Genomic DNA, 72,089 nt, shown 5'->3' on the forward strand with positions numbered 1-72,089 from the left:
GTCAAAACTATACTAAATCTATACCAAGATACTTTCTTACTTATCAAATTGGCACAAATTCAAAGTTCAATAACACATTTTCTTACATCTTGCAGTCGGGAGTGCAAAATGGTATACCCTATGGATGAGAATTTAGCAGTATTTAATAAAACTACATATGCATTTACTCTTCAATCTAACAATCCCATTTCTATGAATTTACCTCATAGATGCACCTCCAGAAATCCAAAATAACATATGCGCAAAGGTATTCATTGTGGAATTATTTGTATTGACAAAGTACTAGAAATAACCTAACTGCCCCTTCCTAAGAGACAGTGGAATCGACTATGGAAGTGTCACACAATGGAATACTAAGCAATTGTTTTTAAAAAGTGAGGAAAATCTGTATGAATTATTTTGGAATGATTTCCAGGGTATATTATTATTTTTATTTTTATTTATTTTTATTATTTATTTATTTATTATTTCTTTATTTATTTTTGAGATGGAGTCTCACTCTGTAGCCCAGGCCAGAGTGCAGTGGCACAATCTCGGCTCACCGCAACCTCCGCCTCCCGGGTTCAAGTGATTCTCCTGCCTCAGCCTCCCAAGTAGCTGGGATTATAGGCGCATGCCACCACGCCCAACTAATTTTTTGTATTTTTAGTAGAGACGGGGTTTCACCATGTTAGCCAGGATGGTCAGGATCTCCTGACCTGGTGATCCACCCACCTCAGCCTCCCAAAGTGCTGGGACTACAGGCGTGAGCCACTGCGCCTGGCCACAGTTTTTTAACTTTACTATAGTTTTGTTGTTGGGAGAAGTACTGATGTAATCACTCTAAAACAATTTTGTGTAGATTACATAATAGAGCAAATAAGCAAATGTATTCACATTGTTGAGAACCAAGGTTCTCACTGTAAGAGGAGGAAGCTATAACTAGGGAATAGGGGAAGACCAGAAAACCTGTGATTGTTGAGTATGAACTCCTGATTTAACAAAAAGGAAAAAGAGATCTCCTAGCTTTTCTCACTGAAAAGGCCTAAAGTAATGACACCTCAGTAGCCATAGCACACTTAGTATTCAAATCATGGTTTCTAAATACCACTGTTTGCAAAAAGTAGCCAGGTGTCCTTGGGAAGCTGCTGACTCAAGGGCTAAGGGACAAGGTGAGTCAGAATATCTAGCTGTGCCAGAAAGCAAGAAAGTGCTCAAAGACCAATGACAGTATACTAAAAGAACTATAGGAACCATCTTGAAGGAGCTCTATTGGCCAAATTAGAATAATATGAAAAAGAATAACAATGATAATAAAGTATAATACATTAAATCCAAAAGAATACATGAGTTCATATTGTTATTCAAAAAATGGGAGATTAGACAAAGTTCTTATTCACAGAAGAATATCAACTATAGACAATATGTTAATATTAGAAAATCGCATTTTGCAACCACCAATGTAATAATCAATGCAGGCAAGATCAGAAGTGGATGCTAAAACCTTTTGGGAGGTCATAGGCCCAAACAATCTCAAAATACTACCCCATATATTGCTTATTAATTATAAAAGGAAAGAGTTCCCCTATTGTAACATCTGGCAGACTTCAACTTAACCAAAAAGTCAAGCTTTGCATCACCAATATTGGAATAAGTGACAAGATATGCCATAATAGGAAGTAAACTGCATCACTTCTGTAATATACATGCACCATCCCCCAGGCAGCAGGGTAAGGGGCTGTGGGTCAGGCAAATTTCACTTGCTATCCCAGCAAGATGAGATAACCACAAGAATTTTAAAAAGAGACATGATTAAATAGTATGCATAAGCTTTCAGTGAGTTAAAAAAATATTAATTTAAAAAGACATTATACTGGAACAAGATGCAATTTGAATACGGATTAATTATTAAATACTATTAGTTTATTTATGTTAAATTTCATTCCGATGCTAATAGAATTGTGTTTAGGTAGACGTGTGCTTTTCCTTAGGAAATATATGTCAAAGTATTTAGGAATAAACTTACTTTCAGGTGGTTCACATAGATAGATAGATATCGCAGATGTGACAAACTTTTAACAACTGGAGCATTAAAGTAAGGGGCATACTCTGTCAACTTTTCTACAGATTTGAAGTGTTTCATTTAAAATGGAAGTGACAGAAAAAGATCAGATTTAATCCATAAGTTGATAGGGAACCAATACATTATTTTAAAACTGGGAAAGGAAAGGCATCCAGCATTTATTCTGCCTTCCCTAAAAGAACCGTAGTGCAGAGTAACCAAACAGTTCACTAAGGAAGTTTCTTTATATAGATATTTTCTGTGCAATAAATGGAGTAGAAGTTGAGTAGTACCATTTGTAACTCCTAATAGATTAATAGATCTAGACATAACTGCCAACCAGCATGCTAAAGAAAAACGCCAAAATATACATACCTTCTGATGGAAGTAGACAGTACCACCCATAACGTAGTCTTGCCAAATCAGACAACAACAAAACTCTGATCTGACCAAGTTTCTACGTTTAGCTATCAATATAGAGGAAACGGGGAGGTGGGGGCATGTGGTGGGTGGGGACAGAGCAACATGGTAAACATCACCAAGGGGATGCAGTCATTCACATCTGGGAAGAACTTCCTGGGAGATCTACAGGCCAAACAACCTAGTTCTTGCCCAGTTAAATTACTAGAGGAAAAATGTGGAGAGGGACAACTATATCTTAAAAGAAACTTAGAAGATGTAACAACCTATTGCGACTTATAGACCTTATTTATAATCTTCACTCATGCAAAGAAACTTATGGAGGAAAAAAGTATGAGAGAGACTACTGGAAAATGTAAACATGGCTGGGATATTCAATGATGTTAAGGAATTATTGTTAGTCATTTTTAGACATGATAATGGTATTTGATTATGTGTTCTTAAAAAGAGCTCTTATTTTTTAGAGATATCCTTTGAAATATTTATGGATGAAATAATATGATGCTGTGGATTTACTGCAAAATAATGGGGTATAAATAGAGCAAGAATGTACGAGCTGATAATTGGTAAAGTAACTGGTGAATGGTACATGGGTATGCCTTATATTAATCTCTTTGGAAAATAATTAGAAGTTTGAATTTTTCTGAAGTCAAAGATTAGTTGAAAAAATAAAATGAAGTCAGCTTTGGAGAAAAAATCAGACAAAAGTCAGCTTTGGCAAGTGCCTCCTACTTTTCTTGAGCTCCTACCACCACTTCCATTCTCCCATTGAATTCTCACAGTCACATCCTCACACAGCAGGCGTTGCAGGGATTCAGGCCTCCTAGTTTCAAATCTCAGTTCTGCCAGTGGCTACTGGGCCAACTAGTCTCAATTTCCTTATCTCTAAAATGGGGAGGCAATAATATTTGCTACTTCATAGGATTGTAGTAAGGATTAAACAATGAATTAGTGACACAATTTAACTATTAGGCTTGTTATTAATAAGTGATAGAGCGGGGATATGATCTAAGATTTGTTTGGCCTAGAAACTATCATCCTGCACTTTGCTGCCTGGAGGATGGTAGGTATATATGTACGTGTGCATCAGTTTTCAGTAATCTCTGCCAAAGCCACTTCAGCCACCCTGTTAGGCACATCCTAAATTTTAAATATCAGCAGCAAAATTTAGGATATGCCAAAAAAGAAGATTGTGCTGTTAACAGAATCGTATATAGTAACTTAGGTGAATATCCATGGATTCATTGATTCATTCAACACATATTCACTAAACTTGGCTCTGCAATAGATAAGAGCAATTTAATAAAGTAGACACAGCCACTGTTCTCACAAGTTTACTAATCAGGAACCATGTTGGGACTTCAACTACAGAGCTAGCTGGGAGACAAAGGATGCCAAGTGGGGCAGAGAGATCCATCCTCCGAGGCTGGCCCATCAATGACCAACAAGCAGTAAGTCCAGGATTTAATCAACTCCAGTGCAATTCTGGAAATCATCAGCAGTTGTAGGAATAAACCAATAGGCAGATCTCAGCCACAGTGACTCTGGGCAATCGTCAAATGTGTGGGAACCAGCCAGCGAGCAGCAGAAGTGTTTTCTGAACTCTGTCCATCCACAGAAGAATTTTTTTTAAGAAGTTGGGGAATGGAAGAGAAGATTTCAATTTCAGAAACAAGGTTTGAGGCTGGGGGCAGTGGCTCACAACTGTAATCCCAGCACTTTGGGAGGCTGAGGTGGGCAGATTGCTTGAGCTCAGGAGCTCCAAGACCATCCTGGGCAACACGGTGAGACTCTGTCTATACTAAAAATACAAAAATAAAAATAAAAAATTGGCCGGGCGTAGTGGTGCACATCTGTGGTCCTAGCTACTTGGGAGGCTGAGGTGGGAGAATTGCTTGAGCCCAGGGGGCAGAGATTTCAGTGAGCCAAAATTGTGCCACCGCACTGCAGCCTGGGTGACAAAGCAAGACCCTGTCTCAAAAAAAAAAAAAAAAAAGAGAAAGAAAGAAGAAAGGAAAGAAAAGAGGTTTGGCGAGAATAAGAAAGGATATTTGCATTCAACCATACCAGCAGGGCCCTAATTCTGAGGGATCTGTGGTCCCAGCCAGGAGAGGTAGGAAGACAACGGAGACTATGAGAGATCAAAGTCAGAGGCAAGTTCTGACGCCTAGACCATGAAGGGTGGGGCCAGGGAATCCTGCCCCAAAACTGCTGTTTGAGTACTCACTGTGGCTCCTTACCTTACTCTGCTTTCCCAGAATGGGACCCTAAGATAAGAGTTCATGTGCAGGTGGCTTATGAAGAAATTCTCCCAAGAGAAGCAACGAAGGGAATGGAAGAAATGGGAACAGGAAAGAAGGAGAAGAAGATAACTATAGGCAGACAAGGATTGCAAGTTCAGGCAAAGTCCCAAGGGATAGCTTCAACTGGATCCTTCAGAACTTCTGGAGTATATATTTTGCCTGCGTTTGTTTCAAATGGAGGCAAGAAAGCTGGGATTCTCTGCTCCTACATAGACTGTCACTGGCTCAGGGCTTCCTGTGAGAGATCCACATTCTCAGGCACTTCCAGGTCTTTGTCTTTCTGGCCAAAATTACTTGGATAATTCCAGGACTGACCTCTGAAAAGTGTCAGGTGCAGGCTTGTCAAAGCACAGTAACCCAGAAGACAACTGAGGAGCACACAGTCCATCAAATGGGTTCTGAAGAGCTCTGGGCAGAGTACCAGTCATGTCCATCTCACATCTCTACTCCCAATTCTGGGTTTACTTGTCAGTAAAGGACCATTTGGGAGATGCCCATGGGTCTAGCTATGCTGCAGATCTGTAGTGCACATGTTGCAAATTACTTTCGACTTCAAAGTATGGTAGAGCTAAGCTGCTGCTAAACACAGGGACTTTGATTATTGAGTCAGAATTGGGTAGCACAGAGCCAACAGGTTCAGAACACAGGCTCCCACCCATACCTGATGCCTGTGGATGTCAGTTCTGGTTATTAAGGGTGGCCTGTTGGCCTCAGAGCCACTGTGAGCCCTGGCTGCAGGCTCTCAGCATCACTGCTCTCTCTGCATCTCTCCAATATTTCCAAACAGCAAAATCCCAAATCTGTTCCCCACTCATATCTCTCCTCACTCCTTCCAGATCCATTCATTGAAGCTAGATGCTGTTACTGACCTTCATTGCCTCATACTAAATAAGAAGTCTGGCAAGACACGGTGGCTCACACCTGTAATTCCAGCACTTTGGGAGGCCAAAGCGGACGGATCACCTGAGATCAGGAGTTTGAGACTAACCTGGCCAACATGGTGAAACCCATCTTTACTAAAAATATAAAAATTAGCCAGGCGTGGCAGCACACAACTGTAATCCCAGCCACTTGGGAGGCTGAGGCAGGAGAATCGCTTGAATCCTGGAGGTGGAGGTTGTGGTGAGCCTAGATTGTGCCGCTGTACTCCAGCCTGGACAAAAAAGCAAGAAGCCATCTCAAATAAATAAATAAATATGAAACATAAGAATCCTTCACATTAGACCTATGGACTTTTACATCGGAAATTGGAGGAATCTGTGATAACCAAAGTATGAGAATGCGCTGGTTTGCAAGTATTTGTCCAGAATGAGGAGTGGGGGCTGAGAGTGGTCCTAATCCTGGAAGGCAAAGAAAAAAGGATTGTCTAATTTATCAGTCAGACCACAGCCACAGATGAAGTGGGTGGTAATAACTCAGGCATGTACAGGATAAAGGGGAGATGGAGACTCCCAGGAACTAAAATGGCTACAGTCAAAAATTATACTCTTGAAGACACCAAGTTCAAGCCAGAGAGGCAATCCTGTAGACGCTCAAAGGGTGAAAACACTCATCAAAAATCTTGTAGCCTTAAAAGATTTTCCTACCATATAGCAATGGGAAATGCAGTGCTTTGTTTTAACCTTAAAAAAAAAATAAAAAAATCTTTAAGAAATGCCTTCAATCCCTTAACCTCAACATTGATCAGCATAAAAGACTCCAAATTATTCCACTAGGACCCCAATTCGCCAATTAGAAATGACATTATTTAACTTACATGTACTGCCAAGATTCCAGAGTCAGAATTCAGTACTGTGGTCAGTAATGTTACTTATTGAAAAGATTATGGTCATGGTATAAACATTTTTTTCCAGGGTTATCCTCACAAATGCAAACCAGGTGTACCTGTTTTTATAGCCATTTTTCCAAAAGGATTTTCAATAAATCACTTACATCTGTCCTTTGACTCCAGGGTGGTAAATAATTAAATCATTTAAGATAAGACTATTACATTACAGATCTCCTGATGGATGTGTGTAACACTAAAAACAAAACAAAAAACAAAAAAAAATCAAGCCTTAGTCTCATCAAGCTTCCAAATCTAGCTACCAATTTAGAGAAAATTCAAGGATCAATGGAGCGTGTTAAGTATTTGTATGGTGGAGGCCAGGCGTGGTGGCTTACACCTGTAATCTCAGCACTTTGGGAGGTTGAGGCAGGCGGATCATGAGGTCAGGAGATCGAGATCATCCTGGCTAACACGGTGAAACCCCATCTCTACTAAAAATACAAAAAATTAGCTGGGTGTGGTGGTGGGCGCCTGTAGTCCCAGCTACTCAGGAGGCTGAGGTAGGAGAATGGTGTGAACCCAGGAGGTGGAGCTTGCAGTGAGCCAAGATCACGCCACTGCACTCTGGCCTGGGGGACAGAGCAAGACTCGCTCAAAAAAAAAAAGTATCTGTATGGTGGAAATGCTACATCATGTGCCACTGCACATATCTTCCCACCTTCACATTACGTAACCTCATGCTGGTAGATTGAAACTGGCCATGGTGGGAATGCCTACAGCACAAAAAAATGACAAATGCTGCAGTCTAAGGTTTTTATTTCCTGAGAGCCAGTCGTTAAACATTTACCTGAATACCACTGCCTTTGTCAATTCCGAAAATGCCCATGGCCAATACCACCCAATACAAGGAGGAGCATGCCAGAGGGGAAATTGAAAAGGAAAAGGAAAGCCCAGATTGCAACTGGTCATAGCCAATTGCAAAATATCTTACTTTGCAATCTTAAAAAGACATAAGGCCACTGCTGGTGAGGGAGCCTTGAAACATAATCTTCATTAGCTTCTTGGTCTGCTTGGCTGATTCTTTCCGGTCATTCAAATCTTGTGCAAATGTCAACTCATCAGAAAAGCCTTACATAACCACTCTAGCTAATCACTCTCTTTGTCATTCTCTACACTTAATACTGTTTCATTTTTCTTCGGGGTGCTTACCACTCTCTATTATAACAATATATTTTCTATTCATAATGAACTTATGCTCCATGAACTCAGATTCTGTTCTGTTTTTCTCAGTGCAGTGTCCCAGCCATAAGCACGGTGCCTGGTAGGTGCTCAACAAACATGGGATGAATAAATTAAAAACCATAGGCAATGATATGGAAAGATGTGCCTACATTATTGTTGAGGAGGGAAAAGAAAACACATTATAGAAAGATAAAGAGTTGATCCTCATTATTCATTGATTCGATGTTTGTTAATTCATCTACTCACTAAGCCAATTTGTAATCCCAAAAGCAACACTCATGACACTTTCTCCATTACACACAACTATGTGCATTTCTAGCTGAGGCTGAAGAAGAAAGTGACACTCTGCCTTCTTGTTTCAGCTCTCATACTGTAAACAAGTGTCCTTTCTGCAATCTATTTAGTGCCATGTTTTTGTATTTGCTTTTGCTGTTTATAATGTCCCCAAACATAGTGCTGAAGTGCTATCTAGTGTTTTTTGTTTTTGTTTTTGAGATGGAGTCTCTCACTGTCGCCCAGATTGGAGTGCAGTGGTGCAATCTCAGCTCACTGCAACCTCTGCCTCCCGGGTTCATGTGATTCTCCTGCCTCAGCCTCCTGAGTAACTGGGACTACAAGTGCGCACCACCGCGCCCAACTAATTTTTGTATTTTTAGTAGAGACGGGGTTTCACCATGTTGGCCAGGATGGTCTCGATCTCTTGACATTGTGATCTGCCTGCCTCTGCCTCCTAAAGTGCTGGGATTACAGGCGTGAGCCACCACGCCTGGCCTCTATCTAGTGTTTTTAAGGGCACAGAGTCTGTGATGTGCCTTACAGGGAAAAGGACCACTTATGCCACTGGAGGAAATATGTGTGTTTGATAAGCTTTTTTCAGACATGAGTTATAGTACTGTTGGCTATGAGTTCAATGTGAATGAATTAATGTTCATTGTTAATGAATTAATGATATATACTGAATAAGGTGTCTTTAAACAGAAATACACATAGAACAAGATTATGTATTGATAAGTTGGTGATACGGTTTGGCTGTGCCCCCACCCAAAATCTCATCTTTAATTGTAGTCCCCATAATCCCCCATGCTGTTCCCATGATAGTGAGTGAGTTCTCATGAGAATTGATGGTTTTTTGCTTTTTGTTTTTTTGTTTGTTTGTTTGTTTGTTTTGAGATGGAGTCTCACTCTGTTGCCCAGGCTGGAGTGTAGTGGCGTGATCTTGGCTCACTGCAACTTTCACCTTCTGGGTTCAAGCAATTCTTCTGCCTCAGCCTCCCGAGTAGCTGTGATTACAGGCACGTGCCACCACACCTGGCTGACTTTTTTGTTTTTTGAGATGGAGTTTTGCTCTTGTTGCCCAGGCTGGAGTGCTATGGCACAATCTCAGCTCACTGCAACCTCCACCTCCCGGATTCAAGCAGTTCTCCTGCTTCAGCCTCCCAAGTAGCTGGGATTACAGGCATGCGCCACCATGCCTGGCTAATTTTGTATTTTTAGTACAGATGGGGTTTCTCCATGTTGGTCAGGCTGGTCTCAAACTCCCGACCTCAGGTGATCCACCTGCCTCAGCCTCCCAAAGTGTTGGGATTACAGGTGTGAGCCACTGTGCCCAGCCTACCTGGCTGATTTTTGTATTTTTAGTAGAGACAGGGTTTCACCATGTTGGCCAGGTTGGTCTCAAACTTCTGACCTCAGGTGATCCACCTGCCTCAGCCTCCCAAAGTGTTGGGATTACAGGCATGAGCCACTGCACTCAGCCTATCTGATAGTTTTATAAGTGCTTGGTAGTTCCTCCTGTGTTCAACTCTCTTTCCTGCCACCTTATGAAGAAGGGTCCTTGCTTCCTGTTCACCTTCCACCATGATTGTAAGTTTCCTGAGGCCTCCCCAGCCATGCTGAACTGTGTGTCAATTAAACCTCTTTCCTTTATAAATTATCCAGTCTCGGGTACTTTTTTTTTTTTTCTTTTTTTTTTTAAGACGGAGTCTTGCTCTGTCGCCCAGGCTGGAATGCAGTGGCTCGATCTCAGTTCACTGCAAGCTCCACCTCCTGGGTTCACACCATTCTCCTGCCTCAGCCTCCCCAGCAACTGGGACTACAGGCACACGCCATGATGCCTGGCTAATTTTTTGTATTTTTAGTAGAGACAGGGTTTCACCGTGTTAGCCAGGATGGTCTCAATCTCCTGACCTCGAGATCCGCCTGCCTCGGCCTCCCAAAGTGCTGGGATTACAGGTGTGAACCACTGCACCTGGCCAGTCTAGGATAGTTCTTTATAGCTGTATGAAAACGACTAATACAGTTGGAAAATATGTAACCATAGGCTCACAGGAACCTAACTCTGTATTTCCCCTAGGAGCAATGTTTTAGTATTAACTAATTCAGTGTTCATGACAATTTGATAAAACATAACTACTGTAAATAATGAGAATTGATTGTACATAGATGTTACATTTGCTAAAATATATATATATAATAGATATAATACAGCCACAGTCATAGATTGATTTGTGTAGACATACCTATTTTCTAAATAGCAAAATATCTGGACGTATATAAACTGTTAATAGCAGTTACCTCTGGAGAGTGGGATTAAGGACCTATTAGAAGAGTTTCATTCTCTGCCTTTTTTCACACTTTCATATTTTTGATAATTTTTTTCAACAAGTAATTACTATTTTGCTAATTTTTCACACTAACATTTTTAACAAACTGAAACAATAAATTTTTCCTTAAAAAATAAAACACAACCTTGCTCTCTCCCTCTCCACAAAAATAAAGAAATATATTCATAAACTTAAGCAATATTTAGTAAAAAGTTCATATAATCCTTGCACAGTTTCATTTTAAAAGAAACATAAATAAGAAAGTGCAGGCCTATAAAGAAATAAAAAATAGACCAGATAAGTGATTGAAGGGAAAAGTAGTATATGAAAATAACATTTCTTAACCAAATTGATAAATAAATAATTATATAAATAAATAACAAATATATGCAGGAATGAAGCTGCCTTTAAGCTAGCATGAAAGCAAATGAAAGAGAGCATGAAGGAAAAAAAAAAGAGAGTCTTCAGGTGTGACATGATTATTGTCATCAAATAACCAAGTTGGAAAAGCAAAATAAAATACTAAAGCTTAAAAGAAACAAAAGTGTCCAATTCACAATGTAGTGAAAAGAAATAGGTTCACGGCAAAGGAGTTTTTTAAGATTGGACTCTTTTCAGCATTCTACACTTAAATAACTAGAATATTTATAAGTAGAATCTTAGTCAACCCTTTCAAAACTATTGGCCCTTTAAGTGTTAAATTAAGTTCGGCCTAAAGCTGCTTCCTTACATATTTTAAATTTGCCGTAAAGGTTTCTCCATACATAGTGAACTGTAATCTAACGGGATGTGTAAACAGACTGTAACCTACTCTTGTACCAATCACTGAGTTTCAGCCAATCACAGGCAGCCAACTGTTCAAACTGTGTTCAAATAAGTCAAATGCCAAGTTGTAACCAATTCAGCTGTTTCTGTACCTCACTTCCGTTTTCTGTCTGTCACTTTCCTTCTCTGTTCATAAATTTTTCTTCACCACGTGGCAGTGCCACAGTCTATTCTGGTTCCGGAGGCTGCCTGATTCTTGAACTGTTCTTTGATCAATTAAATTCTGTTAAATTTAATTAGTCTAAAGTTTTTCTTTTAACATAAGAAATGCTCTTTTTATTGTCTCCAAAGAAAGAACACCATGTCCATGATAGCTTAGTTACTTTCTGTAAGAGGAGGGTATTTTTCATACAGGGATTGCTGCTAATACATTCCAGGCAAAAGAGACTTGAGGCAAAAGAGACTTGAGGTAGATAAAGAAACAAGAGTTAGCACCCATTCCTAGCATAACGCCTAAGAGGTAAAGACTATTCTCAGAGATACAATCATTCTTCACGTTTCACAAACAGAAACCCATGAGGCAAGAAGAATTTGGGTGATATTTTTCCTCTTTCCCAGATAGCAGCAGTATAGAATAGCACTAATTGGGCCTTAAAATCAGCAAAAGTTTAACTCTATTCTCCCTACCTCCTCACCCCTTCATCCTCTCACCACCCCAGCCTCATAAGCTCCTTTTTCTGTGGAGCTCCCTATAAGATGTTTTTGTTTTTGTTTTTTGTTTTTAAATAGAGATAGGGTCTCACTCTGCACGTATGCTAAAGTGCAGTGGTGCAATTATAGCACACGGTAGCCTCAAACTCCTGGGCTCAAGCAATCCTCTCACCTCAGCCTCCCAAGTAGCTGGGACTATAGGTGCCTTCCACCATGTTTGGCTAATTTTTTTATTTTTTTGTAAAGACAAGTCTTAACGATGTTGCCCAGGCTGGTCTTCATCTCCTGGCATCAAGCAATCCTCCCACTTCGGCAAAGTACTGGGATTATAGGCATGAGCCACCGTGTCTGGCCAGATGTCATTTTTAAAAAGAATTCAGGGGATTAAACATTTGGACTGATGATAGACTCCCAAGTAACCAAGTTTAAGAGATTCTAGACAATCAAATGAGCCATGTTGAAGTTTTTCCCCTGGAAAGAAAGAAGTTGGAGGAGTAAGTCTCCATTGAAAACTGCTGTAGTGTGAGGGTGTCACTTGAGAAAGTGGCCTTATAAAATGATGGATGAATGGCTTTTTACCACCATAGATTTGACTGGCATACATTTCAATCATCAATGAGAAAAAGCCATATAGCTACATTTTGCCCTTTAGAGTCAAGCATAGCATATTACAGAATAAGAATTAGGAATCTTCAAATGGGAGGCATTTCCCAGAAGAGCCACAGGTAGCATGAGTATATGTCTGCTTAATGAGCATGAAATTATACTTTCTTTCTTTCTTTCCCAAATGCATTTTGTTTCCTTAAATAAGGCAAAAATTCACTTAAAAAAAAAAGAAAAAAGGCTTCCAGGGCATGTATTGATCCTTCAGTATGAACATTTATATTAATGGTTGAGAATAAAATTTAAGCATTTAAGGGGAGAAAAAAAAATCAGTATGAAAGCTAATCTTTTGCTAAGCCTGCAGCCAATCTAACTGAATTTTAAGTACAGTTGTGAGTTCTTCTTTCTTCCCACCTGTAGTGTATTTTACTGACTGTAGAGATAATTTTTTTCACTGTATATTTAAAAGTGCAATAATAGACAACATTACTGCCCACAGATGAACTAAGGAAAGGCTACTTCTCAGGTTTTTGTTCTTCAAAGTCTGAGAGAAAAGAAAAGGTGAACCTTCATTAAAATTTGGCCTTGACCATTTTTAGTGCAAATGAATTATAGGAAAGCCTCCTAGAAAACACCACCAATACTCAGTAAAACAAATATACTTTAGGAGCTCAAAGTTAAATTCATCTAGTGAGCCAATAATAAAAAAAATTTTTTCTAAGACTGTTTGCCTAAAGGATTTCAGCTTTGTTATTGGAACGTAAGAAATCCTAGACTCTGAGAGGCCACTTGGCTCAGCATGGCTGATACTTTCAAATTCCTTGATTCCAGCTCCCTATAGTTTCTCAATTTAAAAATTCATCTATTCATGTTTGAAACAATAAAATGATGCTCCTAGCTTCTCTAGAGTTTTTTGGCAACTGCTTATTTGAAACATTTATCTTCTAGGTGAGAGCATTTTGGCAATAGCCCCTCTTTCTTTTCCTACCGTCCTATTTGTATAAGGTCAGGTTGGCCTCTATACTGTGAGCATGAAGAGCTTAATTGGAACAATATTATTATCCTTCACAATTTACAGAAATATATTTGGCCTTCATGAACTGTCATTTTCCTCAGGGAGAATACGCTGCTTCCTTATTAAGCCCTGCAGAAAAACAGAAATAGTTCTTCTGAACCCCTTGGTGTTGCCTGCCTAGGCATTCTACCGTGTTGCTCTTAAGCAAAAGAACAGAAGAGACACAATGGCCTTGAAACTTCATTCTAAAACAACCCCCAAAAGTGAAAATATAGCAAAATCACTGAGTCGGTTTTGGAATTGGAACGTTTCACGGAAGAATACCTCCCACAGGACCCACATAGAGAGGGATTTCGTTTGTAAAAAGACAGAATCTGCCCCTCACGTGATCTCCATGCATGAATCTATCTTGACCCTTTTCTTTGCAAACCCAATCTCTGATGCCCTTCCCATTCCAATGTCCGTCTCCCTTTCATGCAAGGATGGCATCTGTTACAGGCAGCAGCCACATCTGTTGTCTCTCTGTCCTCAAAATTTTAGCCAGAAAAGCTACAACCAGAAATCCTGCCTTTTAAAGATCAAAATTAATAAAACCATTGGCTTTGCAGAAAAAAATCCTTTTTCATTGTTCAGATTCTTCTCAATCCTTTTCACATCTATTACTCACCTTCACCTCAACATCGGAATTTTTCACCACGGCCGCAACTACTGCACCTCCCTCGGTTTCCCTATATTTTCCCTCAACGGTATTACTTTCCTCAGCCTTTTGTTCTTCAAATTGCCTGGCTGCTTTTCACTGCCTCTTTGCTTGCCCTCTATGCACAGAATCTTGCCAATTCTTTAAGATATCACCCAGGTTTACTATTTTCCTCTGTGTTTCCACAGCCATTTGACCCTCTTTGCTACATATCTTTATATTACTAGAAAATTCTAATTATTGGTACTTAACATACCCGCATCCAGCTCTTCCATCCCATCATACACCATCACACACCATGCAGCCATCTCTACCTTTCTAAAATACCCTTTTCAGTATTTTGACTTCTATTCCCATCTTCTCTAGGAATTTCCACCCTGGCTTAAGAATCTACCCTAAAACGGCTGGGTACAGTGGCTCACGCCTGTAATCCCAGTACTTTGGAAGGCCGAGGCGCGCAGATCACTAGGTCAGGAGATTGAGACCATCTTGGCTAACACGGTGAAACCCTGTCTCTACCAAAAATACAAAAAACTTAGGGGGGCGTGGTGGCGGGTGCCTGTAGTTCCAGCTAATGGGGAGGCTGAGGCAGGAGAATGGAGTGAAGAGGAGGCGGAGGTTGCAGTGAGCTGAGATCATGCCACTGCACTCCAGCCTGGGCGACAGAGCGAGACTCCCTCTCGAAAAAAAAAAAAAAAAAACCCTACCCTAAAACAACAGCAATGACCATGCATTAGCTGGTTACCTGCTGCAATCATGCTAGGTGCTATACAAATTGCTTTTCATAAGTTATATTTAATCTTCACTATCACCCTATAAGTTTGGTGTCGTTATTGTCATTTTATAATAGAGAAAACTGAGACAAAATAAATAAGCAACTTTTCCAGGAAGGACTAGCACTCAAATTAGAATTCTCATCAGTTCAACTTCCAAACCCATGCTTTCCCCTGAATACGAAGGCCCTCAATTACCCAATGGATCTGTCAAAACTCTTCCAACCTCCAGTTTGAATAGCCTCATGAGGTGGCACAGCTGATCTACTATATCACCACAACCTTGTGCTCCAAAAGATGGTAGTTAAGGTCACGCACTCTGGGTGCTAGCTCTGCAACTTACCAGTACAGCGAGCTGCAACAAATTCCTTGACCTCTCTGCACCTCAACTTTCTCATAAATCCTGACAATAGCACTCCAAGAGATGTTAAATTTGTGGAAGGCATGCTCTCAGGACAAACACCGGTAAGGCAGTGGGAGAAGCAAGACTGAAGAGAGAGAGAAGTTGAACAGTGAGGCAGTGGCAACACAGGCCTCAGCTGTTCCCACTAATTCCAGCTCCGAAGCTGGCATGGCCCTGAAGAGATATTGACCAGTGATTGGATACAGGCATGAAAAAGTATGTCGCCTTGGACAGGCAGCTCCTCCCTGCCAAGAGCAATTTCTAGGGAAAGATTTAGCTATGAGCTATCAGCAGACAACACTTCAGGAAATGGGAGCAATGCATTGGGCCTATAGGGGAACATCTGTGTGACACACTACAGCATCCACTACAGTTAGTATAAGCACTATATGAATTAATACCTATAAATCACTTAGCTGGCATATTTTAGCCCAAGGTAAGTATTAGCTCTCACATCAATTTCACTGCCTAGAAGGTCTCTTTGCTTTACCTGAAGGCTGCCTGACTAAAATTTTGAAAGAATGGTGACAATGTGGTTTTTTGTTTATTTGTTTTAATGCCAAATGCAGCTAAACTCTGTAAATATTTATGCATTTATCTGATTATGTGTTTGCTTCTACCTATTACATAATGCTTTGGTTTGTTGTACTTTAATAAGTGCATATTTCCATACCATCAATCAGAGCTGAAAGCAGATACAGAAGAACGGTGTCTTCTTCACTAAATATGGTCATCAATGAACACATGCCAGAGCAACTGCTGGTTATTTAAAGCGTATTTAAAATTAATCCATGTAGTCTTGAAAAGGAAGATGAAAATTTTTAAACAATACAAAATTGAAGGGCATGTGTAAATGCCACCAGCACTAGAACTCAACAAATCCTTGAATCCTCTCAATTATCCTTTGAGTCTTCTCTCTCCTCTTAGAAATATTCCTGAAGTCTTAATTTCCTCAACCTGAGCTCTAGACACCCAGCAACCAAAAAGCGTGGGGACTCTGGGCCTAATATTGCAAAGGGTGTGATATATGTATCCAGCTACCAAAAAGGTTGCACATTTGTTGGCCAAAGAATGCAAAATTTCAGCTAGAGAGGAGGAAGAAATTCAAAAGATCTATTAAACAACATGGTTATCTGTAGTTAATAACAATGTATTGTATTCTCAAAAATTGTTGACAGTAGATGTTAAGTGTTCTCATCACAACAAAAATAAGCATATGAGGTAATACATATGTTAATTAAATTTAGCCATTCTATAATGTATACCTATTTCAAAACAGGTTGTACATGATAAATATATGCAATTTTTGTCAATTAAAAATAAATTTAGAAATAATTAATAGTCTATTTCTTTCACCATATACATCATCCCTCAAAATTATATAATACTGTAATTAATAATGTATAAACTCATTTAATGGCATTATTGAATAAATATGTAGTTCTCTAGCATCATGAATTTCCTTAATGTTTAATATTTACAAATATTATTGGCCGGGCTCGGTGGCTCACGCCTGTAATCCCAGCACTTTGGGAGGCTGAGGCAGGCTGATCACGAGGTCAGGAGTTCGAGACCAGCCTAGCCAACATGGTGAAACCCCATCTCTACTAAAAATACAAAAAGTAGCTGGGCATGGTGGCAGTTGCCTATAATCCCAGCTACTCAGGAGGCTGAGGCAGGAGAATCACTTGAACCTGGAAGGCAGAGGTGCAGTGACCTGAGATCATGCCACTGCACTCCAGACTGTTCAATAAGAGCAAGACTGTGTCTGAAAAAAAGGGAAAAAAACCACACACATTATGTTAAGAAAATATTTCCACCAGTCAATCGCTAAACTTTTTGTATTCCTCTTTAACACTAATACAATGTATATTTTCATCCTGAAGGCAATGGAGACACCAAACATCCTGGTAAGGGCTAACAATTATCTAGATATAGTATCTCTTATACAGTAGAAAAAGCAAAATATATCATAATTTTACAAAGATTTATTGCACACTTGGTTTGTGCCAGGTCCTAACAATACAATGTTAAACTAAATATATTAGTTATCTATTTACAGGTAGCTTACAGTCTAGTAGAAAAAAACAAATCATAAAAAATAAATCTGGCTGGGCGCGGTGGCTCATGCCTGCATTCCCAGGACTTTGGGAAGCTGAGGTGGGCACATCACTTGAGGTCAGGAGTTTGAGAGCCTGACCAGCATGGAGAAACCCCGTCTCTACTAAAAATACAAAAGTAGCCAGGTGTGGTGGCGTATGCCTGTAATCCCAGCTACTCGGGACGCTGAGACAGGAGACTCGCTTGAACCCCAGAAGTGGAGGTTGCGGTGAGCCGAGATCGTGCCATTGCACTCCAGCCTGGGCAATAAGAGCGAAACTCTGTCTCAAAAAAAAAAAAAAAAAGAAATCTATACTTTTGATAAGTGTCGTGAAATAAAAATAAAAGGTGTGATGAGCGATGAGTTTAGAGGAAATTGTTTCAAAATTGGTGAACAGGAGGAGAGGGAGATGCTAGGAAAGGAAGCCACCTTAAAGCTGAGATCCAAAGGATGCGTGGGAGTTAATCAACAAAACTGATTGATGCAGAATTCTAGGCAGAAGTAATACCATGTGGAAGTAAACAGGAATCTTCAATGTTACCATGTGCGGAGGAATAGGTCTATTTGCAATTTATAACAACATAATTCAGAGATAAATCTTTTTTTTTTTTTTTTTTGAGACAAAGTTTCACTCTTGTTGCCCAAGCTGGAGCACCATGGCGCAATCTCCACTCGCCACAACCTCCACCTCCCAGGTTCAAGCGATTCTCCGGCCTCAGCCTCCCAAGTAGCTGGGATTACAGGCATGTGCCACCACGCCCGCCTAATTTTTGTGTTTTTAGTAGAGACAGTGTTTCTCCGTGTTGGTCAGGCTGGTCTTGAACACCCAACCTCAGGTGATCTGCCTGCCTCGGTCTCCCAAAGTGCTGGGATTACAGGCGTGAGCCACCGCGCCCGGCCTATGATAAATTTGATTGAAAACTTAAAATAAAAGTTTTTTTAAAATGTGCTTACTTCAGGCCAGGCGCAGTGGCTTATGCCTGTAATCCCAGCATTTTGGGAGGCCAACGTGGGCAAATCACCTGAGGTCAGGAGTTGCAGACCAGCCTGGCCAACATTGTGAAAACCTGTCTCTACTAAAAATACAAAAATTAGCTGGTTGTGGTGGCGGGCACCTGTAATCCCAGCTACATGGGAGGCTGAAGCAGGAGAATCGCTTGAACCCAGGAGGCAGAGGTTGCAGTGAGCCAAGATCATGCCACTGTACTCCAGCCTGGGTGACAGAATGAGACTCCATCTGAAAAAAAAAAAAAAAAAAAATCGCTTACTTCAAAAACAATGATAAGAAAGCACACTTTTAGGTTTGACAGTGAAATGTGCATTCCACTATGGATCAACCATCATGGTAGGTGTTAATACCAGGTGAGCAAGACAGTGTTAGCCACACCCCCTCCCCAGGAGGCTTGTGGTTCAGCCAGAAGAGGAGGTTGACAGACCATTACAGGAAGGAGGAGCAAGTCTTGGGAAAGGGGCTAGGACAAAGAGGTAAGACAACCCCAGAAGGGGCCATTAACTTCAAAGGAGGCCTCCTGCGGAAGTGGCATATAATTGGAGATGTGCTCAGTGGTAAGTGCTACAATAGCAGCCTCAGCAAAAGCTACAGGATGGCTGATGGGAGATTATTTTGCCTGCAAATGTCAAAGAGCCTGGGAGGGCCTTGAAGGAGGACAGAGTACGAGGGAGGCATTTGAAGGGGACAGACAGCATGTGACCAAATAAACCTTAAAACTTGTTTTAGAAAGGAAATAAGTTGAATTATACCTAAAATTAAATTAATATGCCGAAAAAAATTTCATGTCACTTTAAAAGCAAATCCAAGTGATTCAGTATTATTTTAATTTTTTACAACTCACTGTTTTTCTCAATTCAGTGGAAGTGTGTTCTCTTAAAACTCCATGTTTAGATTTCAGTCAAACTTTTTAAATTTAGCAGCTCTCATCTGCTGAATCTCAAGAGGCCCAGTTGTACATATGGGCCTTATGATAGATATCCCTTACCTTTTTAAAAAATAATGCTAATAATGGAAACCACACTATCTCAGCATTTCCTAAGTGTTGCAACTTTGATAGTAGGCTCTTTACAATGGCTTGGCATTCTAGAAGATGTTCATTTGGGGGTTTGGTTTGTTGTCTCTTCAGACATGACCGTCAGTATCAGCTCTTTCTTAATTAAACTGCTGAAATAGCAAACTCCTCTTTTCCCTGGGGAACTGGAACGTTGTAATATAATCCTTCTCTGGGTCCCAACAAAAGACTGTGTCACTTGACTCCCACAGACTCCTTAGACCCCAAGTGTTTGAGTTTAAATACCGATTCCCACACTTGTGTGAGTAGCAGAGGAACACTGAGAAAAGAATAAGAAGAAGCAGAAATGGAGGAAGCAGAGAACAAGAGGCAGGAAACAAGAGGTCTGGAAAGGAAAAAGGTAAAACAATTTACTATAGAAAACAGCCAGAAGAGAATGCCCACGAACTCGAGCCCCTTCTTTGTCGGAGGTGACCAGAGTTTCTGAAGTTCGAAAAGCCTAAGCAGTAATTTCATTACAATTTTGGCCAATTTTGTAATGAATGATCAAGTATTCCCAAGAGTCTAAATGCCTTGCATTTTTTAGTAACTCAGTTCAATTCTGATCACAGTTCTAAATATACTGGTGCATCCCATCCACATGACCCAGTGGGCCTGTACTCAAAGCAAGCCTTTCTCTTGAAGAACTCCATCCACTTTACTATGTAGTAATCAACATACAGGGTAAGAAAAAAGGATAGAAATTGCTGCTGTCTGCACATTGCAGTCAGGGAAAGTGCCAAAGAAATTTATTCTAATGCCTAAGGTCACATGGCCAATCAAGGGCAATGCCAACCCCAAGAGCCATGCCCTACTCTGTGGGTTCAACCTCAACGTCTTATAATAGATGATTAGTTTAAATAGAACCATTCTTTAGCCATAAAGCAAACAAAACAGGGATCTTCTGTGATGAGTATAATTTTTTTCCTTAAAATTACCTTTTGCAGAAGGAATATATTTACACAATAAAGTGTAGTAAAACACTTCCTGTAAGTTTTTGAGTCATTCATTGCAGGTGTGAGGTTCTTTCACGTATAACATCTCTCTAAGCTTTCTTCTGCTGAGAGGGAAAATCTGAACCACAGGTGTACATTGTACAGTAGAGGAACCACCAGCCTCTGCTGGGGTGTTACCTAATACTTACTTGAAAAACATTAAGCCAGACACAGTGGCTCATGCCTGTAATCCCAGCACTTTGGGAGGCCAAGGTGGGCGGGTCATGAGGTCAGGTGTTCAAGACCAGCCTGGCTAACATGGTGAAACCCTGTCTCTACCAAAAATATAAAAATCAGCTAGGTGTGCTGGCAGGCAACTGTAATCCCAGCTACTTGGGGAGGCTGAGGCAGGAGAATCACTTGAACCCAGGAGGCAGAGGCTGCAGTGAGCTGAGATCACGCCACTGCACTCCAGCCTGGGCGACAAGAGCGAAACTCCCTCTAAAAAAAAAAAAAAAAAATTATTAGGATTCATGCTTCATTTCATGCTTTCACTAGATCTGCATCTGAGAAAGCAGGGAGTGCGATGCAAAAATTACTGCACCTGAGACAGGTTTTCAGCTCTGTGTTTGCCTCTGGTAAAGTAACTCAACTTCGGTATTTCGAATAGGGTCTCCTCATATCTCTAAGATGTTCTTGGGGACCCTGAACAATACATGAGCTCCTGCTACTGTTCACAACAGCACGGCAGTGGCTTTCAAATGGAGTCATTCAGTTAAACCCGAGCATAACAATGGGAATGGTGGATCCACTCTCCAGCTGGTGTTAAATTGTGCAAGGTATTATCAAATCCTTTTCCCAAGGCTGGCATCTTCCCTTCCATTCAGTAAATTTCTCTACAGAATCCAAATACTTCAGGGTTCAACAGTTGCATGGTAAGCATTGACAATCACCCTGTACTTTCTGCAGGGGTACGCATACGCAGTGCTGGTGGCTCAAAGCTTTCAGGAACTTAGACAATCTTGACTGAGTCTTGCTTACAACAACCAAGTTCAAAGATAACATTTGCCACCACCCTGAAACATAATGTGAGAGAATTTCACTTTATAGAATCATTGAACATAAAGGGGCAGAAAAGAACCTAGGAACCCAAATCCAAATGTTTTACAAATGAGAGAAGAGATTCTAAGAGCTAAAATGACTTGTGCAATCTTACATCAGCAAATACTGACACAACCTGGGCCTTGATCCCTGGGGTGTCCTGGCTTCAGCCTGCCTCTCACTGTGTCGTATGTCCTACACTATAAGGTGCAAGAAAGAATGCAGGGATTGCACCTAGTTCATTTGTCACTACATACACACATTCTAGCACAGTGTCTAACACATAGCACAGAGGAAAGGAAAGAAAGAAAGAGTATTTAGCAGTTGAGTTCCAAATCTAACTCATCTTTTTGTCTTAAATGTTTCAGCTTAGTTAGAGGGATCTGTCAGAATGAGATTATGGTGGAGAAAAGATAGACTCAGACAAAAGGACCACGAGGTTTGCCGGGAAAGGATGGGGTTGGCTTGAAATACCAGAAACTTATAACTGAAGAAAGAACATCACAGCAGAACGTCTGGCCCCAAAGTATGGCTCTCTAAAGTCACATATCTCAAAGAAGTTGTGTTGGTGTGAGTGTAAAGGGGGTACAAGAGATCCAGGACAGAGCAGCTGATACACTCATTTTCCCTACCAAGGCAGCAGCCCAGAGCATGAGACGTGGAGCTCTCCTCTCCACTGAGTTCTGACCCATGCTCCTCTTCTAGAAGACTTGGTTCTCCACGAAGCATAGCTCGAAAAGTGACTTTTGCAGTAGCAATTTTGAATCCAGTTCCCTGGACCCCTCACAAGGATGTCAGCCATAGCCCAGCTTACACTAGATTCTACTGCAAGATGTGAAGGGAAGTAGCGCAGGTAGAAACTCACCACTTGAGGATCAAAAGATCCTTTTAAGACCTCACGCACCCTGCCAATCTTGCCGCAGCATTGAAGCAGCCCCCCTTCAACCCCCTCCATCCTGGCACTCTGTGTTTACATTATGTAAATAATCTCATACTCCATCATGATCTCTCACAAAGTCAGGATCTACTTTCTGAGTCAACATCTCTCGCCATTTTCATTCTAAGACATTGCAGCTGCATGTCTTCGAGGCACGTCAAAAGCAAAATTTCCAAATTCCAAATGATTACAGTCAATCTTTATGATTCACAGATCCCACATTTGTGAATTTTTCTCCTTCCTAAAATTTATTTGAAAACCTGAAAATAAAAACTCACACTGTTTTCACACTCACTTCCAGACATTCAGAAAGCAGTGAAAATTTTGGGTTGTGTGTTGGTCACACATGTTCCCAGCAGGGTCAAACAAGGCAATGCTCTACTTTCTTCCTTCAGCTCTTACACAGTTAACAAGTGTCCTTTCTGCAGTCTATGTAGTGCCACATTCATCATATTTTTGTGCTTTTTGTTGGGGATTTCACTTTTTAAAATACTACCCCCAGCCAGGCACGGTGGTTCATGCCTATAATCCCAGCACTTCGGGAGGCCGAGGTGGGCAGATCACCTGAAGTCAGGAATTTGAGACCAGCCTGGCCAACATGGCGAAACCCCGTCTCTACTAAAAGTACAAAAATTAGCTGGGTGTGGTGGTGGGCGCCTGTAATCCTAGCTACTTGGGAGACTGGGGCAGGAGAATTGCTTGAACCTGGGTGGTGGAGGTTGCAGTGAGCCGAGATCGTGCCACTGCACTCCAGCCTGGGCGACAAGAACAAGACTGTTGTCCAGGAAAAAAAAAAGAAATGTTACCCCCTTGGCGAGGCGTGATAGTGGCTCACACCTGTAATCCTAGCATAGCACTTTGGGAGGCCGAGGCGGGTTGATCACTTGAGGTCAGGAGTTCAAAACCAGCCTGGCCAATACAGTGAAACCCTGTCTCTACTAAAAATACAAAAAATGAATGGGTGTAGTGGTGCACGCCTGTAATCCCAGCTATTCGGGAGGCTGAGGCAGGAGAGTCACTTGAACCCGAGAGGCGGAGGTTGCAGTAAGCTGAGATTGTGCCACTGCACTCCAGCCTGTTCAACAGAGACTCTATCTCAAAAAAAATAATAAATTAATTAAATTAAATTAAATACTATACCCAAGCATAGTGCTGAAATATTCTCTAGTATTCCTAAGCATATGAAGAGTGTGATGTGCCTTGTAGAGCAAATGCATGTGTTGGGTTAGCTTCATGTAGGTATGAGTTGCAGTGTTTTTAGCTGTGACTTTGATGTTAATGAATCAACAATACATATTAAATAAGGTGTCTTTAAACAGAAACACCTAAAATAAGGTTATGTATCATCGGTTGATGAAAATGTTGTGACCAGAGGCTCAAAGGAAACTAACTCTGTATTTCCCCTAGGAACAGTAGTTTACTGTTTCTTAATTCAGTGTTTTAGACAACTTTATAGAAGTAACTACAGTAAATAATGAGAATCAAACTGTAACCATCTCTTTACCCCATCTTAATTTTCCATTAGCATCCATAAACTACATAATGTCCCAGAAACCTGAGAGTTATCTTAACCTTCTCCTTCTAAACACAACCAATCGGTCCTCAGCCTAAATAAACACGTTCTGTCCTCATCCCCACTACCTTGAATAAGGTCCTCATTATCTAGCATGGAAATTAATCACAATGGGCTCCTAACATGCCTTCCTACTTCCATATTTTACCTTGCAGTTCATCCTCTGCCCCTGTGAACTGACTGACTTTCTCTGCTTAAAACCTTACCTCTGCAATCTCACCATGCCTGAGACCACACCTCGACTCCAAATTCCCCAGGGGAAAATTTAAAAGTCCAGTGATAACAAACTGTTGGAGTTCTCTGCATTTGTCAACCTTCTCACCTCTTCTTTGCATATGTTTATCTCCCTACCTAGGATGTCTTTTCTTACCTTTTTAAGTTGGGGAAAACCTATTCATCCATCTAAACACAACTCAACCCACACCTCCAAAGTGAAACTTTCTCTGATCCCAAGAAAGAGGCAGGAGCTCCTTGCTCAGTGCTACTTCTGCCCCAGTGCATAATTTTCTAATTGCCTTGGTCATATTTAAGAGTAACTATTTACATTTTCCTACTCCTTTGCCCTACTAGACTGAGCTTCTTGAGAACAAGGGCTGGCCTTTCAAGCTCGATCTCATGAGAAGTTTCCTATACTGTTTGAAAAATCGTATTCAATAAGGGATGGTGAAAAATCAAATGTGTGAACAAATGAATGGCCTAATTGCCACAGACATCACTTTGACTTTTTCTCCTGTGTCTTAGGTGAACCTCATCCTTGGCCCCAGCATTCCACCTGCTTAAAGTCATTATAATTTAGTAACTATCCACTCAGCGAAGAGGACAGTGGTTTCTGGGCTATTCTATAACTGCCAGGTGTTGACTATTTTAAAGCTTATGGTTGAAACCAGAAAAATATTTGGCCTTCTGCCCAACCTTTGCTTTGACATGGAAACTCCCTCCCCCTTTTTTCCATTATCTACAATTTATCCTTCCTTTAAGGTCTAAACTTTTCTTTCTCCAAAGTGCCTTCCCAGCTACCCTCCCATTAACCCCAAACCTCTGACTGCTGTATTTTCTGGGCCCCTTAAGAGTGGCCTCCACCACTGGGGGAAGAGGGCCAGATAAGGGTGAGCTCCCCAAGAAGGGCCCCCCATAGAAAGTAGAATCTGGGAGTGTCTGGAATGAACTGTGAATGCTTTAACCTGAGGAAAACGGACTGTGACTTCTCTCCCCTATTTGGTTTGTTCCCCCAGGGTATCTTCAACTTGAGCAAAGGTCAGTTGTGTGTTTTTGCCCACCCTTAGGGCTGAATTCTCCCTTAGGCACAGGAAGCACAGTACCCAGGGCCCACAATAATTTTAGGGGTTTACAAGATTTTCATTTTATTTAAAATCATAAGAAAAAGAACCATATAATAATAATAAATATGTAAAAGTGAATCCAGCCTGGATTATGTGATCTTATACCAGTACAGTTGTAAAATATGATAATCAATATTTTTATGGAGGAAGAGGCCCACAAAGGCAAAAGCAAAGTAAGTGAACCACTTACCACCAGCCACGAAAGTCATAATGCAGTGTTGACAGTTGTGTGAGCTGGAATCCAGTGAGCAAGAAAATAACATCAGGAAGAAGAAGTACAGAAAATTCCCAAACACTAGCGCCCTATGTTTGGAAAAGAAATCTGTCTCTTTTGGGTGAGGACAAAGAAGTTCCCATATCCTACTCATTCTCCTGCCCCCACCCCAGCAACAATGCAACTCATAGAACATTCTGTGCCCTATCACATTCATTACATCTAGGGGACCCATTCACTCGTCAGAGATCACCTGGCTACTTAGGCATCCTCGTTTCTGTTTCTATCGTTCAGTGGTCAAGCTCTTCTTCCCTTTCAGCGTACGTAGTACCTAGTTTGTTGAGGGTGCTTTAAAATGTTTAAAGAATGACAATCATCAATTTCTCCTACTTTTTTTAGCTTTTGAATCAAACATTTGGAAACACGGAATTTTCATGCTGCAGTCTATGTATTAATTATGAAATAACTCTCATCATTGGAATATTCTAAATGAAGAAAATAGAAAAGGAGTTATGTCTTTCTGTTATTTTTCACCAAACACAGTACACTGGGGCTTATAAATACACTTTATCAAATCCCTCTGTGCAAGTAGTCCCGAGTGCTCCCCCTACCAACCCTGCACCATGAGAGAATGAATAAATGAATATCTAACAGGGCCCACACAATACCCACGAGATAATCGGCATTCTGAAAGTGTCTGAAGATATCATGTATGATAGACACCAAAGAGTGACCCTGTGCATTTCACTCCTGAATTAGTGGTTGGCAGAAATGGCTGAGCAACACAAACAGATCTGAGAAGGACAAAACAGATAAATTCAGAAAACAGGGTCAGCGTGATTAGTAGACGTCAGAAATGATACTTTTCTGTCCCCCACCCCCTTCTGATTTATGCAGGACACTGTTTCTGATTTCCTTTGTTTTTCAACCCCAATATATTCCAGCTCCAGTATTCATTACAAATGGCCACACTGTTTACTGAAGGCTGGTGTGTCAGTTGTTGAAGGAAGAAGGGACCCAAGTAGTGCCTGTCTCCAGAAGCCCAATTTCTAACCCCTTTGGGGTTCCAGCCTCCTAGCGAGTAGATGAAGACTGCCAAAGGTTGATCTCCAAATTGAGTTTCTCCAAGGCCAGCTTGCAGAGGCCTGGCAATCAGAAGAGGATACTAAAGGAGCATTCCAACGACAGACACACTGAAAATAATTATCCTGATCCACAAACACCCACAAAGCTATGAGAATGGTCTTACAAGCAAGGTCTGCTTTAATACAAACATAAGTATTGTACATTACAGTCTATTGTAAATTGGTTGTAATTTTCTCCTGACACTTTCTGAATTAAACTAGTTAGTATACGAAAAATAATAATAATAATAAAATAATAATAATAACAAATGCCACAAAGCAAAAAGCAAACTCGGTGTCTGAAGGTTAATGATTGCTCATGAAAGCCACAGAAATAAATTATCTGCCTAGGGACACTGTCACATGATCAGCACAAAAGCTGCAACAGCCAAAAATGTTTATGTAGAGGAAAAAAACACTGTCAGCGTCACAGAACCCTTCCCCCCACAGCTAAATTCAAGTCCTGAGCCAGCCAGCTGCTCCTGACTGCTTACATTAAACTAATTTGTGCTGCTACATTGCAGCTGCTTAATTTTTAGTCTGAACTTTATCACCAATAAGTGTTACAATAACAAGCGATATGATGGTATCTCTGAAGAAATATCCATCAACCCCCAAACAATGACAGCCTCACAAGAGTAGACTGCAGAAAAACAAATTTAAAAAACAAAAAAAAAAAAAAAGAAAGGAAGAAAGAAAATTACCCCCACACTGCCTCTTTAAAAGGGGGGAGGGGCAAACTTTTAGTGGGAAAGGCTTTAAAATGCTGCTTTGTTCCAAAGGCCGTTCTGCAATGATGAAGGGGGATGATTGAAAAGGTTAGTAGCAGGGGAAGAGTTAAGAAGTAAGATGTGCTTTTGCTAAAAGGGGGTGATTTGCAAGGTGAGAGCCTTAGAATGGGGAAGGCAGTTTCCTCACAACAATGCAATCGGTACTTTCTCTCTTGCTCACCGTCCTCCAAAACGCTATGCAAACCCAAACTGCAGCCTGGGCGGTAATTTCAGAGTTGCCCCAAACATTATTCTTTGGCCAGCCGGGCACTGGAGCTTACAATATTCCGTGTTGTTCCCCATGTTTTCCTGTGTTATTTTCCTAGCTCAGTGTAAATGCAGAAACTCTTCTTTGGACAGAAACAGACACTGACCTGAACTGGTTTAAATTCCTGCCAAATATGCAGGCACTGTTTTTGCTACATTTTGGAATTTGGCTTAGACCATGTGTCAGGCATTTATTTGTACTCAGAACTAGAATGGAGACCTAACAACTTCAAAAAATAAAAGTTGTTTTTTTTTTTTAAGTATTAAGAATGACCTGAAAGTTTTCTATTATTAATTAGTTTGAATACGATTCATGTTTTTAGTTGAGATATCTCATTACACACTCTCCTGTTTACTGCAGGGAAAATTCAGTTTCACCCTGCTCGGTAATTACAAAAACAATTCCTTTGAAAGCAAGGGAAGAACACCCATGTCAGCTATTTACAGCATTTTAAAAATTCCGTGGTTTTCAGAATTAAGGTTCAAAGTGAATGTTATTTATGTTGAGTAATAAAGTAGTTTTTCTTGCACAGATATACTAAATGCAAAAAGAAATGTTTACACGGGAATGATTTTCCCAGGGGTGGGAAGGGGGTTGGGGAGGTGGAGGTTTGGGCCCACCCTAGGTTTTTCAACTTGACACCTTTACATCTTATGGTCCCAGCCCAGGTCCTAGCAGATTTCTTTTTTCAGAGAGCTGGTAAATCACGCTACGGAACTGACTCAGAGTGCCACGGGGCATGGCCTTGTTTCATGGGTTTCTATTGATGATCCTCCACCATGGCGGGGCAACTGTGTTTGCAAGAGCCCTCCAGGAGAGGATCCCAGGGGAAGTAGATGGATGAGGAGTCCCTGGAGCCCATCAGGATTACTCTTCCCCTCCCCCTCTCTGGTGCCAAATGGGTCACTTGCACAGTGCAAGGCTTTCTCTCCACAGGGCTCAGCGTGATACCTCCGTCTGCTGTTGGCAAAGCTTGAAGACTGCTGGGAACTCAGACGAAAGCCTCCTCAGGCTTGGAGGTGTGGCAGGGTGTAACTAGAATGAGTGCAACTTTTTAAAAGGCACCTAACCATATAGGCAGGCTAGGAAGGCTGCAAGAGGGAAGGGCAGCCGAGCAGAGGAGGGGAGGGTCGCTCAACAGCAGCTTGCTCTTCTTAATGATAGAATTAGCAGCAGTGTTTGGTTGCTCTTGAACAGAGTAAAAGACCTTAATAGGCCAGACGTCCTATTAAAACCTCAATTGTGAAATTAGAAATTAACTTGATGGAATGTGACAGCCTATCTTACCTATCTATTCTTTCAGAGCTGGACTAAATTAGTCTAACTAGGACACTTGAAGGCTTGTGAATCAGTTCACACGATCAGTGTGAAGAGCGGGTATGAAGACCCAGATGCTGGTGTGTGCGTGTGCGTATAAGCCCCAACAGGTATGAATTCAGAAGCAGTGGATATGCGGGTACTCTTCACTCTCAAGCAAGACCCACATGACAGAAAGTTCTTGCTACCAGCCAGGAATGATCTCATAGGGTTGAGCAGTTTGAATTGGCTACTTTCCTGAAAATCTCTAGAAACAAATCCTTTTCGACATAGCCTTTTCCAGAACAGCACCAAATTAGAGTAAACGCCACAAATCCTGAATTAGAATCGTAATTTCGAAAAGCGGCTATTTTTATTCTTGTGGGCTCCATAAGCAGCAAGGCACTCTGGTCACCGGTTCCTTCATTACGTCTCTGAACTTCCCTCAATCTAGCTTTGCTTTTTAGCTAAAAATCAAACCTTTCTGGCGTCTAATTGTTGGAGAAGTGGAAACAGTTAATGGAGTATGCAATGGGGTATGTTGTAATTTCCAATTCACAGCATTAACGCTTGTAGTCATGAGCTTGAAATGTAGCATTTTTCACAGAGGAAAAGTGTGGAAAGCATATATATGACTAAGGAGTACAAATGTTGTTTTGCATTTTTGCTTACATATGAGAGCACAGGCCAAATTATAGAGTAACAAAAGTCAGATATATAATTGTCTTTCATAGCATTTTTCTTCATAGAATTATAAATGACTTATCTAAAATTAAAACCACCATTACTATTAATATTTTTATATAAATATGAAGCATTTTTCCTCCTAATATCTTATGTGACTTTACAGATTATCAAAAGAGATAATGCACATGAAAGTGTTTTGTCAACTATGGATGCTATTTGAACATAAGGATTATTGACATTGTTATCACATCTGTCTCCAAATTTTTTTTTTTAAGGTGGAGTCTTGCTATGTCACCCAGGCTGGAGTGCAGTGGCAAGATCTCGGCTCACTGCAAGTTCCGCCTCCCGGGTTCACGCCATTCTCCTGCCTCAGCCTCCCAAGTAGCTGGGACTACAGGCGCCCACCACCACGCCTGGCTAATTTTTTATATTTTTAGTAGAGATGAGATTTCACCATGTTAGCCAGGATGGTCTCGATCTCCTGACCTCATGATTCACCCGCCTTGGCCTCCCAAAAGTGCTGAGATTACAGGCGTGAGCCACTGCGCCCGGCCTCTCTCCAAATTTTAACCAGTAAAATTCTATTCTAAGGGCTGGGTGCAGTGGCTCACACCTGTAATCCCAGCACCTTTGGAGGTTGAGATGGGAGGATTGCTTGAACCCAGGAGTTTGAGACCAGCCTGGACAACACAGGAAGATCCCATCTCTACAAAAAAAAAAATTAAATAGCTAGTCATGGTGGCACGTGTCTGCCACTCCTACTTGGGAGGCTGAGGCAGGAGAATTGCTTGAACCTGAAAGACGGAGGATGCAGTGAGCCAAGGTCGCAGAACCTGGGAGGCAGAGATTGCAGTGAGCCAAGATCAGGCCACTGCACTCCATCCTGGGTAACAGAGTGAGGCTCCTTTTCAAACAAACACATAAACAAATAAAAAATCTATTCTATCTTTTATTTGAAGATAGGTAAACAAAGGTATATTGACTGCAAAATCTTCCAAGAAACAGAACTAAAAGACAAAAATCTTGTAACAATTCTTCACTCAATTAGAATGTATTGTCTGTTTACTGTGTGTGTAGTAATGGGGCAATCCTGATGTCATGCAACTGAAGACACACTCTGAATAACTTCTTCCTTCTCAAAATATATATCTCCACCCATGTATAGTGCCCTCCCATTCAAAAATCAGGAAACTACACAACAGAATGAGAGGCCAGTATCTCTGAAATCCCTCAGCTGGCATGCACCCAGCTATGCTAGATCCAGAGCGGTGAACGGTGGGGGAGATTTGGACAGAGCGACTCCTACCCAGGGCAGACCTATCCGTGAGGCTCACCTGACGTCGTGCTCAGAGGCCATGATACTTTTAGGTGCCCATGAAAATGTTTTAATTACTTTTAAAATCTGAAGGAAAAAAAGGAACTTTTAGGTCAAAGAAAGATTTATTTATTTATTTATTTATTTGTTTCTAGACGGAGTGTTGCTCTGTCACCCAGGCTGGAGTACAGTGGCGCAATCTCGGCTCGCTGTAAGCTCCGCCTTCCAGGTTCAAACAGTTCTCTGCCTCAGCCTCCCTAGTAGCTGGGATTACAGGCACCAGCCACCACATCCGGCTAATTTTTTTGTATTTTTAGTAGAGATGGGGTTTCACCACCTTGGCCAGGCTGATCTTGAACTCCTGACCTCGTGATCCACCTGCCTCAGCCTCCTAGTGCTGAGATTACAGGCGTGAGCCACCACGCCCGGCCTAGAAAGCTTTTTTAATATATACCGTATTCATCTTTATACCAACATGATCATAAAATACAATTTTTTACTTTTTCACTGGGGGAAAGAGCCCATGAAGGCAAAACATGGCTGGGTTAGTTTCCTATTCCTGCTGTTACAAGTTCCTACACACTTGGTGACTTCATTATCTTACAGTTCTGGCGGTCAGAAGTCCGAAATGGGTCTTACACGACCAAAATCCAGAAGTCGACAGGGAGGAAGAACTGAGGATCCTACATCCTGTGAGGGAGCAGCGAGAGCACTGCAGTAAGACATAACCCTCCTTTGCCTCTCTATGTCCTCTGCCCCATGCTGCTTATGTCCTTATTGAAGTTAAGAGTCCGGCTGTCATTGAGAACCTCTGGTACTGCACCATTTGATGAAGGGCTATGAAAAACTCCCCTGAGAACAGCAATGCACACTGATCCTACCAGCTCATTCACTTTAGAATACACTCTCTAAAGCCAATACTAATGGCTGTAGACAAGTGGGGCAGGATTGTCAAGATACCTCTACCCAGTTCTTTCTACAGAACTGGTCTCTACACAACTGTCTGGTTCTCTGAGGTCACAGCAGTATAATCTTAAGGTGACCATTAAAATTTGATTGACACATTTTCAGGATTTAAAGTAAAATTAAAAGAATGTGGAAGGCAGCTGTTTATGGCACTGTAATAGATAGCCATGTTTACGAAAACAAATTCAAGTTGAGCAATGATCCAGCAGATTTTGTTTGCCAGGGAGGACCATTGAACCAATGGGACCCACATTTTTCCCACTTCAAGAGATTTTTTTCTCTCAGTGACATTATGTAACTGACTCAGATCTCATTTTTCCTTTACATACCCAGACAACCCCAGAGATGCTGAGACCCCAGAGATTTCACTTTTTATCAGATATTTGGCACAAAGAAACACTTTTGCAGTCTATAGTTTAAACTAAACAACTGTCTGGGACACTCTTGTGATTGTAGGTGCTAATTTCAACTCTCTGTTAACCCATTCCTCAGTATTACCATCTATAAAATGGATGTAGTGATAATAAACTAAGTCATGAAATTGTTTATGAGGAATAACCACTGATGGGATTATATGGCACTTTACACACATAAAATCCTAAGTAGTCCAAGCAATCAAAAGTAACACTTCCCACTGACATCTCCATAAAAGCCACTTTCTTCTGAACAAATACAAACTTTCCAGAGATGTCTAAGCCACAGAACTGCACAGGCAGATGGGAAATGTAAACCCTACAGAGAAACAGAGAAATGAAACGAAATCTGCATTTGAACATTGGAGTTTTATCACAATTGCAATATATCTAACAGTCTTCCTTGTTTTAGTTACTATATGTTATTTTTCTTACCATAATGAAGAAAAGATATCACAGAAAATGATGTTAAAGCAGGCCTAACATACACTTGCTGAGTTTTCTGGTGAAAGATTATGTTTTCAAAAAACTTCTCCAAGGGAAATTCTTTGAAGTGTTTTTACTGCCATTTGATGGGTTAAAATTTTGTTATTTGCATTATTTTGAAATGTCTTTGTACTCTAAAGCCTGGTAAAAGGATGCATAATTGTGGAAAACAATTTAATAAATAAGAGAAAACTAACAGTAACAATATAAAATACATATGGAATTCCTGACTCCAAAGAATTGAAATGGGGAGAGGGTGATTAAAATGAAGAGAAAAGTTGACAAGTGAAATTTCAAGCAGTTTTATTTTTAATGGGAAAAAAAAATTCTTCACCATTAATGTGTAATCTGCACAAAGACAAGGTTAAAAAAAAAAAGAGCAGAGTCAGGAAGGTCAGGGTGTTACATCGGATTTGTGCAGAGAAATTATATAATAACACTTTGGATAGATGACTTAAGTGAAACTGGAATAATGACATCCTGAATATTGTTTGGCCACAAACAGTAGAAATTTCTCCCTTTGTAATGCCTTCCACCTCATCCTTGCAAAACAGGATAGGGAACGGAGCAAACTCTGAACAGCAGAAAACTACATCCAACCACCAACAGCAAAGAAGAGAAAAGAAACCATGAAGTGGGCTTATATTACTCCAAAATATTCTTTGACATTCCCTAGATTTTTTTTTTCCATTTCGCTACTGTACTTGCCCAACCATGCTGGGGTGTTATGCTATTTTAGACATGAGTTAACAGGTCTCTTTACATACACACAATTCCACATTCCAGTGAGACCTATTATATCCTTTTCCTCCCTACCCCACCCTTGCAGTGCACACACACACACCGCTCTCTCTCCTTCTCCACCCACACAGTACCATCCCCCTCTAGTATTTTTTATTTGTTGTTCAACACTTCCCCATTACTGAATGTTTCCAAGGCCATGCAAATCCACATGCCTGAGAAAGGTTTTCTACCATATGACATGGTTGATTCTGCAAAATAAAACAGCTGTAGACAGAGAGCAGGTAAAACAGAACAAATGGCAAAAAAAAAGGAAGAGGCTTTGACTTGGCTGGTAATTGAGAGGGTGGGAATAGACCTCAGGGGATCTTGTAACCCTTGCTACTCAATATGCAATCTATGGACCCATAGCATCAGCTGGGAGCTTGTTAAAAATGCAGAGTTTCAGCTAGGCACAGTGGCTACAACTATAATCTGAGCACTTCGGAAGGTTAAGGCAGGAGGATTTCTTTTCTTTTCTTTTCTTTTCTTTTCTTTTCTTTTTTTTTTTTTTTGAGATGGAGTCTCGCTCTTGTCGCCCAGGCGTGTGCTACCACGTCTGGCTAATTTTTAAATTCTTTGTAGAGATGGGGTTTCTCTATGTTGCCCAGGCAGGTCTCAAACTCCTGGGCTCAAGAGATCCTCCTGGGGTGCAGTGTACACTATTGTGTGTTGCAGTGCGCACACACACACCCCTCTCTCTCATTCTCTACCCACACAGTACCATCCCCCTCTAGTATTTTTTATTTGTTGTTCAACACTTCCCCATTACTGAATGTTTCCAAGGCCATGCAAATCCGCATGCCTGAGAAAGCTTTTCTACCATATGACATGGTTGATTCTGCAAAATAAAACAGCTGTAGTCAGAGAGCAGGTAAAACAGAACAAATGGCAAAAAAAAGGAAGAGGCTTTGACTTGGCTGATAATTGAGAGGGTGGGAATTGAGAGGGTGCAGTGACGGGATATCAGCTCCCTGCAACTTCCACCTCCTGGGTTCAAGTGATTCTCATGCCTCAGCCTCCTGAGTAGCTGGGATTACAAGCGCCCGCCACCATGCCCAGCTAATTTTTGTACTTTTATTATAGACGGGGTTTCCCCATGTTGGTCTCGAACTCCTGACCTCAGGTGATCTGCCCACCTCAGCCTCCCAAAGATTACAGGCATGACCCACCGTGTCCAGCGGATTTCTTTATTATTATTATTATTTCAATAGTTTTGGGGAAATAGGTGGTGTTTGGTTACATGGATAAGTTCTTTGGTGGTGATTTTTGAGATTTTGGTACACCCATCACCTGAATAGTGTACACTGCACCCCAGGAGGATCTCTTGAGCCCAGGAGTTTGAGACCTGCCTGGGCAACGTAGAGAAACCCCATCTCTACAAAGAATTTAAAAATTAGCCAGACATGATGGCACACACCTGTAGTCCCAACCCCTCGGGAGGCTGAGGTGAGAGGGTCACTTGAGCCCAGGAGTTCAACACCAGCCTGGGCAACATAGTGAGACCCCCCATCTCCAGAAAAGAAAAATGCCTACTCTGCATCAGACCTACTGAATGCACATTAAAGACAGAGAAACATTTCACTGTGTCAGTCTCCACTGAAGACACTTGTCAATGATTTAAATATCTATATCCAATGGGGAGAAAACTCATAACTTCCCTTGGTACATATTCCAAGAACTATTAGCCTACGTAATCAAGATGCAACTACACTCCTCACCCTTCACCCATCAGCTTTCTCATAATTTATTGGATTTTTTTTTTTTTTTTTTTTTTTTTTTTTGCTGTATGTGCAGATTCCTATTCTCCCAACAACTTCATGGCAATGTAAGGTAACTACAGTCTGGTTGGATGAGATGGCTCACATCTGTAATCTCAGCACTTTGGGAGGCTGAGGCGGGCAGATCATTTGAGGTCAGGAGTTCAAGACCAATCTGGCCAACACGGTGAAACCCAGTGTCTACTAAAAATTCAAAAAAAGAAAAAAAATAGCTGGCCATCGTGCCACATACCTGTAATCCCACTTACTCAGGAGGCTGAGGCAGGGGAATAGCTTGAACCAGGGAGGTGGAGGTCACAGTGAGCCAAGATTGCTCCACTGCACTCCAGCCTGGGCGACAGAGTGAGACCCTTTCTCAAAAACAAAACAAACAAAAAAAAGGATAACTACAGTCTAAAAATGGTGGGATTTGGAACAAAGACCTAAGGCCCCAATACTCTCTACCCACTCAGATATTTAATACTGTGATAGGTGCTTCATCCTCCATCACACCCAGTGAAACCTTACAGAGAGAGAGAAGGGTGAGAATAGTATTACTCTCCCAGAGGCATTTTTATTTGAGTAAAAGAAATGACTGAATCTATAGTATTTGGCAGAAGAAAAGAAATTTTATTTTTTCCTTTTTATACCAAGAAGTTGGGCTGGAGGATGTTCCCTTTATCAGGTCTTACAAGCCTTGTTCATAAGGCCAGCCCTGCCTTCACTGCAGAGGCAGACGGTTATTTTTTAAGCATTACTTGGAAGTTTGTTGGAAAGTGGTTCCTAGGTCTTAGAAATAATGGAAAACAAGACATGAAGGATCAGAGCAGAATTATGTGAAGTCACCTTTAAAAAGGAAGAATTGCTCTGTTAAAAAAATGACTCTACCCTAAAGGGGGCTCATTGCCATGGAAAGATGGTAAAGGAAGACTCTCAGAGGCAAACAATGGTAGGACCCATCCAGGCGCTCTGGGAATGTCCGCTCCATTATCAGACTTCGAGGTTGATTGAGCATTTTTGGGTCAACTGAAAATTCATTCTTTTAGTAGAGATGAATGCAAAACGTGCTGCTAGACCTTAACAATTTCTGGTATTGTTGGCAAGATTATTCCAAATGCTGTTTAGATGTTTCAAGCCAACTTAACCTGATGCCACCATACATCCGATGTATCTAAATCCTACCTTTCAGATTCTGCCCTTTGAAACAAATTTGAAGTATGGGTTGACTTGCCTTAAAGTTTGAGTACTCAAGGAAAGGGCTAATCATGGAGGTTCCAGTATTCTGGTTCTTAATGCCATAACTTCTCACAGTCAATAAATGGGTTGACTTTCTAAATTATACATCAATCTTAAAAGCTGGGTTAATGTGAGTCACCCCACTGAGAAAGGAACACTTGCTCAAAATGCTGACACATCAGCATTCTGGGCCTACAAGCCTTGGGACTAAAGACAAACTATGATAAGTTAATCAAAGCCCAAATGGCTGCTCTGTGAAGCTTCTCCAGAGATAATCCTGGGCCCCTTAGTTTGTGGTTACTATACTATTATGAAAATGGGATTACAAATAAATCTCTAAGGTCTGTGGTTCATGAAACTTTCAGGACTCTGTTTTATTTTGTTTTTTGTGTGTGGTTTTGTTTGTTGTTGTTGTTGTTGTTGAGACAGAGTTTTGCTCATGTCACCCAGGCTGGAGTGCAATGGTACAATCTTGGCTCACTGCAACCTCCACCTCCCAAGTTCAAGTGATTCTCCTGTCTCAGCCTCCCCGGTAGCTGGGATTATGGGCTGGCTCCTGCAACCACGCCTAGCTAATTTTGTATTTTTAGTAGAGACAGGGTTTCATCATGTTGGTCAGGCTGGTCTTGAACCCCCGACCTCAGGTGATCTGCCTGCCTCGGCCTCCCAAAGTGCTGGGATTACAGGCATGAGCCACCGCACCTAGGACTCTTTAGAAATATTTACTTAATACCCCACAAAATGCTGGGAATACCATGGGAATGTCAAAGCACAATCATAAAGTCATCAAGGGGAAATTTTCGCCTAACTATTTTTCAACAAATATTTTCTGTGTTTCTCCCATGTGCCTGGCACTGTGAGTAATTGTGAGAACACTTTGAATGGGGAAATAGACAAGCAAGAATTCATAATGCAATGCGCTAGTGCAATAACAGAAGAACAGGCCAGTTTTCTAAATTGTGTTTGAGTTGATACCTAAAGGGGAAGAAGGATTTGGCCAAGTTGGTGATCTAGAGAAACTGACTGATCTGCAAAATAAAATGGCTGAAACCATAAAGCAGTTAAAACAGAATGAATGGCAAGGAGAAGAAACAACCATGACTCCTCTAGTAATTAAGAGATAAGATGAACATAGATCCTGTAGCCCTTGCTACTGAAATGTGGTCTGTGGACCAGCAGCATCAGCTGAGATCTTATTAGAAATACAGATGGTCTTTTTTTTTTTTTTTTTTTTTGAGACAGTCTCGATCGCCAGGCCAGAGTGCAGAGGCTCAATCTTGGCTCACTGCAACCTCTGCCTCCTGGGTTCAAGCTATTCTCCTGCCTCAGCCTCCTGAGTAGCTGGGACTACAGGCATGCACCATCACCCAGATGGTCACCAGGGCGTGGTGGCGCATGCCTGTAATCCCAGCACTTTGGGAGGCCGAGGCGGGTGGATCACCTAAGGTCAGGAGTTCAAGACCAGTCTGGCCAACATGGTGAAACCCCCATCTCTACTGAAAATACAAAAATTAGCCAGGCGTGGTGGCGGGCACCTGTAATCCCAGCTACTCAGGAGGCTGAGGCAGGAGAACTACTTGAGCCGGGGAGGTTGCAGTGAGCCAAGATCACACCATTCCACTCCAGTCTGGGTGACAGAGTGAGAGTCCGTTTCCAAAAAAAAAAAAAAAAGGAAAAAGACATACAGATGGTCCCCAATTGATGATGGTTCTCCTTAGGATTTTTCAACTTTACGATAGTACAAAAGCAACATGCGTTCTGTTCGCTCCTTTATTGATGATGAAGTTAGGTCTGGAGAAATCTATTGTAAATTGAAAAAATTATAAATTGATGAGTTTATCTGGATGTAACCCCATTGTCAGTTGAGGAGTGTCTGAATAGAATTTACAGCCCCATCTGAATCAGAATCGATATCGTGGCATGTTTAGAGAACTACACGTCTTTCCATATTATTAGATGGTAAAGTCATTAAAAAATAGCCAGAGATAAACCTAAAAAGCAAGGGAGGGCTAGATTGTAAAGAGTCATATTTGCCATACAAAGGGGTAAGTTTGGCCGGGCGTGGTGGCTCACATCTGTAATCCCAGCACTTTGGTAGGCCTAGGCAGGCAGATCACTTGAGGTCAGGAGTCTGAGACCAAGACCAGCCTGGCCAATGTGGTGAAACCCTGTCTCTACTAAAAATACAAAAATTAGCCAGGCGTGGTGGCACACACCTATAATCCCAGCTACTTGGGAGGCTGAGGCAGGAGAATCTCTTGAACCCAGGAGGCAGAGGCTGCAGTGAGATGAGATCGCACCACTGCACTCCAGCCTGGGTGACAGAGAGAGACTCTGCCTCAAAAAAAAAAAAAAAAAAAAATATATATATATATATATATATACACACATATACATATACATATACATAGGGGTAAGTTTAAGAATTGCAGAGTGGAGAGAGAACGGATTTTTATATTCAACATGTCTCTAATAGCAGGCTGAACATTTCTCAGGCTTTTGGCTAGGATTAAGTGTAACAGCAGGGTGAAGAATGGATTCAACCTAAGACAAGTTTATTAGTTCTAACCAAAAAAAAATGAAAAAAGTGGAATTAAGGCAGATCCAATACGAGTTTTTTGAGAGGCAGACAGGACAAGAACTAATGACTGATTCATCTAAAGAGTAAGGGAGAGGAAGGAGAAGACTAAGATTCTTGTTTCTCACTTGGATGCCTACCTGGATGATGCTGCTGGTCATACAGCAGCAGGGAAAAAAATTGGACGGAGAATAGGCAATGGGGTCAGAATGGTCTCTTCCAGACATGTTGAATATGAGGAACTTTGTACACAACTATGTAAAAAGAGCTATTTATATATTTGGATCAAAGGAGTTATATATTTGAAGCAAAGCTAAGGAAAGTTACAGAAACGGAGACCTAGAAATCACCGACACAGAGAATAATTGATGCCATAGACAAAGATATTATTTAATATTTGCCAAGAAGGCTGTGAAAAGTGAGAAGAGAATCTTCCTCCTGCTTATTTCTGCACAAAGTTCTCTCCTCTTTCCCTTACTGCCCCCCAACAAAAATTCTGGTGTACCGTTGTCATTGCTGGTGAAGAGCAACTAGTTTCTGAAATTTTTTGTGACATTTCTAATTATCTCTGAATATATCTGTCCAAAATTCCACTTCATTATGGTTATACCTTGGATCAGATGATTGTATGTGAATCTGATTTTAAAATGCATACCTATAATTTCTGAAAATTAGTGTATTTTCCACTCTCAGAAATATGTGCATTTTGCAAGGTCATTTACCTAGTTCTTATGTTTAGAGCAATAGCCAAAGATACGTAATTCCCTGGTAATTTCTAACACCCATGGTTCACCAATATCAGGCATTTTGGGAAACAGACGAACTTTGTGCTGATCCTCCTACCACACTGCTACATAGAATGCTACTAGTTCTCTTCCCACTTTCTCTCCCAACAAAAGGCTCATTAAAACCAGGAATAAAGTGACATGATGTCTTGGATTGTATCTAAAATAATCCAGTGGAGTTCAAATGGAGAGAGAAAGGGGTTGGATGGGAATATATATGAAAACAAGACTGATCATGAGTTGATTATGGTTGAAGTTAGATGAATAATATTGGAGTTATTTTTGTGTATGTTTGAAATTTCCATAATAAAAAGTTTTCTTAAAAAAAAAATAAATGATGATCAGCGATTGACTCTAACTTCTTGCTCAGGACCAGATTTCTAAGGACAGGGCAGGACACAAAGTAAATAATAGTTTATCTTTGGATTGATCAATACTCTCAAACTATCACTCTTTGCTTAAGGCGTTTTTGTCATTCCAATTAATCTAACATCATTCAACACATTCATTAACATTATACTTACTACATCTTCCAAATCATAATTAATAGAAATAAGACCAAGTGTTTTATGGTGGTATAAATCATTGGGAAAACCTTCTCAATTATATAGTTGATGAAAGCAATAAATGATAATAATTCTGCAAATTCACCTCAAGATGATCCTCAACAGATCCACAAGGTTCATTTATTTAATTTAAATTCCTACATAGTACATTGAAATGTCTTCAATATTTCAAAAGCCAAAGTTAGAAAAATAAAAGTATAATGACAGTTATGTCTCATTTAGCTTTCAATCTACTGTTGGGGGGGGGTTGGGGGAAAAAGATATTTTTACAAGAAATATTTACAAATAGAGCCACAAAGTCTCTCACTTAGTTCACCAATTAGAAACAAATCAGAAAATACATTTTTAAAAACGTTGACTTTTTGAGCACACATAACGAAAATTTCTAACATCAAGTGAGTAAAGAAATATGTGTTTATTTTTGATGCCATACTATGTTGCTAAAATAATAGAGAGAAAGAATTAACTGAACCAGAGATGTTATACATTGTTGTGAAAAGGATTCTTGAGTCTAAAAAGGTAGAGAAATAATTAATGCTGTGATTCAATCCATGTTGATATTCTTACCCTCAATACATGTATACAATTATAAATATATATATTGTTGTTGTTGTTGTTGTTGTTGTTTTTGTTGTTGTTGTTGAGACAGAGTCTTGCTTGGTCACCCAGGCTGGAGTGCATGACGTGATATTGGCTCACTGCAACCTCTGCCTCCCGGGTTCAAGCAATTCTCCTGCCTCAGCCTCCCAAGTAGCTGGGATTACAGGCATCCGCCACCATACTCGGCTGATTTTTGTATTTAGTAGAGATGGGGTTTCACCATGTTGGCTAGGCTGGTCTCAAACTCCTGACCTCACCTGATCCTCCCGCCTCGGCCTCCCAAAGTGCTGGGATCACAGGCATGAGCCACTGAGCCCGGCCTAACAAACATTTATAAACATCTACCACAGGCCAGGTACTTTCTAGGCACTGGAAACAGAGTGGTGAATGAAAGAGACCAAGCAGCTAGCATAACCTTACATTCTAGCAGGAGAGACAAGCACAAATGAAGGCATAGAAATGTACTATGCGAGTAGTGATAGGTACAAAGAAGAGAAATTAAATGGAGTAATGGAGACGAAGAGATGGAGAGGAGGCACAGGCCACCTATTTTAGTGGCTTCTCAAGAGCACGTTGCTCCACAGTTTTTAGGTTTTCCTCTGGCTATAAATGTTTAAATGGTTGGCACCCACCTGTTTTAGTTTCTCAGAGTAGCAAATGATCTAGTTAATCTCCTAAGGTTCTTTTCTATCCTATCACTTTATTATCAATAACTTCATGATTAACCACATTATGAACAACTCTGTTTTTAGAAATTTGTTCAAAATTTAATATTTATGGAATTCTAACAGTTTCATGGTCCATCTTCCCTAATTCTCTTTTCATTCTAACAGATTCTTTCTCTGTTCCCTGTCCCCCCGGCCACACAAATTACTGACATGGATCATAAGTCAGGTATTCAATGTGGAAATGCATTAATAATGTGTTTATACTGAAAAAGCTACACAAATTGTTCAATAATTTTACTACTCATGTCCCAGATTCTCCCTGCATAAGCTCCTGACATATCACAACCTGGCCACAAATTAGTGGACTGGGGTCAACTTCTGAGTCGAGGTCCAGACTGGTCATCAACTCATGGGAACACCAGCACCAAACCTCTGCCCTAAACCAGGTGCCTTAAACCAGGTCTCATGGGATACTATCTCATGGGAAATTTAAATCTGAGGCTCACAAGTATGTCAGCAAATACAAAGCACTGTGGAAATAAGTGTGCAGTCAATGCCATGAAGCAATAGAAGCAGAGTGTAATGAGAAGGCACGTTCTACGGAGAATGAAAGTGAAGAGAGAATTGCACTATGGAGAAAAAGCAGGTAGACTGGGCATGGTGACTCACGCCTGTAATTCCAACACTTTTGGAGGCTGGGAGAGTGGATCACTTGAGGCCAGGAGTTCGAGACCAGCCTGTACAACACAGTGAAACCTGTCTCTACCAAAAAATACAAAAATTAGCCAAGTATGGTGGTGTGTGCCTGTAGTCCCAGCTACTTGGGAGGCTGAGGCATGAGAATCTCTTGAACCTGAGAAGCAGAGGTTGCAATGAGCCAGGATATCATGCCACTGCACTCCAGCCTGGGCGACAGAGTGAGACTCTGTCTCAAAAAAAAAAAAAAAAAAAAAAAGCAGGTAGAGGAGTTTTGTCCCAAGAATAGCCTCCTCCTCTCAGCCTCCTTGAAGCATCACTGTATGGCACATGCCAGGAACTTTCCCGAGATAAGTCCTCCTTACTTCCCCTGGGTTTATTCTTACTTAAAAGCCTGTCAACTGAGGTTACCTGACAGTTACAAAGCAGGATTAAAACTACATTTAATGAAGTTTACCATCATCATTTATGCAACAAAATGACCCTCTTAGTCTGGCTGATGAGGCCACTTATCAATAACATATTCCAAAGGCTCATTGTATGCAGAGCATTCCAGAAAACATAAATGGCACAGGAACATTGTGATCTATGAAAGGGAAATTAATAAATAGTAGCACTCTGGATAAAGTTTTACAGGAAGTTTAGCATGAAGAATTGCATGATTGCAATACAGTCATGATTAAGAGCACACACTCTGGACCTCTAGACTGCCAGTGTTTGGTTTCCAGCCCCCCAGTTAAAAGCTGTTTAATTTTGAGCAGATAACTCCAATCTTTCTACACTTCAGCATTTTCATTTGTAAAATTGAGAATATTAATAGTTCTGCTGCAGAACGTATTGCAATAATTAAATGAGTAATATATGTAAAATGCTTATTGTTACACGAATAGCTTATGATAATGAAAAGGATGGAATCTACAAGTACAAATATTGTGAATGATAAAAAGAAAAAGATTGGGCCAGGTACAGTGGCTCATGCCTGTAATTCCAGCACTTTGGGAGGACGAGGCAGGTGGATCATGAGGTCAGGAGATCAAGACCATCCTGGCCAACATGGTGAAACCCCATCTCTACAGGAAAAAATATATATATATACAATTAGCTGGGTGTGGTGGCGCGTGCCTGTAATCCCAGCTACTCGGGAGACCGAGACAGGAAAATGGCGTGAACCCAGGAGTCGGAGGTTGCAGTGAGCTGAGATCTCACCACTGCACTCCAGTCTGGCAACAGAGTGAGACTCCGTCTCAAAAAAGAAAAAGAAAAAGAAAAAGATTGTTTCAATGATATATTTATCCTCTACATTGATGCTAGTGTTTTACCATGCATAAAGGCTCCCCAACAAGACTATAAACTCTGGAAAATTCAGGACCATGTTTAGTTGGCATGTTGGGAACTTGGGAACTGTCACAGTTTCTAGCACATAGTAGGTGCCCAGTAGTATTTGTTAAATTAACAACTGGCTAATCTAAGCCCACTTGTATATCCTTGTCAATATACTCAATTATATACTCAATAGTACAATCCTGTCTCACATTTATTTTTACTTTTTGTTATTCACATTTGGTTTTATCTATTTACCTTGCCACTTCATTTATCTCTTGATACATAACTCTCCTTGACAATAGTGCAAGGGGATTCAAACTTACTGTGACTATATTCCTGCTTGGTAAAACATAAGCCCTAATATATAGAAGTCTTTTCTATCTATTCTTTAAGTGTAAACACTTTATCACATGTATGCTTCATTCTAGATTCTGACAGAAACAGAGTAGGAAAACTGTGGCTCACCCAAGACCCAGTCTTTCCCCAGGTTCCCCACAGATAAGCTCTGAATCTGTTATAATTGACTCACCACGACCTGCATACATTTAATTCCTCATGGCATCTTTAGATCTTTTTTGCCACATCCTTTTGCTCTGACTCTAAGAGGAAGCCAACCATCTCTTCGCTGGCCTGTGCCACAGATGCCTTCCATGTCAATACCATCTGTGATCCCGACGGAAATGATAGTTAAAATTTGTTGCATCTGTTATTGAGCCTATCTTTGTAGTAGGAGTAATGAAATTTGGCTTCTAAACTAATTCATCTTTATGCAGATAGCCCAAACTAACCTGCAATTAAAACACTGAAAGTAGACACAACTGGGAGATACAAAATAAATGTGGGAAAAGTTCTTTTTCAATAAAGAAGCATGATTATTTTGAGAAACATCAACTCCAAGGACTATAAGCTAGTAGAAATTAAAATTATGGGAAAATAGAATTTTGCCGATAGACTTGAAATTGTGAAAATAGGTAGAGTGTTTGATAACCTGAAATAAACCTTTCTAAAGCACTATTTTTATAGTGGAACCAGGGGTAGCTATTATTTTGTTATTATTTTAATTGTTTGTGAACATATGGGATAAAGAAAAGGAACATAAATGTGATTGCAGCTAAAGTATACCTGAAAGAGTCAATTAAATTCATGTTCTAAAGAAGCATAAGAATGATGATTCTGTCACTCAGAATTGAAGAGGCTTAATGTACATTGTAAATTAGTAATGTTTAAGATTTTCAGATAGTGTGTATATTGATTAAATAAGACATTGAGAGATTTCAAATGGCCAAAAAGTATAATTGTCTTTATGTATATCAAAATATATTTTTGAAATTTCTGAATTTCTCAATCATATAAACAGTAAACATCTAGCCCTAGAAGAAAATGTAATCCTGTTTTACTTAGTTGGACGTACTTTTTCATACACAAGAACATTTCGCTGGTTTTCCAGTGATCACACAAGTGACTGGTGATAGTTGGACGAGAGCCCCAGCGCCCCACACTTCTTCCAGGCCCCTGTGAGTTCACCCTGCACTCAACAGAGTATAGACAGTTTAACGAGTTAGCCAGAAAATCCTGGGAAATCTGTCTCAGTGTAGACTATTCAAAGCTGGTATGCATCATTGTAATTTGCTAACAGTGAATATTGATTCTGCCACAAAGATAAAATAACGAATTGGCTGGGTACAGTGGCTCACGCCTGTAATCCCAGCACTTTGGGAGGCCCAGACAGGTGGATCACAAGGTCAGGAGATAGAGACCATCCTGGCTAACACGGTGAAATCCCGTCTCTACTAAAAATACAAAAAAATTAGCCGGGCATGGTGGGTGCCTGTAGTCCCAGCTACTCGGGAGGCAGAGGCAGGAGAATGGCGTGAACCCGGGAGGCAGAGCTTGCAGTGAGCCTAGATGACACCACTGCACTCCAGCCTGGGTGACAGAGCGAGACTCCATCTCAAATAAATAAATAAATAAATAAAAAGGAATTTTCCCAAACAAAGATTCAAGAGATAATTCTTTAGTAAAGAGATAACTTAATGGCTTTAGTTTCATGGACTAATTTATCTTAAATTATGAAGATTACAGAATAAGACATTTTTAGGGCCATTTCACATAGATGAATCAAAAATTCAATCTTGAGAAGTACGAACAAAAGCAAAAATTAAATGCTATTCCAGAGAAACATATTTCGAGTCCTACCCTACCGTATTGATTGCTCAGGGTTGCATAGGTATAAAGCAGGATGAAAATTTTATTTAAAGAAGTTTTACCAGCATGATTTATACAGTAACATGGCCATCTATGGAAGGAGCATCGCTCTGGGGTTAGGTTGCCTGGATTCATATTCAGGCTCTATAATTGCCTAGGTGCACACCTCAAGCAACCTGCTTAATCTATCCCAGTTCCCTCATACAGAAAAAAGTGTAAAATAATATCTACTTCTAAGGATTATTGTGTGGGTTAAAAAGCTAGTGTAGACTGGGCACGGTGCCTCACATCTGTAATCCCATCATTTTGGGAGGCCGAGGCGGGTGGATCACGAGGTCAGGAGATTGAGACCATCCTGGCTAACATGGTGAAACCCCATCTCTACTAAAAATATAAAAAATTAGCCCGGCTTGGTGGCGGCACCTGTAGTCCCAGCTACTCGGGAGGCTGAGGCAGGAGAATGGCATGAACCCAGGAGGTGGAGCTTGCAGTGAGCCGAGATTGAGCCTCTGCACTCCAGCCTGGGCGACAGAGCGAGACTCCGTCTCAAAAAAAAAAAAAAAAAAAAAAGCTAGTGTATAAAGTGTTTAGAACAGTCTGGTGCATACTAAATGCTCAATAAATATTGAGTTGCTGTTATTGTTTTTATTAGTGCTAAGTAAGTAGGTCATCAATAATATATATTCATGGACTGTGAATACTTTAGAAGACACTGGATTTTCCAAAGGAAAAATATGACTTACCAAGAAGATTATGATGCAGTGGAAGAAGAAAGAAAAATACAAATATAACTGATAAAAACAAAAATGTAAATAGTACAATAAAGTCTAAGTGGAATAATGTAAACAAATGTTACAAGTGTTAATAATTATTATAATTACCCCACTACTATCCATTAGTGATCAATAATTTAGTAAATTGTGCATAAGTTCACACTTTTACTGTCAAGACAATGGATTTTTTAAAACAGGTGGCTGTAAAATTCTAAGTAACTTTGAATCCAAACAACATATTTTAAAAGCAACTACTGATTACCTAGTATGAAAAAAGAACATTTACCTCAAACAGTAGCTAACATATCTTCATAAAACACTCAACCCATTCCTTTTAAAACAGGGATGCCAGCATTGTTAATCTTGTTCTACACATTCTAGTCAATGCAATAAGACATGAAATGGAAATAAGAGTTATAGGTATTATCATTCATAAATGATGCTATGGTCTACTTAGAACTTTCAGGGAATACATTGAAAAACTATTATAATAGAACTAATAAGAAAGTCACCTAATATGATCGAAAACAAAGCCCATACCCCCAAAATCAGTACCTTCTTAAATAATGCCAGCAATAGCAGTAAATGTAAGGATAAACAGATTCTTTTCATAATTGCAGTTTAAAAAAATGTTAAATGCCGAGAAATAACTTAGAAAAGGGTAGGACTTCTGTATTTCCCCACCTCACACACACACAAAACACCTGCAACAACTTATTGAGAGACAAAAGAAAACTTGAATAAAGTTCATATACCATATTCTTAGATGAGAGACTAAGTATTATCAAAATACCTACTTTCTGTGCATTCATTTATCATTTCCAGTCAATTATAATAAAAACATCAGTGAAGTTTTCTCAAAGTTGGCAAGGTGATTATAGTGTCCTCTGGAAGGATAAGGCCAGATTTCACTTGGATTTAAGGAAATTAGAAAACATGTCTTATATATCCAAGCTTATGAAGCAAGGGTCATGCACATACATATATGAATAAGAAAAGCCCGGAAGAAAATTATTTTAGGCATGTTTATCTCTGGATGATGGGATTATGGGTAGATTTTTGCTGTTGTTGTCCTCCTGCATTTGACAAAATCTTTACAGTAACTACTCTATCTATCTATCTATCTTTTGTTTGTTTGTTTTTGTTTTTGAGATGGAGTTTCACTCTCCTTGCCCAGGCTGGAGTGCAGTGCCACATTCTCAGTTCACTGCAACCTCTGCCTCTCAGGTTGAAGCGATTCTCCTGCCTCAGCCTCCCAAGTAGCTGGGACTACAGGCACCCACCACCACGCCCAGCTAATTTTTGTATTTTTAGTAGAGACAGGATTTCACCGTGTTAGCCAGGATGGTCTCGAACTACTGACCTCAGGAGATGAACCCTCCTCGGCCTCCCAAAGTGCTGGGATTACAGGCGTGAACTACTGCACCCAACCTACTTATCGATTTTAGAATTAGAGATAATATACCTTTTTAAGAGAAAAAAGGAAATGAAAAAAATAAAGGAATAGCTTGGACTTTGCAAGCAAAGATGATAATTTTGCCATGATCAGTAAAAACTGTACTGATCCACTGAAAATCCACTTATGAGGCCTTTAAGCATATCATTATTAAATCCTGTGTTGAGACGAGGTAATCACACAGGTATAATCTATTAAACTTGTTAATTATTAACTTGTTAATCTGTTTTTGTTAACTATTAGCCTGTTAATTATTTATTTAAAAAAAAAAAAAAACATTTAATGCCCTCTACCAGAATTTGGCAATCAAGAAGAAGAAAATGACTAGAAATGGGAAAACCACTGAGGTGTGCAAAAACTGAAGATGCCTTTTGAGGAGAAGAATGCACGTGGGTAGTTGAGGCACAAGAGAGCACTCGGGCAGACAATGAGATGTGAGGTGGCTGCCAATGAGAAAGAAGAGATTTTGCGGAGTCTGTGCTAGCCCTGGGTCAAGATTCTCAAGGTTCCTTACTCAATTTGAATCCATTTTACAAAGATTGAGAGAAGTCTCCTGTGACCTCAGCACACTATCAGATGCTGTAATGGCCACAAAAGCAATGTGAAACAGGGTCCTTGGCCGGGTGCAGTGGCTCACGCCTGTAATCCCAACACTTTGGGAGGCTGAGGCAGGCAGATCACCTGAGGTCAGGAGTTCGAGCCCAGGCCGGCCAACATGGTGAAACCCCATCTCCACTAAAAGTAAAAAATTAGCTGGGTGTGGTGGCACATGCCTGTAGTCCCAGCTACTTGGGAGGCTGAGGCAGGAGACTCACTTGAACCCAAGGGGCCGAGGTTGCAGTGAGCCGAGATCATACCACTGCACTCCAGCCTGGGTGACAGAGTGAGACTCTGCCTCAAGGAAAAAAAAAAAAAAAAACCATGGCCCTTGCTCTCCAGGACCTTTCAGTCTGGTTGTGAAGGCAAGATAACACATGAACAATTTGAAAACAAGACAAAAGAATAAATAGATTAAGTGCCCATATGAGAGCTCAGAGAATTGGTGTAATAGAAGGCCATTGAAGGATAAAATTTAGGGGCCAGAGTAGAAAGAGGAATGTTCATGCCCCAGGAAACATGTTGTGACTTGTAAGTTCAGCCCTACATCCTCCATTCCCTCTTTGATGTTGCACAAGAATCACAAGTCCTATAGGCAAGCCTGTCTCCAAACTAGAAGTCAGCCCTTAGAAATAGCCCATCTATTGAACAATAGCTTGGTCTCAAATTACATTTGTCTTTTTCTTATATCAAGGATTAATCATACCACTTTTCCCTGACACCACCCTTATATTTTCTAAATTCATCAAGCTGATATACCAAGATGTTTTTATACTAAAGATAATTTATCCAAGCTGTGATAGTATAAGGGACTTGAGAGAAACCTTGGTCTAAACAGCTTTGAATCGCATACAAAAAAACAATGTGGGCGATGATCCAGTATGAGAGCATGCTTTTCACATAGACTACTCTTGAGATCCACGTCAATATCAGATTGCATCAAAAATTTCAAAGGGGATTGGATTATCCTGTTGTCTTTGATTGAGATTCAGAGGCAAATGGAATTCAGGGTGAGATATAAAGAGATAAGGCCTTTGTTTTTGAAGAGATACCAAGGCCTTAAAGTGCTTAGAGATCATTCCACCAGAGAGGAGTTCAAATTACGAAGGAATTTAGCCTAACGCACACAATTCCATTGGATACCACAGATAAACATGACATATAACAACCAGTAGTAGGTTGACGTAATAAAATCACAGTACAACTCATTACTTCAAGTTTTTTGTTATGTCATATGAAAACCAAAAATCTGTAGGAATTGGTGCATTTTTTTTTTACAATGAATTACTTTAATCATCCGGGATATTTTTGGAGCATAATGAAATATAAGCCAGAGTTGGAATTTGTGCATTCCCTGCATAGAGATACTTGGTCTTGTATTCTGTCCTTGTATCAGGCAAGAACACTGAACATAAAACACACTTAAAATGCACTTCAGCTTCTTTGGTAGAATTTCTTTGGCACCTGTTAAATTTTAAAGGGCTCTGTGAAAAGCATTTTCTTAACCATCCACTGGCTCTTGATTCATTCATGTGCATAGAAACGCTCTGAAAGTTTAAAATTGAGAGTGCATTACTTACCAAAAATTTTTCTCTGGCATTTGTTCTCACACGTCCTTGTTACAGGCCTATTCGTAAGTGAACAGCCTATTTGGAATCCTTATGGTCCAGAATCATGAAGATCTCATACTGTCAGTTGTTTGGATAAATAAATATGATTGGATCTCATCATGCATTTATAATAAATTTTATGTCAAGTCCATGGTAATTTAGGTTCCAATTCTAAATAGTGGAAACTGAATCTTACAGCTCTGTCCGTGTGATTGAAATAACCAGATCTCCATTCACTCTGTTATTTCAATCACTTATTCACTGATGAGTTTCGCTGAACAGATAATTGTGCAGACAAAAGACAAAATGTTGATAAAATTCAAAGTACCAAACTACATGCCTCAGAAAAGTTGACGGCTTATACAGGGTTGCTTAAAACCATACACAACAACCGACAATCCTCCCCAATGGGCCGCACCCTTCACTCTTGGGCATCATTATATAAATTGCCCTTTCCTAAAATGCTCTTCTCTTCTTCACCTGCTGATCGCTTCAGGAGCCACCACCTCCAGGATGTTTTCTCTGATTGTGAGATGCAGAGACTGAGCTCCTGAACACTTTCTTTCTTTCTTTCTTTCTTTTTTTTTGAGATGGAGTCTCACTCTGTCACCCAGGATGGAGTGCAGTGGCGCAATCTCGGCTCACTGCAAACTCCACCTCCTGGGTTCAAGCAAGTCTCCTGCCTCAGCCTCCCGAGTAACTGGGACTACAGGCACTGCCACCACACTTGGCTAATTTTTGTAGTTTTGGTTGAGATGGGGTTTCACTATGTTGGCCAGGCTGGTCTCAAACTCCTGACCTCAAGTGATCCTCCCACCTCGGCCTCCCAAAGTTCTGGGATTACAGGTGTGAGCCACCACACTTGGCCCCTGAACACTTTCCAAATCACAGTGCACCATAAGAAAACGCTCCTGAGGAATTAGGCAGCTTGGATTCAATCGCAGCGAGTTGTTTGTTAATTGCATGATCCTAGACAAGTTCTCTCAACTTTAGTTTCCTCATGTGTAAAATGGAGTAATAACATTGCTTGCCTCATTGGGCTGCTGAGAAGATTAAAAGAAGCAATGCTTATACAAAATAGCAGAGGTACCCGGCACAGAGAGACGTTCACTGAAGATTAGCCCATGGATATTCAGTTAGATCCACCATTTTTCCTTTAATACATTTAAGGTATTTATTTAGGCTAGGGACTTATTTTGATAGCTTGCATTAGTTCTATATATTATTAATATTTCTTTAGAAATTCATGTAATCTAAATGCACTTGTTAAACTGTTGAAAATGATTTTATAATGAATGGGGCCAAATTACTATTTCAGACAAGCCCATCTCCAATTTTATCAAGAAAATGAGTGAGAATATAGGCTTTGGGACACAGAAAGCAGATTTCCCCCACCCCTGGGAATACATCAATTCTGTAATTTAAATTTCTCATGCCTGGCTGTAACTATGTAGCCTTCATGACCAAAAAGAATGATAGCATATCTTATTTCCAGATATTCAAGCCTATTCAGTAGGAAGAGGTAGAATGATTGGTCATCAAAAGCTATTAACAAATAATGTAACTGTTGAAGATTTTTTTAAAATCATGCACATCCGATTTTTATTTCTCCTTTTCTATATATTGTTTTGATTTTTCTCACAGCCTGACAGTTCTTTAAAATAAAAAATAAAAAACAAAAGGCTTGGGGGAGTATCACGCAGGAAATAATCACAAAAGAAAATTCAGCCTCCTTGCTATGAAAGCTTTAGGATTCCAGAATCTGAATGTCCTTCCTGATAATGGCTGACAAACTGCTGAGTCAGAAAATGTTAAAAAGCAAACAAAAACAGAAATGAATCTTAGTGAGAATATTGAGTTACAAGGACAAAGAGAAAAAAAAATCTAAAAATGTTCCAAGGAGAAAAAAACATGGGTAACCTAAAAGAACAAAAGTCAGTTTGTCATCACATTTTATATAAACAAGCACTACATAACAAAGAAATTGCTTCAAAAAGAGAAGAGAAAACTCTCTTGAACCCAGAATCCCATAACCAGAGAAAACATCAATCTAGAATGCAGAAAATATAAAGATATTGTTACACATGCAATGATTTATAATCCTTACCACCAGGGTGTCTATTCCAGTGGAAAAAATTAAAACTACAAAAGAGGAATTTAAAAAGAAATGACATGGTGCAAGAGGAGGAGGGAGGAAAAAAACAACCTAACCCAGTTAACCCTAAATTATTTATGAGAACATAGCTATGAAGTTTATTACAATTATTAAGAAATAAGTAATAAGAAACAGAACCATAGGGTTTAAAAATTAGAAAATTCAAAATGATTTCAGTAAATACAGAAAATGGGGGAGGAGAGAGAAAAGTAAAAGCATGCTACTGGTTTGGTCATGTTCAGGAGAAAGAGGAAGTTATAGATTCAGATAAACTCTCAATGTTGATTAAAATACTGTAGATAGATTTTACTATGTTTGCTAAAATTGTAAAGATGGGTAGGCCAGACTCATGTGGGCAGCTTCCACATTACCAGCTACCACAAGAAAAGTCTATCCAAGTGACCCAGCCGCTCTACTTTGAGGAACTCAGCCTCAGAAATCCTGCATGTGTGCACAAAGATATGTATATAGTTAGCATTGTGGAAACCAGTTCATGTATTCTTCTAAATGGAATTGGTTTACAGGGTATGCATTCCTTAGCATAGAACACTATGTAACCATTAAAAAGATTGAAGTAGATTGATTAATACAGACATGTGAAGATATATTGTTATAAGAAAAATGTGCCAAAGAAAGTATGTATACCGTGATCTCAATTTATGAAATTAAAAAACTCAACATGTATGTATATATGCACATTTGTGTTTATAATGCCTAGAAAAAGTATAGTAAGCAAAACAAATGAAGGAAAATAATTGAGGATATATAGCAAAGGAGGATTTTAAAATTTTACTATATACAATTTTGTATTTTGGATATTTTCTATAATATAATGTATTACTTCTGTAATTTCACAAACACTAATAGAGCTGTCAAGTACCTGAGATGGGGACAGTCTCACTCAACAAAAAATGTCCTCTTTCAAACTATGACATGACTTAAATTTGTTGTCAGCTTATATTCTGTGAAATGTGGTATTTATCTCTGAATAGATAAGGGTCTTTTCAAGTAAACTTTCCATCTGGACACAACAGCTAAAAAACTGCTAAAGGGAGAGAAGCAGATACAGATTGTCAGGGCAGCAGTTATTTTACCTTTGGGAACTGAAACTATTTTTACTCAAAAAGAAAGTTTGCAGAGACAGCATTTTCACATTAGACTTCATAATGCTACACAAAACAAATAATTTGCAATGGAAAACATATAATAAAGTGGGTGCATATCGGTTGCCCTAGAAAAACAACCCAAAGACAACAATAGCCAGTCTGTCTATCTGTCTCTTTCTCTCCACATTTATCAAACTTGTATTTTGTGACTAGATAAAAGGTTTTAGAGTTGAAAATGACATCATCTGGGCCTTCAAGGAGCTGAAGGAAGCGTGCAAGATGGACGCACCTAAGGGGTTACTCATAGAACAATTTGGGAAATTTTGTCATCGAGAGAAATAATACAAAGTACATTCTGACTTGGCTACTTCATAGGCTATGCAGTTTTGAGCAAGTTACGCCTCAATTTCCTCATTTATAAAATAGGTACCATGATTATACTCCTTCCTAACTGTTCTGGGGACTAAATGAGGTAACACAGAAAATCCGCGCACAAAGTAAGCAGTCAGTAAAAGTTAGCTACTATTATTTGGGGAAGTTATTCAGACTCTCTGGAATTGAAACTTTATTATGGGATCCTGGTCAGGTTACTACATGGAATCTTAGTTTCCTCATCCAAAATTGGTAGAGTAACTTTATCAGAGGCTACCAGGCAGAAAGAATGAGATAATGTGTGTGAAAAATTTAGATCAGCAATTGGCACCTAAGAATTCCATTAATGTAAGTCATTATCTCTATCAAAATGCTTCAAAAAGAAGAAAGGAAATAACAACTAACTCTTCCTAAGAGTGACAAAGAACAGATAGCAGGAGAGCTGGTCTTGAATAATTAGCAGGAGTGCTCCAAGCTGGTGTGGTGAAAGAAGGATGTAGGAAGCAAAGAAAACAGCATGTGCAAACTGGTGGAGAATTTAATCATGATGATCATGATAGTGGTAATAATAATAATAATAATAATAATAATAATACAGCCTGTTCAGAGAAAATAAGAGGAGATGTCCTATAGGCCCTAGGAAATATGAACTGGACTTCAACTGAGAAGTTAAGAGCCACAGAACTTTATCAATACTTATGGAACTATTAAAGAAATTAGAATGGGGCTGAAGTGTGCAGTGTGAGCTGACCATAAATCAATCCCCTAGAAAAACAACATCAAAGGGTGGGAGAAACTAGCAAAGGAAGCCCAAGAAGAAAGCTTAGAGAGGCTGGTGAAATAAAAGAGGCGGAGAAAGAAGAGCGTTTCAATAAGGAGGGACTGGTCAACCGTGTCAAATGTTGCATAAAATGTCAAGTAGGATAACAAGAGAAAGCGAAGCCATTGAACTGGCCACTTGGGAGGATGCTGGTCAGAGAGTATTTTTAATTGAGTAATGTTGGTGGAAGCCAGACAGTATTGGGTTGAGGAATTAATGAGATGTAAAGACACTAAGTATAGACCAAGTGTAGACTTCTTTCAAGAAGTTTAGTGATTAAAAAAAAAAAACAAAGTGAAAGAAACCATAGTCTTTTAGCCTCATCAAAACTAGAAGATGAATTCTTAAATGTCCATGAGCATAATTCACATTTGGCAAAAAGGGTAAACTTCCCAAGATATTTAAAAAAAACTAAAAAGTAGAAAACTACGGGGAGAAAACAAAGAAGAAAAAGAACTTACTACTTTGCTTGAATGGGATTAGAGGATTAAGGTGAAGGATGGGTGGAGCAGAAAATCGAAAAACAGCAAACTTGAAATGACTCGGAAATTAAGATTTTAAAAAAGAGGAAAGAGGAGAATAAGGAATCTTATGGATTTGTTGAAAGAGCAAGAGGCAGGCATAGACTACCACAAATGAAAGTGATCAAAACAAAACCACTCCTCTCTGTCCCTCAGACTGAGCTGGGGTATAGTAAATCCAGAAAACATAGTCCTGATTAGAATTCTGTCTCCTGTGTGCTAAAGAAGCCTTAGCTACAAGTCATGGGCAAATTACTAAGCACAAAGGCCTACGTTGGCAGCTGTAGTGGTTTATCTCTAGTTGCAGGTATGGTTCCCTCTACCCAGGGGCTGCAGGTATGGTTCCCTCTACCCAGGGGCTGCAGGTATGGTTCCCTCTACTCAGGGGCAGACTCTAGGTCCTTCCCTTGGAATATTTGCCCACCTAAGGCAGTTTACCAAAAATTAGACCTGGCCTGAACGTCAGCATGAGAAATTTGGGAGAAATATGGGAAAAGACTGTAATATGAATGATTGGATTTTTGAATAAAAGAGAATATTGGATGAGTTTTTTTTTTTTTCCTAGGATATCTAGAAAAATCTGCCTTGAAATGTTTACATTAGCTCTTGAACCATAGGCCAGTGCTTTTAGAAAATGTGATCAGTCAAGAGGTCAGGCGTTCGAGACCAGCCTGGCCAATATGGTGAAACCCCACCTCGACTAAAAATGCAAAAATTAGCCTGGTATAATGGCAGGCGCCTGTAGTGCCAGCTACTTGGGAGGCTGAGGCAGAAGAATTGCTTGAACCCAGGAGGCAGAAGTTGCAATGAGCTGAGATCACTCAATTGCACTCCAGCCTGGGCAACAGAGCGAGACTCCATCTCAAAAAAAAAAAAAAAAAAAGAAAGAAAGAAAAAAAATGTGGTCAGTCGCTTTGCTCTGCGTGGTTCTCTGTTTCCACATCTGTAGAATAAGGAAGATTAGATTAGTTTTAAGTCCTTCCAGCTCTGTTATGAAATTTAATGATTCTCTCCTTTACATTTCTTTCATTTTCACAAGCATATCTGTCCCTGGTTTAATACTAATGTCCTATCTTCCTAACCAGATTGTTAGCCCCAATTTTGTTTTAGTTTCCTTCTTTTGTCTAAAAGGAGTCAGAAAGTGTGTTAAAAGATAAGACCATCTTAGGACACCCTGGGTGAGGCCAGTTTTTGTCCAATCAGGAGGCTTTTATGTGGAAAACACCCCTTAACCAGGCTAAGCCTACTGGTTTGAGATAAACATTTGATGAAACATTCAGTAAAGAAGAACTGGATCTTACATGAAGAAATTAATGCCTACGCCCCAGTGCAATAGTTAATTCCTCCCTGAAACATTTTCTTATTGTTATGTAAACATAACCTAAGTGGGTTTGTTAGTGATAATTAGAAACATTCTCTTAGCCTAGTGACTTGGGGAAGAATAAAAGGAGATGGGAATTATTAAGATGGGATATACAGGCAACGGGGGAAGGGCTAGTTCGCATGGCACAACCAAATATATCTTTTGTAGGCCAAAGACTCTGAGAAATTATTTTTGTACCTGCTCTCTATTTCTATTTCTATTCTGGTTACTAAGTGGACAGATGACTTCTCAGCCTCTCTTTGAGTACTTTTTTCTTTGTGTGTGTAAGTATATATGTCAGAATACCTTTTGCATCTTGAACGTAAATGTGGACAAAATGCATTTCTAAGTTAAAATAACATTTAAATTGTGAATACACAATTTTTAGAGCAGAGAACATTGTCTTTTTAGTACAGTTTGCATGTCTTCTCTCCGTATTCTATTTGACTAACCTATTTAGTAAAATAGCCAAGATCCTCCTTCTGAGTTAGCCAAGAGCCTGACTGCCAAAATCTCCTGAAGACCCATAAAGATATCCTTCTTGAGCTGAATCCTTGGCAGCTCTGAACAAAAGAGAATCACAAAGATATTTTTTTCTATAATAGTTCAAACAGAAAGAGATCTAAGGATTTTGCTCCTGATCAAACTCATAGCAAAGGAATATAAGGCCTTATCCAGGACCTCACAGTTTGGTAAATTATATCTAATTTCAGTGTTTGTGAGATGGCTGATGCCTGTGTCAACCCCATATGCGACTTGGTGGGTCCAACGAGAGGCGTGGGGTGAATTATCCAGGTTAAAAAGGGCCTGGTGGGGTGGCCATGTTTCTGACTTGGGACACTCAGAGATCTGCACAATCCATGGTGAGGGTACCCTGGAGCTCCATGAGCCAGCACTTTTTTTTTTTTTTTTTTTTTTTTGAGACGGAGTTTCGCTCTTGTTGCCCAGACTGGAGTGCAATGGCGTGATGTCGGTTCATCACAACCTCTGCCTCCTGGGTTCAAGCAATTCTCCTGCCTCAGCCTCCCAAGTAGCTGGGATGACAGGCATGTGCCACCACACCCGGCTAATTTTGTATTTTTAGTAGAGACGGGGTTTCTCCATGTTGGTCACGCTGGTCTTGAACTCCTGACCTCAGGTGATCCGCCCGCCTCAGCCTCCCAAAGTGCTGGGATTACAGGCATGAGCCACCATGCCCGAGAAGCCAGCGCTCTTTAAAGGAAGAGCTGCCGGGTCTGAGATGAGGCCTTCCTCAGCAGAGCCGGCTCTTTCCAATCCATATGGACCACTCTGCCTTTCCCTGCCCTTTCAGAAAAATTTCATGTTTAACCAGCACTGCAGGTAAAAAACAAAAAGCCAGCTTAAGAGAGGGCAGCGCTCTAACAAACCTGCTGAATTTTCAATTCTGGCCAAGATTTTCATGTTTGTTTTGCCTCTGACTTGATAGGAAATGTTAAGCCATCAACAGAACAGCTTGGTGACTTGGTTTACCTCTCCAGGAAAACATTTGCCTACTCCTCAAGGTTGTGAAAAAAAATGGCCTCAGGGTGTTATGAACTTCCACGTTTGCATAATCTTTTCTCTAGCATTTAAAGTTTGTGGAACTAAACCAGATGGAGACCTGCAGCAAAATCCGAATTCAAATGAACCAGGTGGAAGCAAGTTAGCACTATCGTGTTGTGAATGAGGCTGCTCCAAACTAAGTTATGTGAGCAAAGAAGAGCAGCCTGCACCCCTTCTGTGAGATGCAGCAGTTTTTGGTGGAGTTTTTGTTTGTTATGCTTGTTGAGTGAATCTCTAACAGAACACACTTGGGTGACCACTGTGAGACAAAACGAGTTTAGGCTTTAATTATTCTATATTCTGATTAGGGGAAACAGTGTGAATCCAAGAAGATGTCATTGAGTGCAAACACAGTCCTGGAGCTGGGCCCGTTGGGCGTCAACCTCAGGAGCTATTAATCTACATGCTTCAATTTGTAAGTATGCAGGAGACTGAGTCAGTAGAAAAAAAAATAATTTTAAACATCTGTGGTATTCTTTCTGTTCCAGATTAATTATACTGCTTGTTTGTTGATGCTGACCAGAATTTTCAATCCTCTGATGCTATGCTTGGAACGTCATAAGTATTTTTCTATGTGTTTATCACTTGCGTCCCATGAAACTTTATCTCTGTCACAGTCTGTCTTTCATAATTTATTTTAGGTCCCCGTTTTGTTCTTTTGCTCACCTGCCTTAGACTTCTTGTTTTTGCTTTTATACTGAGCAGTATGCAACTCTTTCTCATTGAGTACTTATTATTACTTTTAAGAGACACCTTGTTAACACACAGCCCCACGTACACACACATCATTCAATCAAAATGATGATATAAATGAAAATCCAAATGTGCTGTTTAATCAACTGGAGAGGTTGGTAATTATTTTCAATCAGCTAGGATTGCTCTGCTAGCTCAAAGAATTATTAATAAGAGCCATATTTGTTAATAAATTGTGAGCAGCCCTTCTCCGTGAATGGGGGCAGGTATCAGGGAAGGCTATTTCAGAAGCTGCTGTCCAGCCTCACATTATACCCTAAAAAGCCAAGCCCCTCCTTCTGAGCTAGCCAAGAGCCCAACTGCTAACATTTCCATCCTAACATCCATAAAGATACCTTTCTTGAACTAAATCCTTGGCAGCTCTAAACAGAAGAGAATCCCAAAGATATTTCTTTCTAAAATAGCCCAATTTGAAAATGAGACATGGGCAGGCCCTTTGCTGTTTGTAAGGCAACCATAACCCCTACCCCTTCTCCCAGTCAGCTTTTGGGGTCACCCGTCCTTGTCTTGTTTTCCTACCATCAATACCCAACAGTGTCTTGTGACTTCTGTGGCCCCAAGATGACCAAAGAGCTCCTGTTTGAGGACCCAAGCTCCCTCCCTCACTCTTCGCCCCGACAACTTCTCCTCAAACCCCAGCCTATTTCCAGGCTCTTCCTTTCCTCTTTGCCAAACACCTGAGATCTCAGGTCGCTTTGGGTCTCTTTCTAACCTTGCCACAATCCATTCTGTTCCCTGGGGTTTTCTGTCTTCAGGCTGAGGAGAGTGAGGCCGCCTGTGCTTCTGCTCACTTCCTTCCTCCTTCTCATGATAAGCCCACAGCTCTTTTCATTTCGTGGTTTTACTGAGAATTACCAAAGAGGAAAAAAAATAACAAAATAATTCATATGGAAGAGATGTGACTGTATGAGAACTCCCATAATTGCTCAACTCAGCAATGAACATACACTTACCACTTTTTACATGGTGATCACTGCCCTCTAAGATCTAATATTTATTGTTTCTGGGCTACACTTAGATGATCCTGGAAGCTCCGTTGGCCACTCACTGCCGTTGGCAAATAGCTCGCTAGCCTTTCCTTCTCTTAGCAAGGAGGACAAGATTAAAAGTGAGCAGTGCTCTCTCCTTGGCTAATTTTGTTTTGTTTTGTTTTGTTTTTTGAGATGGAGTCTCGCTCTGTCACCAGGCTGTAGTGCAGTGGTGCCATCTCGGCTCACTGCAACCTCTGCCTCCCGGGTTCAAGCGATTCTCTTGCCTCAGCCTCCTGAGTAGCTGGGACTACAGGTGTCTGCCACCACGCCTGCCTAATTCTTGTATTTTTAGTAGAGACAGGGTTTAACCATGTTGGCCAGAATGGTCTCAATCTCTTGACCTTGTTATCTGCCTGCTACGTATGGCCTCCCAAAGTGCTGGGATTACAGGCGTGAGTCACTGCACCTGGCCGCTCCTTGGATAATTTTTATTTCTCTACAGCACCACACATATGGATAACGTATGTGTCAATGTTCGCCTATCTATAATGACATTAAGATGATAACATGAATTAAATTAACATATACACACACGCACAAGATCTAACTGTAATAATATTGAAATTATTTGACATTAAGACTATTTTGAAAACTTCGGATTCTGCTCATTTTCTCACACTGACTCTGCCTGCTTTCCTCCCACCATTGTGTTTTGACCAATGAGGTTTTCTGTGGGAATCAGATGGTTGAGCATCTGTCTAGTGATGTGCTTCCGAATCTGCTCTCTAGAAAGGACAGACATTGGATGGGTATCCCCTCCAAAAAAATTATTTCTAAGCTAAAAGAACAGACAAACAAAAAAAGTCTTGATTCATGATGTTTGACCGTTTCTATGATGTAAATAGTTCCACTATGGTCAATTTTATTGGCAGAACGATTTCAAACAACCAGCTGGCAAGAGCTCTTCCAAGCCAGTTGAAATGAGTTCTAGCACACCATCGATCCTTCCAGTCTTTTCCCTTATCAAAACTTCAGCTGTGCCTCATCTCCAAAGGACTGTTCTGGAATTGGTTGTCATTTGGAAAAGCAATATAATAAGCAAATTCCAGCAGTGTTAACAATTGAGTGAAAAATGCTTGATGTGTTAACCCTGCCAGGGGTGTCTGCCTGCAGGAAGCCCTCCACCCAATGGATGAAATCCAGTGTCAGAACTGCAGGGGACCTCTGAGGCCCAGAGAGCAACCCTCAATGTCAATTCAGAGAGAAACAGGGGAAATCCCAGGCCAAATGCCTGGAAAAGAGCATACTGCTGAGCCAGGATGCCAAGGTGTATTATTGGGCAAGTTACTGAACCTCTCAGTGCCTTCATTCTCCGTTTGTAAAATGGGAATATTAAGATGGCATTTCATGGAATCTAAGCTGTCATTTAAAACACACCATTATGTTATGGTTCATTAAGAAATTTTAAAATGCTTCCCATTAAACTATGTCACACCATCAAAAGTAAGATACATTCTAAGTTCACAAATGCTAAAATGTGAGAGAAAAATGTTTTAGAATCCATGAATTACAGTAGAACCTTCCACGTAGGGTTGTTGGAAAGATCAAATGAACTGCTATCTGTAAAGTGCTTAGCACGATGCCTGGCACATTACAGGAATGATGGAAGATTTTGCTCTTGTAGTATCTTTTTTTTTTTTTTTTTTTTTTTTTTTTTTTTTTTTTGAGATGGAGTCTCGCTCTGTCACCCAGGCTGGAGTGCAGTGGAGCAATCTCGGCTCACTGCAAGCTCTGCCTCCCGGGTTTATGCCATTCTCCTGCCTCAGCCTCCTGAGTAGCTGGGACCACAGGTGCCAGCCACCACGCCCGGCTGTTTTTTTGTAATTTTAGTAGAGACAGAGTTTCACCACCAGGATGGTCTCGATCTCCTGACCTCGTGATCTGCCCGCCTCAGCCTCCCAAAGTGCTGGGATTACAGGCGTGAGCCAATGCACCCAGCCTGCTCTTATAGTATCTTTATTATTACCAAGAGATTAATGAAAAGGAAAAAGAAATGCAAAATCTCTGATTCACAAATTAAAGCTTCCAATGTCCTCATAAGTGTGAATAAAAGTGGTCCTAAACTAACATTTTTCAAGCTATTTTTCTGATAGCCACATGGGCCTCAGGGACCGCAGCAGTAAAGAAGTAGAGTTGGAAGTAAGGGTGAGGTGAAGGCCAAGAGTGAGAAATTTTGTCACCTCACTCACAAACCAATCAAAGCAGCTCCATTTGTACCAATTGAAGGTACTGGAGTTCAATGTAAGGTTGCATTTAATTGTGTTCCTACGCGTGTGTGTGTGTGTGTGTGTGTATACATAAAAGTTGTGCCCAGCCACCTTAACAAAACACTTGCACCCAGGTAGAGAGGGACCTGGGCAGCCACACAAAGGTGATTTTTCCCAATTGTAAACTAAAATCTCATTCAAATTCACAGATTCCTGGGTCGAGAAAGTGCTCTTCTTGGTCTGCGGGCAGGAACAGCTTCCTTCCCTTCCTTCCAGCAGCCTGCACTATCTTCTGTGACAATGGCCTCTGCCAGACCACGTCCATCACCCCAGGACATTTCTGTCTTAACTGGAGCTGTTTAAATTTTCAAGTACAATAAACAAGAACTCTGGCAAGAAATTTAAATATGATAGCAAAGTTTATACCCTCACCATTTCTCTAGTGGTTCCCTTAGCAACAGCTCTTACTTTTTACGACTCACCTTGGCTACACACTGCTTTCGCAATCGTTTGTTAGACTGATTTCCAAAACAGCTCAGATCCCTCTCAGAACTAAACATTCTAAGCAGGAGTTGAAGTGGAAAACATAAAACCTTTTTGAACAGAGGTTTAAAATGTCCTTAAAAGTCATCATAGCTTCCCAGGTCAATGGAAAAAAATATATATATGAAAAAATAATTGGGGCAAAACAAAGAAACTACAAAAAGCTGTTGCACTGCAATTCTGAGTATTTGATGAATGTATACAGAGATGAAGAATAATAGCTGAAAATTAAAATAGTTTTATTGGGGTATTATGAAAGTAGGAGATTAAAAAATAATATTATATTCTTGTTATATTTGCTTTTTATTAAAATGTCAAAACACCTCTCATGCATTCATTCAACAAACATTTATTGTACTCATAACTTGTATTTGCCTTTGTTTCCTCCACCTTCCCCTCATCTTTTCCTCATCTCGCCTATGCCTTCAGGTGTTTAATCAGTCCTTTAATATTTGCACCTGTGTGTATGCTTGCCCTCCCCATTCAGTCTCTTTGATGGCAATGGATTGTCTATTTTTTTTCCCCTATAAACCTTCGCTACTTCTCTCCTGTGGATAGTATACTTGAGTTACATGAAACAAGTTCAAGTTTACAAGTTCAGCTAACATACCAGATGAAATACAGAAAAGGATCTTCATGCCTTCCCCCCCCCAGAGTTGGTGGTCTCCAAGAGAGTATAAAGAACAGCTGAACACCAGGGCCACCATTTTAAAAGGGATGCTGGTATTCATTTAGGATAAGAATGGGTGTATCAATCAAGGTTCAATGAGAGAAGCAGAACCACTGTGAGCAATGTAAAATAGGGATTCAAGTCTTAGCACTAGTATGGGAGCTAGTGGAAAAGTCTACATAAGGCTGTGGCTTCTGTGACTGGTATGGGCATGGAGTGGCTGTGGACCTGAGCCAAGAGGAAGGAAAGCTGGTTGTCAGTGCGGGAGTGCAAGGACAAACCAGAGCTTAAGAGAATAAACTGGGCCAAATGCGGTGGCTCATGCCTGTAATCCCAGCACTTTGGGAGGCCAAGGCGAGTGGATCACTTGAGGTCGGGAGTTCGAGGCCAGCCTGGCCAACATGGTGAAACCCCATCTCTATTAAAAATACAAAAATTAGCCTGGCATGGTGGCATGCACCTGTAATCCCAGTTACTTAGGAGGCTGAGGCACGAGAATCACTTGAACCCGGGAGGCAGAGATTTTAGTGAGCTGAAATCACATCACTGCACTCCAGCCTGGGCAACAGAACAAGACTCCTTATTAGGAAAAAACAGAAAAAAGAGAAAGAGAGGGAGAGAATTAAATGGAACCCATGAGAACAAATTGGAATTCACATCTGTCTTTCATCCCCTTCAGCATCAGTGATGAGGACATCTGCATGGTAAAGCCAACACACTGTATCACGGAGCTGTGCGTATATCAGGCTAGAGACTCAGAGAAGCCAAAGGAAGATCCATGGTTGCTGGAGGATCTGTGGTCTATCCATGGTTGCTGGAGGAGCTGTGGTCCATTCGTGGTTGCTGGAGGAGCTGTGGTCCATCCGTGGTTGCTGGAGGAGCTGTGGTCTTAGTGGTCCACAATGTGAGCTCATGATCATCATCAGTGTGCATGATCTGCCATTGCACCTACAGTTCTATATCCACCTTCAGTGGGCAAAATATGGCTGCTGCTTCACTTTCTTCTTCCAGATCTTGTTCAAATCTTTTTCGTGCCTAAAGGTAACCTGGAGCCACAACGAAAGTGATTACGAGAAATGGAGTTTAACTAAGATGACCCAGTACAAAGTCACACAACAGACATCTCCATTTCTCTCCCTGAAATGAGTTTTTAGGAACAACAGCTATAATCATTCTAAACACAATTTAATCCTAGGCTTGGCACCAAATCTCAAGGTTCCGGAATTTCCGGAAGACTTGCTTAAGGGACTCATTCTCACGTCTAAATTTGGGAATGGAGAAGTCAACTAAATGGGAGATCCTTATAGAAACAAGACAGAAAGGAAGGATTGGAGCTGGGAACTATTTGAAATTATACTAATGATCATGTCTTCTATTGAATAAAAAGCAACTACCAGTAATGTACTAAGGAGTTTTCCAAATTCCTAATCCTCTCTGTTCCCCTCCCCCCACCAAAAAAAAAAGAGAAAGATAAAAGTAGCAAGCTGCTCTTTGCATGAAGGAGTCATTCATGTATTCATTGACAAGAAGCAGCAGCCAAGCATGTACAGAGAACCTATCTAGCTAGTCAGGATGGCTGGGCACTGCGCTAATACAGTGTCCTACATGGGGACTGTCTTCAAGAAGATTGGAAAAAGGATCAGAATCCGTTCTCAGCATGTTTGAACAGAAAGTTGCTATGCAACAGCCTCGCACCTAAGCAAAATGCTGGCCGCTGGCCTTCAGCTTGGGCATGGCCCAGGGCAGGTGGAGGCAACTGACACCAAGGGCATTCTCTCAGAGACAAGACAGCCCCTGGAAACCCCACTACCAGATCTACCTGAGATCCTTAGATTAAAAATTATGTGCAAATAGCTATCAAAAAGTCAGAGAACACTCAACTAAAAGCATCATGATCATGATCATCATCACCATCATCATCATTGACATGACTCCTGCTACCCACACAATCTGCAAATAGCAAGACTTTTGTCCTTCTACACAGACATGGAGTCCAGCCAAATACCTCTGTGGCCTGAGGCATCTGCAGATCTGGACCCAGTCAACAGAGGTTGAGTGATTGGATGTGGGCCAGAAAATTCCTTACTTTTATTTCTTCCACTTGGTGGAATAAGAACACTGTGTTGTCTTGGTAAAACCCACTCCTGTGCTTCTTCCCTTTGCAAAAGGCAGGCTGGACATCATTATTTTGAAAACATGACATTTTTTGCATTTGTGAGTTGGGTTGGGTTTTGTTTTGCTGGTGTTGTCTCCCATATAATGATTATTCACATACACCTGACTAATCACTTGTCACATTAAAAGTCAAAGGACTCCCATCAGGAATTTAGAGGATTTATTTTCTCCACCATGGAGTTCTCATCAGGACTGACCTGTTAGAACCAGCTCGATGGCCACAGCTGCTTGCATGCCCATGACTGCCACACAGTCCCTTTAATCACTTCTCAGAGTCCAGAGAGGTCCCTGGGGAGGCTGATTCCATTGCAGGATATTTATTTGAAGTAAATTCAGAAAATGGTGTCATCTCTTGCCATTTGGATGCAGAATATCGTAATAATATCTTTCCTATTTGTTCCAGTAAGATTCATTTGACTGTATCTGCTTTTATTCTAAACTAGCTGGTCGAAGTCTTGCCCTGCTGTGGATCACACATTTTCCCATGCAAGTTAATTGGTAATGCAAAAAATGTACCTTATAATGGATTTTTACTAGGCATTAAAAAAATATAATTGGCCAGGCACAGTGGCTCATGCCACTTTGGAAGGCAGAGGCAGGAGGATCGTTTGAGCCCAGGAGTTCAAGACCAGCCTGGGCAACATGATGAGACCCTGTCTCTATTTTACAAATAAAAAATAATAAAAACAAAATTTTTAAATACATAATCAAGCAAGAGCAGCTATATTGAAACATTCATATAAACTCTAGTCAATACATTTGGTTTCTCAGCTATTCCTCCACAGTGAAACATTTGGTATTAAATAAGTGTATGTTAAGTGGTAACAAATCTTCAACTTCAGTCATTTCAATATTTTACTAACCTCCAAGCAACTGACTTTTAAATTCATCTAATTTTTATTAATGATTATGATAATATATAAAATCATGTTCATCAGTACAAAATAGAAACATTTAGCTCATCAGTATTTTATATATTTATAAATTTTATAAAATATGAGTAAATTTTCACAGTATTTTCTGATGTGCCTTGTTAGAGAATAAAATTTATACTTTTGAAAAATTATATTTGGTTACTAGTCTTTCCCTCTAGTCTTATAATTCTCTGACAAAAAATACACCCTCTACAATAAAACATAAATATTCAGAATTTGAAAACACATGACAGTGAAGAATTGGTCACATTTACATTTATTAACTATAACAAAAATGTAATATCTACCATCACTAAGAACTTGCTGTATGCCAGGTGCTGTGCTAAACACATTATGTGGGTTATCTCCCTTAATCCTTATAAAACTCCTATGGGTGATTACTATGAGTATTAGACTCATTTCATACATAAATAACATACGCTGTAGAGAGGTAAAGTAAACATACAAGGCTACCCAGCTGGTAAGTGGTACAACTGGGATATCAGTCACAGGTCTGATTCTATAAAGTCTGAGCTCGTACCACACAAACTAGTGATCTTCAGTTTCAGGGGGATGGAGGGTTACAGAGTTCTCTGAGAAACTGGTTAAAGTTATGGGACCTCTAACGAGATGAATGCAACCCCCCCCCACATGTACACACACATTTTCACTGCAAACAGTTACACGGGTTTCTAGAACCCCCTAAAAACCATCCAGCGTTTCCTTGGTATCCGTAAGCCCTAAATTATGGCACTCCAATTTAAATATTTCCTTAAGTATTAAGGTGTAGGGATCTGATTGCTGACTATCTAAAGACATTGCTATACAAATGAAAATGTTCCATGAATGTGGAGAAAGAGTGACCCAGATACTTGGACACCTGAATGCTCTACCTGTGGTCAGAGCCAGCAAGTCAGAAAACAAGGAGCCCTGCCCTACAGGTGTCTGTGTTAGGTTCTTCCAGTTACTGCAAGAAATGAGGAAGAAGTGGTGGTTGTAAGAATACACACTGGAGAGGGAACCTCACAGAAATACGAACAAGCACTGTGGTAGGGCCAGACCTTTCTGAGCACGAAACTGGACAAGCAGATTGTGCAGGTCCAGAGACAATTCTCTGCCAGCAGCAGCAGGAGTATGTGGTAGGACCCTTGTAATCTGTCTCTGCTCATCCACTCGGTTCTCTTTCTTCTAAGTGACTTATTCTTTACTCCCGATTGTATGGTTCACACCTTGGGGACTCCCACATGGAAGTGCAACCTCTGAATTCTTAACAATTCCAATTTCTGCTTCTTCATAACTTCAGGTTACCATGACACCTCATGGTTCTAACTTTACCTGAGTTTCTCTCTTGCGTCTTCACAGCTACCATTTCCTCCTCTGGAATTAATGGGGTTAATGGTCCCATTCTCTCAGTATTTCTCAATTCAAGAGTCTGGTTGCAGCTGATGTCTTTTGCATGAGGTCAGACCACAGGTTTTGAACCAGTTCATAGTTTGGCTGTGCTGACAGATGCCACCCCAATCCAATCAGCAGCAGCTGGTGGCAGAGAAGATAGGGGACTCCTCTAAGGAACTGAGCATGCTTTCCCTCTAGTCTTTCCCTCTAGTCTTATAATTCTCTGACAAAAAATACACCCTCTACAATAAAACATAAATATTCAGAATTTGAAAACACATGACAGTGAAGAATTGGTCACATTTACATTTATTAACTATAACAAAAATGTAATATCTACCATCACTAAGAACTTGCTGTAATAGACCAGCCTAGGGTCCTTTCCTCATGGGTTGGAGAATTTCCTGTACATAGATATAGGGAGAAAATAGCTAGTACAGACCCCCGGGATAGGCTGTCTGTGAAAAACACTGTGCCACCGTCTACACTTTGAACTGATTCCATCTACCATCCAATCCTCCACACTGTTCAGATGGGTGTATATTTAGATAGGGATTAAATGGTAGTAGAAATCCACATTCCTGATGAAAGGCCAGGGATTAAGGAAAACATCTGGAGCTGAGACCGGCCAGGTGTGCCCATCAGTTGCATGTTGTCCAGGATACTTGTGCCAAGAGGTTTTTGTGTCAAGCTTCAAGATACATCATACTTCCTGGTATATTTCACTGGTTGCTCACTGAGCCTTTTAAGGAGGAAGTAGCTTAAAGGGCACTGTGACACATGCAGCATAACAGAATTACAGAGTTAGACATTTAAACATCGCCCCATCTACCCACATGTATTATGGAGAGGGAGCCTGGCCTGGGAGGAGATAAGTGCTGTAAGAGAAGCACACAGAGTTAGCGGTGGGCTCCCCATTTCTAGTCTACTTCTTCCTTAAGCAGTCACATTTGCTTTTTATTCCCTTGCTGTCTTTGAGAATGCTATCATTCTGTAGCAAAATTTTAAAAGAAAACTAGAAAAGCCTATAACATAGTATCTCATATTAAAGTTCAACCCCAATTCATGTATATGTACAGAGTCTCTCTAACCATAGGTAAATGATTTATTAGGAACAACCCTAGATTAGAGGACTCACTCTGTCCCTCTTAGACATGTGAATTAATCTTTATTTCTTTATATGAGAAATAATTCATTATGCAACATGTATTTATCTAACAGATATTAACTGAACATCTGCTAAGTTCTGGGCTCTAAGTGTAAAATGATGTATTAACAATTGTCTTGTGTTTATTTAAAAAAAAAAAAAAAAGGCAGCCAGGCGCAGTGGCTCACTCCTGCAACCCCAGCACTTTGGGAGGTCAGGGTGGGTGGATTACGAGGTCAAGAGATCGAGACCATCCTGGACAACACAGTGAATCCCCATCTCTACTAAAAATACAAAAATTAGCTGGGAGTGGTGGTGCGTGACTGTAATCCCAGCTACTCAGTAGGCTGAGGCAGGAGAATGGCGTGAACCCGGGAGGCAGAGGTTGCAATGAGCCAAGATCGCACCACCGCACTCCAGACTGGCAACAAGGTGAGACTCTATAAAAATAAATAAATAAATAAAAGCTTTTATACTCTAGTAGGGGATATAAAATAGCTGCAACACCCAAAGAATTATGGTGGCAAATAAAGAGAAGAAAACTTTCTCTGCCTAGCTAGAAGAGGTCAGGGAATGTTTGCCAGATGGACATTAGAAATATAAAGGTGAAGGTATAGGAAGAGTTAGCCAAGCAGAGTGGGATGGTGCAGGCAGACGAGGGACAGCATGGGGTATCGGGGAAAGAAGTACAGAATGAAGCACAGACATCAAGGAGAAGGCAGAGTGGGAATGGCAGAAGATGAAGCTGATAAGTAAGCACAGGCCTAGTACCAAAGAACTGCACACAGCATCCGCTTTGTCTGATCATTGGCAATGAGTAATGCAGGCACGTTTTTATTTTAGAAGAGTTATTCCAATGGCAGTACAGAGAACGTGCATGGAGAGCTTACAACCACAAAGACAAGTCCAGAGCCTGATGCAGCAGTAGTGGGGCCAGAGAGGAGCAGGCATATTCTAGAGATTTTTAAAAGTACAATTGAAAGATTTTGTGGTGGATTATAAGCCACGGGGAATGAGGAATGTGAGGGGAGAAGGAGGAGTGGAAGATGCAGCCATAATCCTGGCCATGGTAGGGGAAGCAGGAACTAGTGGGTTTTGTTTGGGACATTTGATTGAGGCTCTAGTAAAACAGCCAGGCCTAAAGTTCCTGTAGAAGACTGGGTAGTAGATCCAGAGTCCAACAAAGAGATTGGCTAGGAATGTAACCATTGGCATCTATAGGTAGGTGGTTCCCAAAACAGAGAGGAGTGAGGGCTGTCAGATTTACCTGGGGAAATTTTTCCAACTATATCTACCAACCCTTTGAAATTCTCCAGTGCCTTTCCTCCCATCCCCTAACTGCAAGCCATTCCAATTCTTGGCCTTGTCAGTCATCAGTGGACTACGTTCACACCAGTGATGGAGAACATGAGATAGTCCCCTTAGGGACACTGATATTTAAGGGATAGGATAAAGGAAAAGAGTGGCAATAGATACCAAGGAGCATCCAAGAAGACAGTGAATGTCTTAGCCTGTCTGGGCCAATATAGCAAAATGCCATAAACTGGATATCTTATAAACAACATAAATGTATTTCTCACAGTTCTAGAGGCTGGGAAGTCCAAGATCAAGGCAGATTCCACGTCTGGTGGTGAGGGCCCACTTCCTCATTGCAGCTGTCTTCTCCCTCTAACCTCACATGGCAGAAGGGGCAAGAAATCTCTCTAGAGCCTCTCTTACAAGAGCACCAATCTCATTCATGAGGGCTCTGGCCTCATGACCTAATCATCTCCCAAAGGCCTTGCCTCCTCACACCATCACTTTGGGGGTGAGGACTTCAACATATGAGTGACGGGATCCAGGGAGGTGGAGGTAGACACAAACCTTCAGACCACAGCAGTAAGAAACAATTGGTTCAAAGTCTCACAGACACCAGGAGAGAATGTCAACAACAAGGGCATGACCAGTCATATCAAACAAAGTAATGAGGTTATATGAAGTAAACTCAAAAGGATTGGCACTGTCTGCACCACCCCACATAGTTGTGACAAGGACCAAATAAGATATCATATGTAGAGGTGCTTTCTAATATACAAAATATGATACAGCATAAGAAGTTATTATTATTATAACTTAAGACTCAACTCAGGCCCAGCCTACTCTGGAGAGCCTCACTATCCATCCAAGCCACTCCACTGAGGTTCCTCAGCACCAAGTGGCAGCCCAGGGCAGAGGCTGTGTTTACTCAGCCTGTGCCCAGCACTAGAATGGCGCCTGGCCTCCAGGAGACAGGGAACATGTGCTTATGGGATGAATGGAGGACTAGGATTGCCTCACTGCATCCCATGATTCCCTTCAACATGGAAAATATACAGATTCAAATCGCTTTTTGAAAAACAGAATCCAATCTGCTTATTTCTTTTTCTTGGCATATCTTTGTTTCTGTTTTATTTTATGCCTTCACAGTTTAGGAAAATTGAATCAGCTCCTTATAATTATTGAATAAATGTATATCTAAGAAGTATTCCTTGTGGAGAGCCTTGTCCCCCTCCTCCTATCTCCCTTCCTGCTGGGCACCCTTGGTCTCACCAAAGCCCATGCTCGCTGTCTAATTTCCAGCATGTTCATATCCAAATTAATCTGAACTCATTTTGCAAGTAAAATGCTTTGAGGGCTGACCCAAAGTGCTTTCCTAAATTCTGAATATTTAACATCTGCTTGGCCGAACTCAATTGTTAGTCTTGTAAGTCTCCTTAAATCCACCAATTTGGCTTGCCATAACTGATCACTTCAAAATCTATGTTATTTA

General features: G+C 40.5%; 1 long non-coding RNA gene across 1 annotated transcript; it reads left to right on the top strand.

The window, feature by feature from the left end:
* Window positions 1-27,486: 27,486 nt before the first annotated feature.
* On the top strand, window positions 27,487-58,875 carry LOC126952629 (uncharacterized). Its single transcript, XR_007724962.1, has 4 exons — window positions 27,487-27,550; window positions 29,074-29,197; window positions 31,675-31,785; window positions 58,775-58,875. It is a non-coding gene; the product is annotated as an uncharacterized LOC126952629 (long non-coding RNA).
* Window positions 58,876-72,089: the final 13,214 nt, after the last annotated feature.

Source organism: Macaca thibetana, chromosome 4, assembly GCF_024542745.1.
Source record: "Macaca thibetana thibetana isolate TM-01 chromosome 4, ASM2454274v1, whole genome shotgun sequence".
In the NCBI taxonomy this organism is placed as follows: Eukaryota; Metazoa; Chordata; class Mammalia; order Primates; family Cercopithecidae; genus Macaca; species Macaca thibetana.